Source organism: Choloepus didactylus, chromosome 5 (assembly GCF_015220235.1).
Source record: "Choloepus didactylus isolate mChoDid1 chromosome 5, mChoDid1.pri, whole genome shotgun sequence".
NCBI classification, from domain to species: domain Eukaryota; kingdom Metazoa; phylum Chordata; class Mammalia; order Pilosa; family Megalonychidae; genus Choloepus; species Choloepus didactylus.
The window spans coordinates 164,167,104-164,235,741 of record NC_051311.1 but is presented as its reverse complement, the minus strand read 5'-3'; the positions used below and the strand labels follow the sequence as shown (position 1 = coordinate 164,235,741).

Below are 68,638 nucleotides of genomic sequence, written 5' to 3'. Positions count from 1 at the left end.
AATCTCTGAGTCTGCACTTCCCTAATGATTCCACAAATGGGGCCATCTGGTCATAATTCTATTGGCTAGTACTTCTATGTTCTCCGCCAATTTTTCTACTGGATCATAGTCTTTTTCTTATCTGTTGCCAATTTTGTGTTTACAGGAATTAATCTCAAAATGCATCCCGGATACTTTTTCCTGGTTTGTCTTTTGACTTTAATTTTTTTATAGAGACATTTTAAGTTTGTACGAGGCCAAGTCTGTTATTCTTCTCCTTCAGGGTTTCCAAGTTTATTGCCATACTTGGATTACAAAAACATGCCTCGACTTTTTTTCCAGTACATCTTTGGTTTCTTTTTAAGACTGAAATATTTGACCCATCTGGAATTTATTTTGGTGCTAAGGAGGGAGGGAGGGCGCCCACTTCCATCCTTCCAAAGGGCCGGCCCAGTTGTCCCCAGGCCATTTTAGGGACAACCCTTTCCCCGTGTGATGAGAAGCAGCCCCTCCTTCCGCACAGCCCTGTTCCCGGGAAGCGTCTGGGCTCTGCGATCTGCTCCGTCCCGCCCTCACCGTTGTCGGCTCACCGGGAAATCGATGTGGGGGTCCCCGCCTGCGTGCCCCCCCCGCCGCCCGGGTTAGCCACGAGCCCCAGGAACCAAGCCGCCCCCAGAGCCTGCCCACCCTTCCCGGCAATCGGCGGGATGGGACGGGGCTTTCCGCGAAGGTCATTTAAATAGAAGGCGCGTCCCTGCTGTTATTTGCATAGAGGCGGGGCCTCCGGTACACCCCTGCCGGTAGGAGAGCCCCGGACCTCCGCGGGCCCAGCTAGGCGACCTCATTTGCATGGGGCGGGGCTTCGCCTCACATAAGTGGAGACCCGAGCCACTGCCTCGTCTTGCTTTTCGTCTGGGCTCCGGACTTCGTCCTTCCGGCTTCCGTCCTTCGTGCTTCCGGCTTCTGCCCGCTTCCCTCCGGCTTCCGCCCGCTTCCTTCCGACTTCCGCCCGCTTCCTTCTGGCCTCCATCCGCCGTCCTTCCGGCTTCCGTCCGCCTTCCTTCCGGCTTCTGCCCGCTTCCTTCCGGCTTCCGCCCGCTTCTCTGCCGGCCCCAAGGCGGGTCATGGCCCAGGTGCCCCCCAGGCGGCGGCGAGCTCCGGTCGGGTCCTCTGGCGGGGCTGCCCCCTCCGCGCCGGCCTCGGCGCGCTTCCCCGGCGTCGCCATCTACCTGGCAGAGCCACGTATGGGCCGCAGTCGTCGGGCTTTCCTCACCCGCCTGGCGCGCTCCAAAGGCTTCAGCGTCCTGGACGCCTACAGGTGCGCACGGCCCGGGTGCGACCCTGGCCGCGGGGTGGTCGCGAAGTCCCTGGACTTGAGCAGCCTCCCCAGCCACCCGTCATGGCCCTCAGAGGGGGTCGCGTCCCCGAGGCGGCGAGAGGGGCGTGTCTTCATAGTGTGGTGAGAAAGGACCAAGGATGAGAAATAGCCCGGGGACGGAATTTTGCAGCCGTCCTACCACTTTCACATGATTGTTTCATTTGATTCCCACATAACTCCGAGACCTTTTTTTATTTTAAATTTTTTTACAGTTTTGCAATACTTTTTTCTTAAGGTAGTATAAACGTTTTCTTAGGCGCTAATATCTTCCCTACTATGATTTTAGAGCTGCCTAATATTATCCTACTGTATTAGAGGGTTAGTTTACCTTGCTTTGTTTCCTTATCAAACATTAAACTCGTTCCGATTTTTCCGTACCTACATCAACAAAGCTATGAGAAATACCCTTTTAGCTATATTTTATAAGGTATTTAATTCCTTAGAATAAATGCTGTGAAGTAGAATTGCCCCGTGCTGCCCCACTGCCCTCTGAGATGATCAGTTTTCACTGATGCGGAAGTGAGAGTTTCAGTTTTCCTACACATTGGTCATCAATAATTTTGCTATCAATTTCTTTAAATTTTTTGCTTATCTCACCATATCTTGTTGGTTTTGCATTCCTCCAGTTATTAACGAGGTTTGATTTTTTTTCCTCAAGTTTTTTTCTATTCTGATCATACTCTTTTTGTGAATGCTGTGTCTCTTGCCCAGTTTTATACTAGGTTACCTACTTTCTATCACACGAAGGGATCTCTGTACACGTAAGGGTGTCAGACCCCTTGTCACTGGTCACAAATATTTTTTTCCAGTTTGAGCTTTTCAATATTTTCTTCTTTCTTTCTTTTTGGTGAGTCTTCTTTACAACTGAAAATATTGAGACCTGGAGATGTGAAATGACTTGCACACCCACAGCTGATTGAGGTGGAAGGGCATCTGAGGTTTTTGGGTTCCAAGTCAGTCCTACCACTTCATAATCACCTTCCTCTGAGCCTCGTTTTCTTCCTGAAAGGGTACTGTGAGCAATTAGGAGAGGCTGTTTTCCAGGATAACTGAGAATCAAATGAGGCTTTGTAGAGGGCCATGCTGATGTAATGGGGGATTTTAACTAGTATTATTATTTGCTAATAGTCTTGACCAAGGCCTCGCTTGCCCTGTGAACCAGACTGACCTCTCTGGAGGTCTCCTCTCGGCAGGGCTGACACAGTGATGTGAGTGAAGACCTCCTATAGGGAGGGCATCGAGGGTAGTAAGAAGTGGCTGCAGAGGCAATAGCTGTCATTGATGGGGCTGGGGTTCCTATAGGTTAGAAGCTGGGAGGGCAAAGGAATCAGGGGCCAGTCTCTACAGCATTTATGTGACCTTTTCATTTGTTCTTAAACATTCCCAAGAGCCAGTCCTGTGCCAGACCCATGCAGAGAGGAGGACAATAGCTATTATGGCCACATGGAATCTTGTGTGCGAGGCACTGTCTAGGTCCTTTGGCTTATGAGCTCATTTAATCTTTACCACAACCTTGCTAGGAAGGTCTGTTTTCCAACAGGGGAAACAAAGTGTAGAGAAGCAACTTGCCCAGGGCCACACAGTGTGTGTCAGCACTGTAGTTCAAACCCAAGGCAAGTGCCTGAAGCATGGCACTTAGATGAAGACCTGGTCCTGGCCCCTAAGAAGCTCCTGCTCTGGGATGGAGAGAGAGGGTGACAGTGCCCAGCATTGGGCTGAGTGCCATGGGTCTGGGGTTTCCATCTGCCTGGCAATGGAGCTGGGAAGGCTTTCTGGAGAAGGTGACGATTGGAGAATGAATAAGTGCTCACCAGGCAGAGGCATCACCAAGAGCCAAAGCATAGGGTGCAGGGCAGAATGGGAAAGACGGCAGGGCCACAGGAGGGCTTGGATACTCACCCTCCTCCCTGCTGTGGTCCAGCCCTGAGGTGACGCATGTGGTGATGGAGCAGACCTCTGCGGCCGAAGCAGCTGCTTGGCAGGAGCGCAAGGCAGCCTCAGCTCCCGCGGGGTGGACCCGCCCTGTCCTGCTGGACGTGAGCTGGTTCACCGAGAGCATGGCAGTCGGGCAGCCGGTGCCCATGGAGCGCCGGCACCACCTGGAGGTGAGCATGGTATGGATTAGGCGTGTGGCCACAGAGAACTGCCTGTGCAGGCTGTGGGTCACTTGGGATAAGAGCAAGCTCTTCGTGTCCTCAGACAAGGGAGCAGTGTGGGCTGCTGGAGGGGCTGGGCTGGCTCCCATTTTCTCCACTGGTGCACTCTGGAGCTCCACTGTTAGCATCATCAGGCCTTTCTTCTTTGCTAAGGGATGAGACTGTGACCCCCAGTGAGATGACCCTGGGGTCGGCAGGAGCAGCCCGAGCTTAGGATACTTTGAGACCCATGGCTGTACTTTGAGGCCTGGGGTTTCTGGATACAGCAGAGTGGAGGGAGGTGTGTGTGTGCGCAGGACCAGGCTGCCCACATTCAAATCCTGGCTCTGCCTGTAGGCTGTGAAGTGTGGGCACATTCCCTGACCTCTGCGAGACAGTGATGTTGAGAGCTCTGTGTGCACAGGGCAGGAAGGAGTTAGGGGGCTGCATCCCACATGGCATTTGCAGCAGCGAGAAATGTTCTCAGTGGGCATTAGTGGTTATCGTGGCTGCTGCTGCTCTAGCCCTCTCCGCAGGGCAGCACCTCCTTCTGCCCCAGCAGTTTGATTGCTCTCTCAAGGTCTGCTCACTGTGGGCTGTGGGCCCCAGCAAACCTTAGGGTAGCTGCCCAGAAAAGCCCAGGCTCCCATCCTGCCTGCCACCCTGGCCATCATGGACGTCCCCCATGGCCTCACAGTGACCCATACATGCCCACCCACAGGTGGCTGAGCCCAGGAAGAGGGCTCCAAGCCCAGCCCGGATGCTACCCTATGCCTGCCAGCGCCCCACGCCCCTCACTCACCACAATGCCAGCCTCTCAGTGAGTCTGTCCCACTTGGCCTCTCCACTTCTGCCCCCTCCCAGCCTTGGGGGTGGGGATGTGGGCATAGGTGGATGGTAGGCACAGGGTAGGAGCCCCTCCTGCCCCTTACCAAGGGCCGCTCCCCGCAGGAAGCTCTGGAGACACTGGCAGAGGCGGCAGGCTTTGAGGGCAGTGAGGGCCGCCTCCTCTCCTTCTGCCGGGCTGCCTCGGTGCTCAAGGCCCTGCCCAGCCCCGTCACAACCCTGAGCCAGCTGCAGGGCCTTCCCCACTTTGGAAACCACTCCTCCAGGGTCGTCCAGGTGAGCACTTGCCACACCGAGCAGGGCCCAGCTGTGAAAGGGTCTGCACTGAATGGGAGTGGGTAGGTGTGTGGGTGGGAGGCCCGGGGGCCTGGTGACAAAGAGGCTGGGTCATGGGGGTTCAGAACCCAGGTGCAGAGGTGGGCAGACGAGGGCGCTGGGGATGCCCTCCGGGTGGCCAGCAGGACTGATGTGAAGAGCTGGAGGGGCTGGCAGTGGTGCTAGCCTTGGCACTGTCATCCCCCAGCCCATCTGCCCAGGACTGAGGCGAGTGCATCTTGGACATGAGGGCCTCTTTTCAAAATGCAAAGTGTCTGGGGACCCACCCCGTTAAGTTGTCCTTTTGTACATATTTACTGGTGCCCCCAGTCTCCACTGCCAGGTGCCCCTGTCCTCTGGCAAGGGGGAGCCTGCAGCCTCACCCCAACTTTCCTGTCTCCCCATCAGGCTGCCTGGTCCTGGGCTTGCCCACTGGCCCAGAGCCCCGTGTGTTCTTCCCCCGCAGGAGATGCTGGAGCACGGAGCATGCAAGGAGGTGGAGAGAGTGCGGCGCTCGGAGAGATACCAGACCATGAAGGTGGGTGTGTGCAGGCAGGGCTGGGTCCTGGCAGCTGCCCTCCTGGCCCAGTGGGCCCCTCCAGGGCCCCCGTGTTGGCAGACAGCCCCACAGGCTCCTGGGACACAGTGCGGTCCGTGTGGGGTACAGGGAGCACCCTCTGCAGAGGGGTCCGAGAAGGTCTCAGCGAGTGGGGAAGTTGAGGGGAGCTTGTTTTGAGCACAGGAACTTTTCTAGATCACTCAGCACCATATGTTCTTATTGGATTATTTCTAATGGAATATTGCCAACTATGTTACATGTTCTGGCCTCTTAAATGCACACTGAACAAAATGTAGCCTTTTCTTGGGAGCCCCGGGGGTAGTCGCGCTTGCAGGGCTGTTTTCCTGGCGCTGGGTTCTGCCGCCTTGGTGCTCCTCGTGTGACCTCTCATGCTGTCAGGCTGTCTTTACGCACACCTCCCCCTCGCCTTTCACTTCAGTTGGTGCAGACCGGGAAGTACCGTCTGCGTGCTGCTGAATGCTGTGCTGTCTCGGCCGCGGCTGCTCTGCCACCCTCTGGCCCCCTGGTTTTGTAGCTGGAGGTTGCCAGAGGCGTGACCTCTAGATTGGTGAATGATGGTTTCCCTGGAAGGGCAGGGCCATCGGTGCAGAGGGAGGTGGCACAGGACATCCCTCGGGGTCCATGGGGAGGGCCTCCAAGAGGGAACACATGAGCCATTCATGATGGGGAGGAAGGTGGGACCTCTGGGCTGGGCCATGGCTGTGAGTTGGGGGCAAGGGTTCTGACCCACTGTGTGGAGTGGAGCGCCCACCCCAAGGAGTAGACATGGGCCTGAGATGGAAGGAGACAACCTTGGAGCTGGGGGAGGATGTGCCCGGGTCAGCAAGCAGGTCCCTGTCAGAGCCAGACAGGGAGACGTCAGAGGCATCCTGGGCACCCCAAGCCCAGGAGGCATCGAGCCTGGCAGGAAAGGCTGTTACTAGTTAGGAGTTTATTTTTATAAACAGCACCATTGGGCTAGTTTCATTAGAAAATTGTAAGTCAGGATTCTCTTGGTTGCAAGTAACAGGGACTCGACTCAAATTGTTGGCTCAGGGAATTCAAGAAAAGGCAGGGAGCTGCAGCCCCCAGAAAGAGTTGCACTGTGGTTGGTCTTCAGGGAGAGCATTTGAAGGCCTTGAGGTTCCCAGACCTGCGTTTGTTCCCCCCCCCCCCCCAACACACACAAACCAGCCTCATCCCCATGGTAGGAGACGTGGCCCTAGGAGGTGCCCCCGACAGCGCCAGGGCTCACATGTCATAGCCTCCACCTGCTGTCGGGGAGGAACAGGGGACCTGAGTTCATGGGTGGGGTGTCCTCCTGCACCGGTCACACATCACTGGGACCAGGCCCAGGGCCCGCCTGTGTGTGGGTGGCTCGGGTGAGAGGTGGGCCCCAGCAGGCTGTTCCCACAGGCTTGGGCGCCTGCCAGCCCCACTGTGAGGTGCAGGCAGAGCCCCAGCTTCAGCACCTGGCCAGTGGGGGCATTTGTTAGTGCCCCTGTTCTTTGCTGCTGTTTGTTATGGAGGAGGATGATGGTCTTGAGCCCCAGCTCCTACTGGTTGGGGGAAGTGTGATGCTCTCCTGTGAGCTGAGGGACCGTTCTCTTGGTTTACTGGGGTGACTCTGGTTATGTTGGAATCATGGTGAGAGCGATGGGGAACAGCCTTTTATAGAGGAGGGGACTGAGGAGGGAAAGTCCTCCTGGCCTTTGGGCAGGTGGGTGGCAGAGCCCTGCATCCAGCCCCAGGCTCCCTGCCCCTCCAGCTGCTGTGAGCAGGTGTCCTCACCACATCTCCCCATAACCTGGGGTTTGAAATGCAGGCTCCAGGCCGGGCTCTTGGGCTTGGGTCCCCCTGGGTGTTCTGCTGTGTGGCCCTGGGCAGACTTTTTAAATTCACTGAACTGAAGTTCTTCTCCTACAATGTGCCAGTGATACAGCAAAGCTGCTGTGTGGCTCACCAAGGTGCGCACATGAGATCCTGTTGGGGCCAGGCCCGAGTGTCCTTGAACAGTGGTCAGCATCGGCAACGCCTTCTTGCCCGGAAAAGAGCTGCATCCTGACCACCCTGTGTCAATTCCTCCGCACAGCTCTTCACTCAGATCTTTGGGGTTGGAGTGAAGACTGCTGACCAGTGGTACCGGGAGGGGCTGCGAACCCTGGATGACCTGCGAGAGCAGCCCCAGAAGCTGACCCAGCAGCAGAAAGCAGGTGAGGCCTCCAGAGAGGGCTGGGCCCTGGGTCGGGCTTTTCACTCCCAATTCCAGGCTCAGCTCAACCCTGGGCACTGTGGGAAGGGTCTGTCCGGGTGCCCTGGGTCCCAGGTGCTCCTTCCCAGTGGGAGTCTAGACAGCCCACCCTGTATGTGGCGTGTGGGCCTGGGGCCCTGGTCCTCTTGACAGTGGCTGTGGGCCCGGGCTGCTGGCGGGGGCGGGGAGGGGGCCGTGTGGGGCTGGTGAGGCAGTACTGTGTGGTGGGAAGAATGTAGACTTTAGAGTTTCCCGGACCTGGGTTTGAGTCCTGTCTTTGCCACCTACTAGGTAGGTGACCGTGGCCCTGAAAGGTGATCTCCTTGGGCCTCAAGAACTTTTTCTGTAAAATGGGGGAAATAGTGGCAGTGTTAGAATCCCCTAAGCTACTGGGGGTGAAAGCCTGGCGTGTGGAAGGCATCTGCAGACTCGTCCCTCCTCCTGTGCTGCCCACCCTGGGGCCCTGCTTCCAGAGCTGCCCTGGGCCCTTCCAAACCTAGGAGGCCACCATTTGAACATCTTCCCTGGGGCTGGGGGAGAGTCGGGGGAGGCAGATGGTTGCTATTTCAAAGCCGTTTCGGGAGGAGAGGGCAGCTGGGCTCCTAGCAGCAGGAAGCTAGGCCCACAAAGAGCTGGTCTCTAGGGGAATGCTGCACCATGGTGAAAGTGGACACGGCATTTATTCCAAGCTCACTGCCAGGGACTCACACTTAGGTCTCTCTGGCTGAGCATGTGAGGGGCAGTGATTCTTGCATGACAGGGAAGAGATGGGGCCATAGGTGAGAGTGAGGTGCTTTCCTTTTACCACATCTGGGGAACTGAAGCATCAGCTGCATCACTCAGGGAACCCGGGTGACACCATCCTGCAGTTGTGGACGATGTCACCACTGGGGAAACTAGGTAAAGGGAACAAACTGAGGGGACTGCAATGATCTCAAAATAAAAGCTGACTTTTTAGAAGCAGAGTAGATACGGTGCGGTGCTCAGATTAGGCCCTATCCGTGACCCGGAGCCCCAGGCACGAGCTCTGCTGAGAGAACCGAGGGCTCGGCAGGTGGAGGTAGGCTCTGGAGAGTGAGGAGGCCGGTGTCTGCAGGGCTGCAGCACCATGAGGACCTGGCTGTCCCAGTGCAGCAGGAGGAGGCCCAGGCCCTGCAGCGGCTGGTGGAGGCGGCTGTGGGGCAAGCCCTGCCCGGCGCCACTGTCACGCTCACCGGTGGCTTTCGGAGGTAAGGCCTGCCCCAGCTCAACCCCAGAGCCCCTTGCCCAGTGAAGGGGGCTCTAAGGCAGGACACCCCTTCTCTGGGAGGGATTTAGGAGGAACCGGTGTCTCAGGGCCAGAGTGAGGGGCCATCTGCCCGAGTCATTCTTGCCCCCTCAGGGGGAAGTTGCAGGGCCACGACGTGGACTTCCTGCTCACTCACCCCCAGGAAGGCCGGGAGGCAGGGCTGCTGCCCAGGGTGATGCACCACCTGCAGAACCAGGTGAGCGGAGCAGCGGGGTGCTGGAGGGTGCTGGCGGCCCCCAGGCCCCTTGGGCAGGCTCCACACACCCCGGCTCCTTCCTCTCCCTGCAGGGCCTGGTGCTGTACCACCTCCACCAGCATAGCCACTTGGGGGACTCCACCTACAAGGCCCAGCAGAGCCACACCATGGACTGCTTTGAGAGGAATTTCTGCATTTTCCGCTTGCCGCTCCCCCCTGAGGCTGCTGTTGGGGGGCTCCAGAGACCCTGCCAGACCTGGAAGGCTGTGAGGGTAGACCTGGTGGTCACCCCCATCAGCCAGTTCCCCTTTGCCCTCCTTGGCTGGACCGGCTCCAAGGTAGGGCAGGTGCTGCTGAGGTGTGGGCTGGGGCCAGCGGCCATGGGCCAGGTCATGGCCGGTCTCCTCGACAGCAGCTGCTTTTTCTTGTCAGCATTTTGAGCGGGAGCTGCGCCGCTTCAGCCGGAGGGAGAAGGGGCTGTGTCTGAGCAGCCATTCACTGTTTGACCTCCAGCAGGTACATTGCCGGGTCTCAGGACCCCCAATCCCCAACCCATGGGTCCAAACCTGTGTCCACCCCTGGTCCAGGCCCCTCAAGAGTTTACCCCACTGTGGGGCCTCCCCCCGTGACAGCCTGATAGGCCCCGGCACCCTCCATGGGGCCAGGGCTGGATGTGAGCCCACACCAGGACCCCCTGCCCTGCTCCCATCGCAGGAGAAGTTCCTCCCGGCAGCTTCAGAGGAAGACATCTTCAGACACCTGGGCCTCAAATACCTTCCCCCGGAGCAGAGGAATGCCTGACCCTGCCCACTGGCCTTCACCCACTGCCTGCCCTCTTCTCGGGAAATGGGGGCGCAGGTCAGGGAGCCACCCCCTCCGGACGCCTTGGCTGCTGAGGGTCTCCAGGCAGATGATGTGCTGCTGTCCCTGTGTCCCCACCCCAGAATGGAGGGCCGAGTCCAGGGCACACAGGCCATGCCTGCCTCTGCTGAGCAACGTGGAATGAAAACAAGCACAAGAAATTAAAGACAGGTCTACTTTCTGAACGTGCTGCTGGTGCTGGGTGTGGCTAGGGCATGGCATGGTGGGGTGTGGTGGGGCCCTTAGTTCAGCTTTTCACCTGTTGAACGTTTGGGTCATTTCCAAGGTTTGGTGTGGCTGGGGTGTGGCCGGTGGCACTCCCTGCCCACCTGTCAGCTGAACCCTGGTGAGTGTGCTCCAGGGCGTGGGCGAGGGGTGTTGGGGGCCCAGGCTGTGGGGAAGGGCATGTGGCCTCATGCCCAAGTCCACCCCTGGCATCCTGGCTGTGTGGCCATGGGCTGCTCCTGGCCAACTCTGCCTGGTGCATCCTAGATGTTACAGAAGGTGCACATGCTGCTGGCTTCACAGTTATCGGTTGATAACTGGTAAACACCAGCTGCCAACATGACTGTTCAGTGGCCAGCATCAGAGCTGTGACGTGGGCGTTGTGGTCCCTGGGCTCTAGCAGTGTGCTGTGGGAGGGAGAGGCCCAGGGGATGACAGTTTGGGGGAAGAGGACTTCCCCAAATAGTGGAGCCACAGCTTGCCTGTCCTTCTGTTCCTCCTTGCCTGCAGCTTCCTCGCCAGGCTGCCTATGTCTGCCTTCCCCCACCAGAGTTTCTCTTTTGTGCCATCTAAGGCAGGTCAGATTGTGTCACTCCTTACCCAGTGTCCTCCACGGGTTCTCTTCTCACCCAGTGACAGCCCGTGTCCTCCTGGCGGCCCTGTCACCTCATCTCCCATGCTCTCCCGTCTCAGTCACTCTGTGGCCACACCAGGCAATTCCCTGCCTCGCTGGCCTGGGCCCGCTGTGCCCCGGATGTCCACGTGGCCAGCTGCCTCACCTCCAAGTCTAATTGAACATCGTCTCCCCTAGGCAAAGGCACCGAGGCGGCCTGACCCTTGACCTCCTCGTGGATCTGTACCTCCCCAGGTGTGCTCCAGCCCCTTCCGCCCTGGCTGTGCCACCCACCCAGAATGTCCCCACCCTAGGTACCGCAGGGACTGAAAAGTCTGGTGAGTACTTCCCTGGCCCCTTACCACATTAAAAGGTGCTTTAAAATCAACATGCAGCCAAGTAGACCCTCTTTTTAGGGTAGTTGTATGAGTTTTGACACTGCCATGAGAACACAGAATGGTGCCATTGCCCCGAACACTCCCTCAGGCTGACCCTTTGTGGTCACCCGCCCCCCCCACCCCCAACCCAGTCATCTGTTTGTTTTCTGGCCCTATAGTTTGGCCTTTTCCAGAAAGCCACAAAAATAGAACCAGTTTACATGTAACCTTTGGGGCTGGCCTTGTTCGCTGCTGCATAAATGCATTTGAGCTTCCTCCATGTCGTCCCTCTTGATTGCTGAGTCGTGAGTCCTCACAAGCGACTCTTCTTGGCCCACTACATGTCCAAACATTGCACCAGAGACTTGTCCAGACTTTAGTGTGGACCTCCATGGGTGGACCCCTGAGCCTTCCTGAGCTCTGACCTAATAGGAGGTAATGCTGCTAAACCCCAGAATAAACTTCTCAGAATGACTGTACCACTGCCTGACCCCCCACCAAAAGCCCATCACCAGTTCCCTCTCAGCAATATTCCAGTTCCCATTTCCCTTCCCTCCTGTGCCCTGCAAAAAATCGAGCTACCTCTGTGCTAATCGGAGTCGAGACCAGCCACTGCTGGCTTCCCTTCTCCCTGCTGCCCGGACAGAATCATGTCTGTCCTGTCACTTCAGCTGCTGCCTGTTGCTATTCTTTGACATCTACCACAGTGTGTTTAGCCATTCACCCACTGAACATCTGGGTTGTTTCCAGGTTTTGACATGCATGTTCAGGTTTTTGGGTGGATGTAAGTTTTCATTTATCTAGGGTAAATACCTAGGTGTGGGGCTGCTGGGGCATATGGTAAGTGCATGTTTCCACTTCACAGGCAAGTGCCAAATTGTTTTCCAGGGTACCTGAATCATTTTGCATTCCTACCAGCTGGGTATGAGAGTTCTAGTTACTCTGCATCCTTGTTAGCACTTTTTATTTAGGCCCTTCTAAGAGATGTGTAGTGGCAGTTCACTGTGGTTTTACAATTTTTTTAAAATAAAGTTTTATTCACACACCGTACAATCCATCCAAAGTGTACGATCAGTGGCTCTTGGCATAGTCACAGAGTTGTGTTTTCATCACCACAGTCAATTTGAGAACAGTCTCATTGCTCCAAAAAGACAAATCCCATAACTTTTTACCCCCCTACTATTGACACTTAGCTGTGGTATAGTATCTTTATTACAGTTGATGCAAGCATATTACAGTGTTATTGTTAACTGTAGTCCATAGTTTGCATTCCTTGTATTTTTCCCCACAGTCCACTCTGTTATTAACATCTTATAATAGTGACATACATTTGTTCTAGTTCATGTAAGAACATTCTTACATTTGTAAAGTTAAAACCACTGTGGTTTTAATTGTATTTCCCTAATGGCTAATGATGTGTTGAGCATCTTTTCCTGTGCCCATTTGCCACCCTTATATCCTCTCTGCCAAAGTGCCTGTGCAAGTCTTCTGCATAATTTAGAAAAATTGAATTTTTTATTTTCTTACTGTTGAGTTTTGACAGCTCTTTATGTTTCCTGTAAACAAATTCCTTGTCAGTCATGCCGTGTGATTTGCAGATATTTCTTCCTGGTCTGTTGATTGTCTTGTCAGTCTCTCAGCAGTGTATTTTGCTCGTGTTACCTTCCTTTCCAATGCCTGTGCCTTTATTTTCTGTTTTTGGCCCTACTGCACTGGCAGTGTTTCCAGTGCGATGTTGCATTGCGGTTGTGAGACTGGACATCTTTCCTTTGTTCCTGATCTCAGGTGGAAGAGACTCACTCTCACCATTTTAGTATAAATTAACTAAGTTTTTTGTACATGTCCATTAGCGGATTAAGGAAGTTCTCTTCTGTTTTTAGCTTGCTGCGTGGTGGTTTTTTTTGTTTTCCTGTTTTTTTGTTTGTTTGTTTTTTAAATCATAAGTGTATGATGGATCTTACCAAATGCCTTTTCTGCATCAATTTTTATGATTATATGGATTTTCTTCTTTAGTCTGTTCATATGGTGGATTATGCTCTTTCATTTTGGAATATTGAACCAGCTTTGCCTTTCTGGTATAAATCCCACTTGGTCTGTTATTCCTTTTTATGTTTTGCTGGATTTGATTTGCTAGTATTTTATTGAGGATTTTTGTGTCCGTGTTCTTGAGGTATAGTGGTCCGAAGTTTTTTTTCTTGTGCTTTCTTTGTCTGGTTTTGGTACCAGATTGAAACTGAGCTGGGAAGTGTTCACTCCTCTTCTGTTTTCTGGAAGAGATTGTACAGAATTGTTATTTCTTCTTTCAGTGTTTAGTATAATTCACAAGTGAAACTCATATCTGGGTCTGGAGGGTTCTTTTTAGAAAGCTTTTTAACTATGAATTCAGTTTTGTTAGATATGGGACTGTTCTGATCTATTTCTCTGGGAGTTTTGGTCATTTGTGGCTTTCGAGGCATAGGTCTTACCCTTTTAATGTCTGACTTCTGTAATCATGTCCCTTCTTTATTCTTGATCTGGACAATGTGTCTTCTCTCTGTGCCTCTCTTTCCTTCCCCCCTTCCCCCTCCCTTCTACCCCCTCTGTCTGTCTTTCTCTGTCTGATTCTCTGTCTCTCTCTCTGTCTGACTCTTTTTCTTTCCCTTGTCAGTCTGCGTAGGGCTTAACAATTATATTGATCTTGTCAAAGACCAGGTTTTTGATGCTTTGGTTATTTTTCTATATTGTTAATTTCATTGATTTCTGCTCTTCATTATTTCCTTCCTTCTGTTTCCTTTGTATTTACTTGGTTCTTTTTTGAGTTCTTATGGTGGAAACTTAGCTTGTTGATTTGAGATCTTTTTTTCTAATATAAGCATATACTACCCTAAATTTCTCTCTGAGTGTTGCTTCAGCTGCATCTCACAAGTCTGATGTAGTGTTTTCATTTTCATTCAGTTAAAAATATTTTCTAATTCCCCTGAGATGTCCTCCTTGACCCATGGATTATTTAGAAGAATGTTGTTCAATTTCCAAGTGATTGGATACTTTGCTCTTATCTATTACTGATTTCTGTTTTAATTCCATTGTAATCATAGAACATACTTTTTATGATTTCAATTCTTTTAAATGTGTCAAGGTCTGTTTTAGATCCAGGATATTGTCTATCTTGGTGAATACTCCATGTGCAATTGGGAAGAATGAGTATTCTGCTATTGTTTGGTGGAGGGTTTTATAAATGTTGACAAAGTACAGTTGATTGACATTGTTTTTCAGTTATTCTATAACCTTGTTTATTTTCTGTGTACTTATTCTATCAGTTACTGAGAGAGGAGTCTTCAAGTCTTCAACTATAATTGTGGATTTGTCCATTTTTCCTTTCAGTTATATCAATTTGTCCTTCATATATTTTGAAGCTCTGTTGCTAAATGCATATATACATTTAGGATTTTACATCTTCTTTATTACCAGTAATTTTCTTGCTCTGAAATCTGCTTTGTCTGATATTAATATAGCCATCCAGCTTTATTTTGATTAGCATTTGTATGATATATCATTTTCCTGTTAACCTACATATATATTACCTTTTAATGCTACTTTGTAACAGTTTTATTGAGATATAATTCACTAACCATACAATTCACCCATTTTAAAGTGTAAAATTCATTGATTTTTGGTGTACTCACTGAGTTGTGCAACCATCACCACAGTCAATTTTAGAACATTTTCATTATGCCCAAAAGAAATTCTTTTAGCCATCATCCCCTGGGCCTTCTATGCCCTCTTACCTCAGCCCTAGGCAACCGCTAACCTATTTTCTGTCTCATTAGATTTGCCTTTTCTGGACATTCCATCTAAATAGTATCATATAATATTGTGGTCTTTTGTGTCTGGCTTCTTTCACTTAATATAATGTTTTCAAGGTTCATCCGTGTTGTAGCATATATAAGTACTTTGCTCCTTTTTATTGCTAAATAGTATTCCATTGTATGAATATATAGTACTTTGTTCCTTTTTATGGCTGAATAATATCCCATTCCATTTTAATTATTCATTCATCAAGCAATAAACATTTAAGCTGTTTCCACTTTGGCTATTATGAAAAATGCTGCTATGAACAAGTTTTTGGGTGGACATATGTTTTTACTTCTCTTGGGTATATATATATATATATTTGCCTAGGAGCGGGTGTGAAATGGTGTCTCAGTGTGGTTTTGAATTGCATTTCCCCAGTGACTAGTGATGTTAAGCACCTTTTCACGGGTTAATTGACCATTTAAGTATTTTCTGTGGAGAAATGTCTATTTTCAACTCCTTTGCCCAATTAAAAATTGGGTTGTTTTCTTCTTTGTATATTCTAGATATAAGTTCCTTATCAGATGTATGATTTGCCACTATTGTTTCCTATTCTTTTGTCTTTTCACTTTCTTAATATGAAAATTTTAAATTTTAACCAAGTCCCATTTATATATTTTTTCTTTGGTTGCTTGTACTTTAGGTGTCATATTTAAGAAATAATTGCCAAATTCAAGGTATTGAAGATTTCCCCTACATTTTTTTCTTCTAAGAGTTTTATAGGTTTGGCTTTATATTTAGAATTTTGGTCCATTTTGATTTAATTTTTGTATATGATGTGAAGTGGTCCGACTTCATTCTTTTGCATGTGGAATTTCGGTTTTCCCAACACCATTTGTTGAAGAGACTATTTCCCGCATTGCATTGTTTCATTTCTGGACTCTCAGTTCTATTCCATTGACCTGTTTGTCCATCCTTAAGCCAGTACCATGCTGTCTTGATTACTGTAGCTTTGTAGCCTTTCAAAATCAGGAAGGGTACTTCCTCCAACTCTTTTCTTTTTCAAGATTGTTTCAGCTATTCTGGATCCCTCGAATTTCCAGATGAATTTTAGGGTCATTTTGTCAATTTCTGCAAAGAGGTCAAGTGGGATTTTGATAGGGATTGTACTGACTCTGTAGATAAATTTGGAGAATATTACCATCTTAACAATATTAAGTCTTCCAATCCGTGAATATAGGGTAGTTTTCCATTTATTTAGATCTTTAGTTTCTTTCAATGATATTTTATACTATTCAGAGTATTAGTTTTGTACTTCTTTTGTTAAATTTATTCATATATATTTATATATATTTGATGGTACTGTAAGTGGACTTGTTTCCTTAATTTCCTTTTTGGATTGTTTATTGCTAGTGTATAGAAATACAGTTGATTTTTTAAAATATTGGTCTTATATCCTGCAACCTTACTGAACTTGTTTATTAATTCTAATAGTCTTTTGGTAGCTTCCTTAGGATATTATATGTACAAGATCATGTTATCTGTGAATAGAGATGGTTTGTGAAATGTATCATTTTCTTCTGGCTGATTTTAAGATTTGTTCCTTGTCTTTAGTTTTCAGTAGTTTGATTATGCTATGTCTGGGCTTGGATTTTTTGTTTTTGTTAATTTATCCTGTTTGCTTAAATGACCCTGGCACACAGGAGAGGCTCTGAGTATTTGTTGAATGGATAAAAGAAAAGTGAAGCAAGAGCCAAGGTCCAGAAGCTGGGTCTGGGCTCCCCAGTCCTCATCTCTCCCAGGCTCCCGAGATGTCCTTCGCTTGTCCCTGCCCTGTGTCCTGTCGGCCAAGGCCAGCGATCCCTCCCTCCAGAGCTGCTCCTCGCACCCTCTGCACCCAGCCAGGCCAAGCTGCCAGGCTTCCAGCCTCCATTGGGCCCCTGGGGCTCTGCCAGAGCACCCGAGACCAGTCCCACCGGGCTCCTGTGTTCCCTCTGCGTCAGGGCGGGACATGTCCCTCCATGGCCACCCACTCCCGCCAGTTTGCTGTTCCTTGGGGCTGTTGTTGTTGCTGGTTCCTCTGCCTGGAATGCCCTTCCCTGGAACTACTAACAGCAGACTCCTTTTGCTCTGCTGGCCTCCACCTGGAGGCTACGCCTGACCCCATGACTCCTGTCAAAAGTGGCTGCCCCTTCCCCTGTCTCTCTGACCATTGTCTTATTTTCTTCCTAGTACTCACTCCTATCTGGAATGGCTTATCCGCTGGTATCACCCTTCTCGCCACTAGAATGAAAGCCCCATCACTTTCCCACTCCCTGCTTGACCCCCAGGCCTCTCCTGGTGCCTGGCTCCCATGGGGGCCAGGTTCAAGAGTGAGGTCATGACCCGTGTGGTCAAGGGGGACAGAGGGGACCATGAAGACAGTGTCGTGGCTTCAGTTGTGCTGCGCTGGGTGGCCGGGCTGCCTGGACACTGAAGCATCCAGAGCGCCCAGAGCACTGCTAGGAGGGAGCGCCCCCTGCTGGCCTTGGGGAGGCCTGAACAGCTCAGGCTCGGTTCCAAGTTCCAGGGCTTGTGATGAGACCCCGACTTGGCCTGTCAGGACCCCTGTGACGGCCTTGAGGGTGCAGAGCCTCCACCTGGGCCCAGAGCTAGGAGCATTTCTCCCTGAGGCCGGTGGGCTGAGGGTGGGCTATGGAGGGCTTCTCATACACTCGCTTCCAAGGCTCCTGGGAGGGGCCAACCCCTCCTTAGGGTGGGAGGAGGGACTCCTCTACAATCACTAGGTGGCAGAGGGGTGGATGGGCCCCTAGTCCTGCTCCTGCAGTGGGAGAGGAGGGAGTTTCCAGGACTGGGTTGTTGGGGGCTGGCGGCCTGTGCCTGAGGGACTGGCAGGCTTTGCATTTTGGTCTCCTGGTTCTTGTGATTTCGTCACGAGTTCTTCACCGATTCCTTCAGCTATGGCTTCTGCCTGCAGTGGCCGTTGCCCCCCACCCTGCTTAACGCAGAATCCCTGGGCGGGCTCCACACCACCCTCCCCCACGCCCTGAATCACAGGTCCTCTGGTTTCCCACTGCTGTCCTCACGAGGCTGGTCCATTTTCAAGGTGGAGCTCAATCACTGAAGGGCAGGATGCAGGGTGGGCCTTTCAGCTGAAAGGGCTGAGATTGGCAGGGGAGGTGCCGGCAGGAGCTTGTCCATAGGCTTCAGGAGGAAAGCGGGTGCCAGGGGCTGCTTTCTAACCCAAACAGCCAGCCTCTGCTCCCCCTTGTCCCAGACACCCAGCTCTGCCCTGCTCCTTTCCCACACTACTGCTTGTGCCCTTTTCTGGTGCACTCTGACCTTTTTCCCTGGTGGTTTCCGTGCCTCTGGAGACGTATTCACCCTTTAGGACCTACTGCATGGTGAGGTGGCGGGATGGCAGTCAGGCAGCTACCTTTGCCAGGATGCCCCGGCCCCTGGGGATCCCCTGGCCAAGCACCCCAGGCTTTCCTCAACCTGGGCTGGTTTCCTTTTAAGAGGCCAGCTGGTCTCCACTGGTTATGAGTGACCAGGAGAAAGGGTTGGGGCTTTGTGCTTCTGCTGGAGGAGCAGGGAGGGGCTGACTGGCCACAGAGCCCCTCAGGGAGGGGAGCCCAGGCCTCCCCCCCTCACATCTCTGGGAGCCCCTGGCCAAGGCCGGCTAGCACAGGCTGGTCAGTATGTGTCCCAGGCTGCGGTGGGACAGGGCTATTTTCAGGCCAGCTCCTCAGCCGCCTTCCCCGGCACTGCCCTCCCTGGCCACCTGCTGCTGCCTGTCGGGCCTGGAATGCAGGATGGCAGTTAACTGGGGGTGGGGCCGGGGCAGACTGTTATAAAGCTGGGGCTCCAGGGTGGCCGCTGCCCACTGCAGAGCCCCGAGCCACCACCACCATGGCCACCCACCGCCTGGTGATTGTGCGGCACGGCGAGAGCACCTGGAACCAGGAGAACCGCTTCTGTGGCTGGTTCGATGCTGAGCTGAGCGAGAAGGGGACCCAGGAGGCCCAGAGGGGGGCACAGGCCATCAAGGATGCCAAGATGGAGTTTGACATCTGCTACACGTCGGTGCTGAAGCGGGCCATCCGCACGCTCTGGACCATCCTGGATGGCACGGACCAGATGTGGCTGCCCGTGGTGCGCAGCTGGCGCCTCAACGAGCGGCACTACGGGGGCCTCACGGGCCTCAACAAGGCAGAGACGGCCGCCAAGCATGGCGAGGAGCAGGTGAAGATCTGGAGGCGCTCCTTCGACGTGCCCCCGCCCCCCATGGATGAGAAGCACCCATATTACAACTCTATCAGCACGGTAGGCTGCAGGGGGTTCCTGGTGCAACAGGTGGTTGGTGGGGGCTGTTGGGGTACAAACAGTGTCACCCTTCCTCCCAGGAACGCCGGTACACAGGCCTGAAGCCGGGAGAGCTGCCAGCCTGTGAGAGCCTCAAGGACACCATTGCCCGGGCCCTGCCCTTCTGGAATGAGGAGATCGCCCCCCAGATCAAGGCGGGCAAGAGGGTGCTCATTGCCGCCCACGGCAACAGCCTGCGCGGCATTGTCAAGCACCTGGAGAGTGAGCCCTGCCAGCTGTTCCGGGGATTCAGGGGGTGGGATGGGGTGGTGGTGGTAGTTGGCCCTGGGCTGTGGCCAGTCAGGGACCCCAAAGCCTCCTGTCTCTTTTCACCACCGTTCCCACTGCCTGTCCAAAGTGGATGTGGGCACTGAGGTGGGACTGGCAAACTGGGTTGACTTGTGGGGTGGAGAGTCTGTCTGCTTCATTTACATGTATGGACTAGTGCACGACGGGAAGTGTTCCTCCCTTAGACTGCAGTCCATGCAGTTTGCACCCCACTGACCAAGGCCCAGGGCTGTTCCCAGCCCCTTCCAGGGCTTGATCTTGTTGGTTCTCACCAGTCAGGGTGGGAAGGCTGAGGGGTGCACTGGGCATCCAGCCAGGGAAAAGCAAGGTCAGGACTCGAACTCTGCTTTCCTGGCTCCAAATACCAGTGTGCTGTGGGACCCCGAACCATCCTGGACATGTACTGTCTCAGGGTGACCTTTGAGGCCAGTGTGCAGGGGCTGGGCAGCCAAAGGCTCCTAGCAGGGACACCACAGCTGGGGGGTGGGCACTCTGAATCTCATCTTGGTTACCCGGGCCTTCAGGGTTTCCACAAAGGCACTGGATGGTCTAACTAGTATCTGAACAGCTTTTGAGCTTGCTGGTGTTATGGATTGGGACCACACACCTAGAGATGAAAGGCGAAGGGCTGGGTGGGTGGTGCCTCACTTCCTGGGCTCCCTCTGCCTGACTGCCCCAGGTCCCAGGCCCACCTGCAGGCTCCTTGTAACTGACAGCCCTCCATCTCCCACTCCCCAAAGTACTCACCGAGGCCCCCTTGCACTAAGGATGCGGGACAAGGCAAACCAGCTGGCCCGTGTAAAGGCCAAGGGTCGGCTGCTATTCCAGGCCCAGGCCCGGCCGGCTGCAGGGGTCAGGTTCCCACGGCGCCTCCTTGGCATCCCTCCTCCACCCCCGTCACCTGCTCCTCTGCTCAGACTGGAGCATTCAGAAAAGCGAAGGGCTTGTGCGATTGGTGGGGTCAGAGCGCCTACCGGGGAGACCTAGCACTGCCTCAGGCCACAGCAAGGTGCTCAGCTGCTGCCTACCCCGCCTCCGCCTTGACCTTCAGGCTCATTTCTGGGTCCTGCTGTAGGGGTCGGGTGGGGCCGAGCGGCCGGCACTGTCGCCATGAAGGTCAGGGAGCGCCTGCCTCAAGTATGCCAGCACCCTTGGTGCACGGCCACCAGCACTGCCTTCTCCCACCCCCAGGCATGTCCGACCAGGCCATCATGGAGCTGAACCTGCCCACGGGGATCCCCATCGTGTATGAGCTGGATGACAAGCTCAAGCCCACCAAGCCCATGCGGTTCCTGGGCGATGAAGAGACCGTGCGCAAGGCCATGGAAGCCGTGGCCGCCCAGGGCAAGGCCAAGTGAGGGGAGGGCTCTGGGCAATAAAGGTGCCCTTGCACACACTGCTGCTGCAAGTCTGGCGCTGTGGCCTGATGCTTCTGGAACCCACCCTCCTGCACGCTCACTAGGCCTGCCAAGCCTCTGCTCCTCTGGGAGGCTGTTCCCAAGGCCACCTGGCTAGGCCAGCTAGGGACTACACCCCCCAAGTCTGTACTTCAATCCACACTAATAGGGACCTATGTGTGCCCTGAAGCTGAAGAGCCACCTGTAACTGCCTGGGCCCCAAGGGGTCTGAGCCACCCAGCCCTCCCTGTTGGCTCAGGACATGCTGCAGCTATGGCTATAGCTGCCAGCATATTCCATAGTCAGCTTCCTCCCAAGGATGGGCTGGAGACCCTGGCAGCGTGGGTGGCTCAGCACCCAGATGTGGGGCTCAGGGGCAATCCTCAGGGCCTGCAACCCCAAAGGGCCTCCATGATGGATCAGGCCTGCTGAGGCTGGCTGCCAGCCTGAGGGGCACATGGGCCATGGCATCTGCTCCTTGGTGGCGGCCTCCAAGGCACATCCTTGACCCCAGTCTTGGGTGGGTGGGGCTGGGTGTCAAGGTGTGTCCCCAGCAACTCCCCAAAGCACAAGGGGGATGGGAATGGGGAATGGGAAGGCCCCTCTGCACCCCCACTCCAACCTGCCCAGATGGCTGCCCTCTGCTTCTCTTTGGAGGATGTGATGGAACTGAGGTGATGTCATTCCCTGCCATATACTGGTCTGTAACTGTCCATCTGGCAGTCTTTTTGTGTTTACCTTCACTTCCCATCTTCTCCTAGCAGTAAAAGGCAAATCATCCTAAGCCTGGAACTTAAAACAGACCTGATTTCTCTTAAGGGGATAACTAAAAGATGGCAAGTCCCCTTTCCTCCCCCTTGCCCCCAGGTCTTTTCTAGGTTCCTCTGAGGAGTGGGTGGGGTCTCCCTGACTCCCTATGGGTAGATGCTGGGGGCTCTGTGCCCTGGGTGGGGGTGAGAGGGGAAGGGTGGCCTGGAGGCCCACACTGTTAGCTCAGTGAAGCTGAGAGGTGAGAGGAGGGCTGAGGCTGGCCCCGCAAGGATGTGGGGAGCACATTCTCCCTGCCCAGGCTGGCTCTCCACACCCTAAGCTGTAATTAGTCTAACAGGAGTAACAGCCGGGGGGGGGGGGTGTCATGGCTAGGGCCCCAGAAGCTGAGGGGTGGTTAGCCCTGCAGGAGGCCCCGTGCGGCAGGAGGGACAGACACGCAGGAATGCTGAGTGGAGCTACACGTGGATGTTTATGCCTCATCAGGTTGCTGAGGGTCAGGCACCCCCCCACCCCCAGGGCGCAGAGTAGACCCATGGACACCTGAGGGGACCACCTGCAGCTCTGAGTCCCAAAGCAGCTCTGGTCCTCAGAGACTTAAAGAGGTCAGGGTGGGGGAGGGGGGAGGGGGAAGGCAGCCAACACAGGGCACTTGGTTCCTTTTCCCTAAGACAAGAGCTCTGCCAGGAAGTGGCTGTGGTCAGGGTGAGAGGAGCCCATGGAGGTCACTGTCCCCACTGACCCTGCTCATCAGGCGAGGGGCCGGAGAGATGGGCTGGGCCGGGCCGCAGGGCGGGCTCCAGCAGGGCAGCCGCTGCCCTCAGCGTCATCACAGGCCACAAACTGCTTCACGCAGTGCTCTCAGCTCACTGTGCCATGAGTGGGTGGGGAGGGAGTGGGCACCTGCTCAGACCCCCCAGCTCAGACTGCCCGGCCCACAGCTCTGGGGGTGCATGGGGGAGGCTGGCTGTAGGGAGGGCTGTGGGGCCACCAGAAGCGTGTTTGGGAATTGCCAAGTTATTGCTGCAATTGGGTGACAGAGGCTGAGCCAGCTCGGCTAGAGGGTGCCTGAGACCTCATTTCCTTAGGGGGATCCTATTCCTGGGGGGTGGACCCATTCCTGTGCTGTCCCCTTCCAGCAACAGGGAACCCAGGTCTTGGTGGGGAGGGGCCCAGGCAGCCTCGGCCGGGCCTCGTCCCCCAGCAAGTCTTCACTCGATGAGCTCCACGTAGTTGGCAGGGAACATGCCGAAGTGGCCGTCCGGTCCATAGCCGCGCCACCAGCCTTCATCGATCACCTCGATGCCCGTGATGAGGTCCTCAGGGTCGAAGGAGATCTCTGTGTCGTCAGCTGCAAGCAGAGGGCCAGCCGATGCCACACAGGGCACCCTGCTCCCCACAGCCCATGGCCCCCGCTCCCACCTGGCCAGCTGCCCAGACCACAGCTCAGCTTCCTCGGGAACCCTTTGTGGAGCCAGCCAGCCAGAAAGCAGAGGACTGGACACCTCAGATCACCCTGCTCCAGGGGCCTCTGTCCACAGACAGCCCAGGGGCCTGCTCCAAGGCCAGGCCATGTTTCTGGTCAGACCTCAGGCTCTAGAGCAAGGGTAGCAACTGGGCCTCTTGTGATGGACAATGAAGAGTTGCCAGAGCAAGGCAGGGGGCTGGGCTGGGCTGGGGCAGGGGGCAGGGGGGAGTGGAATGGGGCTGGGCTGTACAGGGTGGGAGCTCTAGGCCTGGCAGCCATCCCCGCCCCAGCCGCCTTCTGGCCACTCCGGGCAGCATCCCCAACAGAGGCTGAGGGGCTCCGTCTCCTGACCTCTGGCTGTCCCAGTGTGGGCTGAGCAGCAGGCGGCATGGCACATACCTGCCTGGTAGTCATATAGGGCCCGTGCACAGAGCCCGTTTCCCCCGAGCCCTGGCCCCTGCTCATAGTGGCTGGCATGTCCTGAGCTGGCTTCCTCCTGCTGCACCTGTGTGGGGCCGTGGAAGACAGGTAGTTGGTCATCCCCAGTCCTGGGCCCAGGAAGTCCACTGCAGGCCAAACTTGGAGGGCGGCCACTCTCCGGAGCTCAGGGCTGTGGCTGTTCCCCCTGTCCCTGCACACCCTGGCAGCCACAGAGCCTCTCCAGGCACCAAAGCCAGAGGGGGCTCGCCAATCCCACAGGCCAAGGCACTTGGCCAGGCAACGTGTATCACAGCATCGTTTCAAAAACCAAACAAGATGATCCACGCATGCTTTAAACCCGCAGTGTGCTCGGGAAAATGCCTCAGAGGGTGTGTGAGCACTCCCCACCCCCCACAGGCAACCAACCGTCGGGGGCTCCTCGTAGAGATTCTCCTGCTCCGGGGGATCCTCGTAGATAGCCTCGTCTTCCTCCTCTGCCTTCACTGGAGACCGAGGGATGCTGGGTGCCGGCTCCTCATGGAAATCTGAGCACAGAGTGGGGCTCGCTCTGCCTCTGTCCCAGGACCCTCCGCAGCCCACCCCTTCCAGGCCCCTTGAGGACCGACCCAGCGCCTTGCCTGCCCTGGGCCCTGGGGAGGTGGGAGCCGGTGTTCTGGCAAGGGGCGTCTCTGGTTGCGTGAGCTGCTTCTGCAGGAAAGGGCTCCTCAGCTTGCCTGCAAGCCAACACAGGAGGCAGTCTGGAGAGGGCCCTCGGTATGCCCCACACCACTGGCAATTCAAGGTTGTTACCCAGAGAGCGAGGGGGACATACATGTTTGCGCCAGGACAGGCAGCAGCTTCAGGACCCCCCCTGGGTCCAGGACCCCCTGAAGATCCCCCCTGAATATACGCGCATGCTGGCATGAATGAAACAGGAGCAGGAGGTCTGACCCCAGCTGGCCTAGGCCATGGACTCCAGGGAGAGAGACAATGGGGGCAGCGTGGCCTCTGGGCTGTGGCCAGCAGCAGTCCTGGGTGTTTTGAGGGCCAGACAGGTACTTGGTGCAGGCCCCTGGGACCCGGCCAACCAGCCCGCCTGAGAGTTGTACTCAGGACTAAGGGGCCAGGCCGGGAGGTCCCCACCCTGGAGGTCGTACACAGCCCCTCCTGTCCCACGAGGTTCTGCAGGATGAGGGCAAGGGCCAGAAGGGTGTCTTCTCTCTCCTAGCTTCTCCTGGGGACACTGGGCCCCAGGCTTACTCTCAGACCCAGCCCTCACCTCTGTAACCCTCCGAGCACACCCAGCACCTGCTTCTAAGTGGGAGGGAAGGGTCACAGGACCACTGGGTTCCCCTGCGCCAGATGCCCTGCCTTGAGGCTGGCTGGCCTTACCTGGCTGGGAACTGGTGATCGAAGTGGTGGACATGGCCCTCTCCTTCTGCTTGAAGAGCTCCCGGGGGTGCACCGGCTGTGGACAGGTGGGCTCCTGGGAAGGGTGCGTCCACCCAGCACCAGTGAGAGCCGTCTCACCCCATGCCCTCCCCAGATGGCAGCCCCTCCAGCCTGTCGCCTTCCTGGCTCCTGTCGGAGCGGGGGCTGCGGATGTGTGGGGGTCAGGAAGCCAAAGGCCTAGGGTCTTCCAGAACCAGCCAGGGGTCAACCCAGAAGCTCCTGCCTTTCTCTTTTCTCTCCACCGCCCTCTCTTTGATGCCCCCAAGTGTATTCTGGGTCCAAATCTGCCCACATGGCTGCAGGACCCCTCTGCCCAGGGCTTGGGGACAAAACCCTGCTCGAGTCCAGGGACCACCCCCTCTGTCACTGCAACTGCCACCTGGGATGGTGCTCAGCAGCCAACAGGACACCAGGTCCTACCTGCTCCTCTCTGGTCCTTGAAAATGCATCTCGGTGCTGTTCAAAATTCCTGTTGGGAGGTGCAGGGGAAAGAGCTGGAGCCTGGCCGCTGGGAGTTCCTGGGCTATTTCCCAGGGAGGGGACACCCGGGGAAGACGGAGGAGTTGTGCTCTGGGCTCAGAGGACCTGGCCTCACCTCGGGGGGCCTGCCTCGCAGTCCCGCTCCCGATACTGCTGCTCCCGGCGGGCGGCCTCCCGCAGCTCCCGCTCCCGCCGCTCCTCCTCTGCCTGCTGCCGCTCCTGCTCCACCCGCCGCCGCTCCTCCAGCTTGCGGTTCTCCTCGTCCTTCTGCAGGAGCCAGCCAGCCCGCCCGGCTCAGGCCCACACCCTGCCCCTGTCCCCGCGCTCCCTGCTCCTGCCCCCTCCTTTTGCAGGGACATGGCTCACTCCAGACTCCCTAGCAAGCTTCCATCAGGGGATGGAGCAGACCCAGGGTAGTGAATGGGGGCTCCAGCCAGCTGCCCAGCTCTGCTCCTCAGCCACCTGCACCTCCGCCTGCACACCTACTCCACGGGCTCTTTGTGAGACAGGCTGAGGTGGGGCAAGTAGAACAACTTCATCCGTGCCTGGCACAGAGGAAATAAACGTACACTGAGGACTGACCCCTCTCGCTCCCCCAGCAACACTCACCTCGGCTTTGGCCCAGAAGCTGTCTTTGCCAACCCTCTTGATCTCGGATACGGCATTGGTCTTTTGGTAGACAGAGCCCTGTGGGGAAGAGTACTCTGTTAACAGAAATCCAGGCCCAGGGGTGGGGGGCGTGCTGCTCTGGCTGCAGGGCTGTCAGGGGAAGGCAGGGTGGTTAGGACTGGGCCTGGTGGAGGACTGCACCAAGGGGCCAGACAAGGGGCCTTAGACCCCACCCCAACCAGCAACAGCACTGGAGGGGGCTCTGGGTCAACTGGACCCTTGTAGATGGGGGCCACTGGCTATCCCTGGGAGCTGGCCCACGTCATGTCCACAGCAGACATCATTGGAGAAGGGACCTCAGTTCCCGCCACCAGCGCCCCTATAGGCTGGGCCCTGCCTTGGAGGCTCCTGTTGTTTGGGCTCTGACCTTACTGCTGCCCAGAGGCCCAGCTGCCCCGAGGATGCTGCCAAGGCACCCTCTGCAGGAAAATCTCCAAGGAGACCCAGCGGCCCTACCCTCCTGCTCTGCCTGTGTGGGGAGACCCCCACAGAGCACGCCAGGCACTGCTGGCACTCACCACAGGGGCCTGGGGCCCGGTGTCCTGGAAGCGGCTGCTCTCCCGGTGGAAGTTGTAGTTGGCCCCCGAGGCCTTGGCCACCTTCTGCATGATGGCCTCGGGCTCCACGTCCTCCTCAGCCCGGGCATTGACAGTCACGTGGGCGCCCTGCAGGCAGGGGCAGCACTGGGTAGTGCTGGCCCTGCACCCTCTGCACGCAGCACGGTGGCCTGGCTCCTGGGCACTGAGGCACTTGCTCTCTCCTCGGAAGCATGATGGTTCAACTTGGAGCAAACGCCTCGTGCATCCCATGGGCCCTCGGGCGGGACTGTGCTGCACAGCACTGGAGCATGGGGTGCATTTCTTGGGGAGCTAGCTAAATGAGCTGCCCCCACCTGCATTTTTTGGGCTTCCCTCATCACAGAGAACCAAGTTTAAATGGCATCTGGAAACAAGCCCGTTTTCCTGAGAGAACTCAGATCCAGGACCTCACTCATGTTCACTAGATATACCCAACAAGCATCAGGTCCCAGGTGGAGAAACTGAGGCACATGTGAGAAAGCACTGGCAGAACCAAAATCCAGAGTCTCCTTGCTAGTAACGAAGGAAACAGAAACATTCACCTGACATGGGAGCGACACAGGCTTTTGATACAAATGCTGCCTTACATTAAAAGAGGACTAAAATTCTATTATTCTAGAGCTGAGACAAATGTGGCAATCATGGGAAGGATGCAGGCAAGGGAGCAAGTGAGTCAGGTGGGAGTAAAACCCACCCCCCTGAGGTCCAGAGGGTCATTTACAGCAGAGCTGGGCAGGAACAGTGGGCCGCGGCCAGCTGCAGCGCGCCCCCCACGATCCCCCCACTCTCTGCCCCCACCAGGCTGGCGAGCAGGTGGCCCCACCCCACCCCCTTGGTGCTGCGCCCCCTCACCTTCAGGAAGTTGGCCATGGTGCTGACATGGTTGGCACACGCTCCCTTCCGTGCATCATTCACGCCTTCGCCTGTCTGTAACACAGGCACCCAGCGTGACCCTCAGCTCCAGCCCCCGCGGGACCCTGGCCCTGCCCAATGCCCCTGCTCTCCCCGGGAGCCTTGCAGAGTCCCTACAAGCCAGGCCAGTGCAGGCCAGTGGGATAGGTCCTTAATCCCAAGGGGCTCCAGGCCTCTGGGGCCAACAGCCTCGCTACCTGGTCCCCAAGCAGGTTCTGTCTGGTTATGGCCCACCCACAGGGCCCAGCGCTTCTCAGCTCGCTTCTGGGGTCTCCTGCCCCCCTCAGGCCTATTCTGAAGGGCGTGACTGCAACTATCTTCGATGATGACTTTCCCTCCATTGCACAGGACATAATTCTGGCCTGGAGTGTGAATTTTGTGAATTAATCGCCCACTCGGCAAAGGCTGTTCTGTGGCTCCTGCCAGTAAAACACTCTGTTCCCAAACTGTCTGCCCGGAAGTCCCAATTACAAAAGGCAAAGGGAGGAAAACAAAATGATTTTTCTGGATCCTGCCTGGAGAACTCGGCGTACTGCCCCGTCAGACGACGCTGACTTTTCTGGGACAAATCTAGAGATTTCCTCGATTCCACATACCCAGTTGATGAGCACAAACTTGGGCAGCCCGGAGTTGGGGTCCTTCACCCTGCAGAAGGCGTACATCACCTTCCCACTGCTCAGCTCTTCCACCATCTCCTCCAGGCCTCCCTCTGCAGCAGATCAGGGGAGGGGGTGTTAGAGGCACCCCCATCTCATCCGCCAGAGGGGGGACCTGCTGGGCAGCCTCCCCACCCGGGTTTCTCACCCACCACCTGCCACCGAGTCACCTGCAGAGGGTGTTAAAATCAGACTCCTGGCCCCACCCGCATTAAGGTGAGACTTCAGAGCTGGGGTGGGACCAGCAGTCTGCACTGGAGACAAGCACCTCAGGTTTTTTTATACATATCTTGCATCTTATGCACGTTTTCATACACGTTAGTTTAAAAACCACTCCCCTAAACCCACAGGTAATTCTGGAAATGAAAAACAAACATCATTTCTGCTACAAATCAACTGCCACACTTCCAAAGGGAGAGTCTCTCCTCTGTTTCACTGCCTAGAGCTGTCTGCTGAGGGTCGCCCTGCCCACCCCAACCACCCCCACCCCTCCCAGTGTCTGCTGAGGATCCAGAGGCCCACCCAGGGGGTCAGACCAGACAGAAACACCCACCACAGGGCTGTACAGTGGGCTAACCGCGTGGACTCTGGCAGCTGAAGGGTGATGGCCTGGGGTCGCAGCACTAACCCACTTGAGTCAGGGCCCTGGCGAGCGCCTGGAGCTGGCCAGAGCCTGGGGGCTCTCGCCAGCCCCCCTTGCAGGTGCTCCAGCTCCAGGGCTCAGGGCCACATCCTAAGGCCTGGCTGGGGCCTGTGGGGGCCACTGGGGTCAGCACTGCTGATTCCCATGATCCTGTCACCTGGCCCCCACCACGGCTGCTGCTCCACAGCATCTCTAAGAAGCAGGGTCCATTGCGGAGGAAAGCACTAAGAGGAGGGGCTTTCTGTGAACACAGCCACTGGGTGGAGGAGACCACTGTGCCCATCTCCCCACCCCCGAGGAAGACAAGACAAGGAGCCCACACCTGTGCTCCCCGTTGGGCTGGCCTAGGCTCGGGGGCTGTGCAGGAGCAGGGTGAAGGCCTAACCTGAGAGTGGTTACGGGGCCTCCAGTAAGTCAGCACCCATGGGCTCCAGGCAGCAGATCCCCCAAGTGCCTGATTTACAGCCCTCTGTGCCAGTCAGGCACCAAACCCTGCTTCACACCCTCCACGAGGCGCCCCTGGCCCACAGCACCAGGGCAGACTCCCCACCACAAGGCACCAGGACCTGGCCTCCTGCCAGCCCTGAGGCCAGCTGCCCTTCGTGACACCCAGAAGTACTGTGTTTGCCCCTGCACCCGCCACTGCAGGCCCCTAGGCCGCTTCCTCACCTGCCTCCTACCCTCACAGCGTCTCCACCCCTGGTCACACCTTGGCCAGAGCCCCACGCACCACCTCCTCCGGGAAGTCTCCCTGCCTGCTCAAGGCACATCCAGGCGTCCTCAGGGACAGTGACTTTAACATGCTCTAGAGACCTGGGGGGCCCTCAACACACACCTTTTGAACAAGGAAAGACAACGAGGCAGAAATGTGAGGCCCAGTCAGGGCTGACACCACACCACAAGCTGGGGCAGGAGAGGAGGCTGGAGGGCCTTGGAGTTCTTCCTGGAGGCCATTCTCTTTAAAGCACGAAACCCTCGTTTTTAAAGGCTGCTTGAGAACCCCGTTCTACCCAGAGGTACACAGGGAGTGGCCCTGGAGCCTGTGGGAGGGGCCTCATCACCACCTAACCAGGGCCTTCCCACCTGGGGAACAATGGAGAGCAGCAGCTGGCGGGGGAGGGAGCACATCTGGGAGAGCAGCAGGGGCAGAAGGTGGGGAGGGAGGCCACCCCCAGACTCCTGCAGAAAAGTGGCCCCTGAGGCACAGTAGCCACTGCAGGCCACCCATCCCGGTAGGCCACAGGAAGTGAAGCGGGGACACCGTCCACGGGGGAGCCCCGGTGGGTGCCGGCTATTGCCATCAGATGGCTGAGCCCAAGGGCTGCCTTGCTGGCCTGGGAGGGGGGTTCTCCTTGGAGGCAGCCTGGGAAGAGGTGTGGGCCCCGGCTGGCTCTCCACCTCACCCACAACTCTGCTTTTTGAACGCCACCTCGGCTATGGACAAATCCTGACCCCAGGAGTAGGCTAGCGAGAGGCACAAGTGCAAACCGGTGCAAATGCATCTTCTTTCACCACACCGCCTGTGCTAGCAGCCCCGGGGAAGGAGCACCCGCTGTTTGCTGGTGGGTGGGGGGCTTCCTTCGGAGGGCCAGGAGGCAAGGACAGGAGGGGAATGATGGTGACTTCATCTATTCTAGGGCAGAGCTTCCCCGACTTCACTGAGCACAGGCACCACCAGGGTCTCACTGTGATGCCAGCTCTGCCTTGGGGGTCTGGGTGGGTGACGAAGGCATTTCCCACAGGCTCCCAGGTGAAGCCATGGCGGCTACAGAACCTCAAGGAAAGAGCTGGGAAGATAAGAGTCCTGGTCAGAAGGAGAAGCCGGAGGATGCTGCCTTCTCTGCGGCTGCTCTGGGCGACCCCTGAGAACAGTAGCCTGCACTTCCTGTGAGGATGCCCAGCTGTGCCCTCCGCCTTCTCTCCCAGCCCCACCCTGCCTCTTGGGGAAGGTGACAAAGAGCCTGAGGCATCCTTCCACCCAGCAGTCAGGCAGTGCTCCCCCAGGGGCCGCAGCCTTGCCTGTGGGGGGACAGCTTCTCATGGCTGCTCCCCCATCAGAGGCTCCCGGATCTCAAACCCACCCCATGTGGCTCCACAACACGTAACCTGAGCTCTGCTGCCGCTGTTTCCTCTTTCTAGTCTGGGTGCTTTGCCTTGGTGAGTTCACAGAGAGACTATGGGCTGCCGGGTGGGAGGTGCAGCTTGGGGTCCTGCTGAAGGAGCTGCCTCCTGGACATGGGTCTCTCCTGCTCCCACCACACTGGGGAGAAGGAAAGGGGGCGAGGGATGCCTGACTCCAAACTCCTGCACAAATGGCCTGCAACTGGCACGGGGCATGACGAGCAACTCAGAGTTTGGCTCTCCACATCGGGAGAACCTGGCCAGCCAGTCGCAGGCCCTGCCTGGAGTTCTATCAGAGGCCGGCCTTATGAAGTCTCAGCAACAGCAGACTGGGTCCTGGAGCAGGGGCCTGCTCTGTGGCTGGTCCCCAGCATGGCCCTCTCCAGGCCCTCCTGGATCGCTTTCTGTCAGTCCACACGCTGCCCCTAAACACACAGCTCCGACTGCCCCATGCCTCCTCCTCCACGGGCTCCCCGCTGCCTCCAGGACAGCCCACGCCATCAAGCCCGACCTCCCAGGCCTCCGCACCAGGGCTGCCTGAGGCCACCTGCCCACCCCCTCACCAAGCCAGGCGTGTCCCCACTGCCCACAAGCAAAGTGAGCCCGTCCTGAACCCAGCCCTGGCCAGTCCTTGCCACAGAGACCTCCCTGTCACTGTGTTCTCTCCCGACCCCACCCCCAGTTGACAGCCACCCCTTTCCTGAGCCTGCCTCCTGACAAGTGCACCAACAGCTGTGCTTGTCACACTGATGCTCCCATACTCAGCAAGGGGGGCCCAGGGCCACCCTTACACCCCGCACACAGTGTGTACCCCACATGGACAGGACATGTCTCCCTGGATTAGCAATGTAAAGTGGGCCTGGCCATGGCTGCCCATGAGCCGGAGAGGGTGGCCTGTTACCCCTCTTATTCTTTCCAACTAGAACAGAGAAACCAGTATGGTCCTGCAACACCAGGGTGAAGAGAGCCAAGGAAGGATGCTCATGAAATGCAAGGCTGGCCCATGGTGAGCCCAGAGGCCTGGAGACCTTGGGCTGCTCAGGGGGACTGAAGGAGGCCAGCGCTCCTGCCTCAGCTCACCTGGGTCTGCTGCAGCCCGTGGCTGGTTTCAGGCCCAGATCAGATGAGACACGACAGCTAGATGGGGGCGGACAGCACAGACATGCTGGCGAGTCTGGTGGGGGGCACTGAGCCCACACTCCACCCTCACATGGTTGGTGCCTGTGCAGATGGGACCCCTGTGGGGGACGGCCACAATCTCGAGTCTTCTTCCTCCAGCTGCAATGGCTGAAATGCCCACTGACATGGGTAGCTGAAGGTCACAAGCATTTCCCCGCAAATGTGCAGAACCACGAGCCCTGCTGTCGAGTTGGCCCACTGGCTCCCTCACCCCCTCCCACCCCACCGTGGTCACACTCACCCCCGGTGCCGGCCAAGCGGATGTCATTGCTATTGCCTTCATAAGTGAACAGGGCCCTGAAACAAAGCACAGGCGGACTCTGTTACCAACAGCTGGGCCCCACCTGCCAAGGGGTTCATGGCACTCCAAGGGCTCAGCCTGCTCTGCCTGCTGCATGGACCTCCCAGCCGGCCACTGGACACCTCCAGGCTTAGGTGAGGGACAAACCCATCGAGCTCACAAGCACACAACCACTATGCAGAAAACACAAGCTGTAAAATTTCATGGGTGACACGGCATAAAAGATTTCTGAAAATGCTCATTGGGTATATGAATTTGAAACACAAAAGATACCTAGATATTCTGGAACCTAGAGCACCCAGAGGAAAAGTAAGAAGAAACACCCACATTGGGCACCTTGGAAAGCTGCCCAACATCCTTGCACGTATCTGCTGTCTTTCTGTAAAACCAGAAGGATTGGTGCAGCAGGTCTTTCTGGCTGGAAGCTCCCTGGGCAAACATGGACTTCGACTGGTGTACACAGCGTGGAAACCACGGGGCAGTGACTCAACATGGAATCACAGGTAGAACCACAGCCTGCCAAACCACTTCACGAGGCAGTTGAGTCTGCTATCTCGTAGAGCCCTAACTGCTCTGTAGGTGATTCTGGGGCCACTCTTTCTTCTCCTGTTCACAAACCCTGTATTTTAAAGACTAATTATTCATAAGAACCCTGGAAAATATTCAGGCTTATAAACTTGTGCCCAAGAGGTGAGGGAACTTGGCAAACGTTAGTAAAGCTGGGCCACTGAAGGTCAGGTGACCACAACAAAGATTACTCAAGAACACGGCCGGAAGACCCTCCTCCACCCCTCCAGTCTGCAGCACACTCTCCAAGGGGCAGTGCCGGTGAACCACAGGGCTGGAGACACTGACCCAGACAGACAGCATTCCAGAGGGAAAGCATGCCCAGTGTCTGTGGCTTCCTGGGGCTCCAAACACAGGTCTGCAGAAGCAGACACTGGGAATACCAGGGGACGGTGACTGAATCGGCTGCTCACCGCCTGGTGGGAGCTCCAGGGGGACAGTGCGACAGGGACTGAATCGGCTGCTCACTGGCTCCTCCAAGGGGCAGCGCTGCCTATGCCTGGGGAAGAGGGAAGAAATCAGACCCGGGCCATGGCAGAACAGACAGCTTGCCAGGAAAACTGCTCACCAGGGAGGAAACAGAACACAGAATGGGGTTTGGAAACACTCAAGAGGAAAGGGGACTAGAGAAAAGACCACAAGGAGAAACAGGAAAAGAGCCTGGAGAGGTGGTGGATGTCCAGCCTGGCCCGAGTCTGGCGCTGGTGGAGGGAATGTCTCTGGAAGCCAGAACCCACACCTCTGGAAGGCCACCAAGCCCTGGCTGCCAGAAGCCATGGACACTGGCCTGGGCAGTAGGGCATGGATGAGGACAGCCGCTCAGTTCAGCTCCCATCCAAAGGGATCAAGCAGTCGATGAGAGCCAAGCTCCATGCCTGCCACTCACCTCTCTAGCCTCATCCCCCACCTCCGGATTCCTATCTAAGCCACTTTCTCATATGTACCCAGGCAGAGGCTCATTCCCACATGCCACTGTCATGAAAAGCCAATGGTGTGCTGGTCTGGGCACAGCGAGAAGTGGGGCACCACAGGAACCTTATGATTCGATTGTGCCTTCCAAAAGTACTTCCCGAGGGACTGCAGCTTATTGGTGACAGCACTGAAGCAGCAAACTATCACATGAGGGCCCTGCCCGTGGAAGAGACAAAAATAAACATGCAAATTGATTCAACTGTACTGTTGGGAAGTGAGAGTGAGGGGCGGGAGGTGACATGGGGGTCAAGTAAGCAGCCAGCAGTGCCAAGATCTAGGGGAAAAATAAGCCAGGAGGGACCAAGAGAAGGCACCACAAATAGAAGGGGTGTTGTGGCTGATACATCTCCAGCAGACCCAGCCCCACAGGACTTCAGACCCAGCTCCAATGCCACCTGCTCAGTGTGGGGAAACCTTTCAGATCCACCCGACTGGAGACCACCTCTTCTGTGGAGATTCTCTAGTGCTTTTCCTGTACCCCTCAGCCCACCCCTCATCTGAGCAGGTGGGCCCTAGGAGACAGACATGGCCCCTCTTCCAGTGAAGAGAGAAGAGTGAGGAGGAACAAACGAGGGCTTCTGGCAGTGGTGCAATTGTAAAGGAAGTCAAACAGGGAGATGGGAAAGTGTGACTGCAGCCAGGGGGAACGAGGAGCCAAAGAGGCCCAATGGGGATGATTCAGGCAACCTGGAGGCAGGACACTGCAGGCAGAAGGAGAAGAACAGGGGCCCTGCAGAGGAGCCACTTGCAAGCAAGATCAACACGTAGAAAAGGAGGGCTGGGGGAGGGTAGGTACGGGAGGTGGGCAGAAGCCAGGGTGTGCAGGGCCTGTCAGTGGAGTGGGGAATCTGGGGTTTAGTCGATGTGCAACAGGAAGCCATAGGAGAGCTTTCAAGAGGGAAGTGATACGATCCAAGTATTTTTTCAGCTAGTGAGTGGGGACCTGCCACCTGATATTTGTTAAGTAAAAACATCATAATGGATATGAGAATGACTGGAGGGCGTGAGGCCCAGGCACCACCAGCAGAGTCGTGGGAGCCTGGTCATCTGGGAACAAGGAGTCTCAGGAAGCAGGTGGCTGGGCGAGAGGCTCAGCACCCCCACGAGGAAAAAGGAGAAGGGGTGGTAAGCACTAGGTCAGGACTGGAGCAGACAGCTCTGGTAAGGAGCCTAAGGAAAGGCTGGAAAGCCAGGGGGCCCAGGAGGGAGACTGACAGCCGGCTGGTTCCTAGGAAGACTGGATGGAGACCAAGGAGAAGGCCTGAGTTGCCCAGTAAGTCTGACCAGATGGACAAGAGCTTCAAACAGAGCAACACTCATCACTGGCCCAGAGGACTTCCTATGGACGTCTGAATGTTGCACACTGTGGAGATACTTATTGATGGGGTTTGGAGTGACAGGAGGGGGCTTGAGGGCCCTCTGAGAAACACAAACAGGGAGAAGGAGAGAGACCAGGGCAAGGGGTAGACATCTGGAAACTCTCCTGAGAGAAAAATTAGATTGACTAATGTGGGGTGTATTTCCTAAGAGGGACTATAAGGAAGAAAAGGCTCAGTTACAAGATGGCCACCATCCGGTTCCCTAGTAAAGTGTTATATGAGTACCATCCAGGGCCCCAGATCTGTCAGGGAGCTCAGCAGAAATCCTGCAGAACCCCAGAGGCTGGAGACCTTAAGTGCTTCCCAGAATGGCCTGGGGCTAGAGGAAAGGAAAGGCTGTGACTTCCCAGTCACAACAGACCACTGTATGTGAGCCCCTCGGGGCTGGGCACCAGGGAACCCAGAGGAAATGAGGAAGCAGCGGCCCTGAGATAAGCGGGGGGAGGGAGAGATAACGGCTGGGAAGGGGCCCTGACCCCGACTGTGTGGAAGTCTTCTCACTGCTGGCTTTAGTTTGACCCAAACTTCCCGGCTCCCACAGGGAAGCCCCAACACAAAATCACCAAGTTTCTATTCCCCTAAGCTGGTCACTTCAGTCTACCATACTCAGCGTATTTCTTAGAACTGAAAGTGCTGCGAAAGGGCCAGTGAACACAATCTAAGCAAATGGGAAAGGTGGCAGAGAAGAGCGTTCGAAGACCAGCTGGCTGGCCATGTGGGGGTGCTGCCCAAGATTATCCCCAAAACTGCATTTCCAGGCCCTAGTCCTGTAACGGCCACCAAGTGCAGGAGACGTACACTGACAGCCTAGCAGCCAACTTCCTGGGGGCCTGGAGGGAGGATGGGACCCCTCTCCAAACACGCAGCCGGCATCCTCTGCTCATTCATCTCTCCACGGCCCAGACGTGGAGAAACCAAGATTCTGAAAACCACAGAGAACCAGGGCCCAGACCCCTGACCTCGTGGGGCCTTCAGGGCCAGGGCTCACGTTCCCAGCCAGGCGGCCAGACCACTCTCAAAGGCCCAGCCCAGAAAGCAGCGTTCAAAAGAAACCGGGCGCGGCTTCCGCCTTCCCAGGGAGGCTGTGGCGGCTCCTTTGTCCCACCTGGCAGAAGCCGGCCATTGCGGCCAGGCCGGCATCCGACTCGGAGCTCCCGGGGGACGAGCAGGAGGGGGAGGTCACCACACCTACCCACCGCGCCGGGGCTTACTCTGCCCCCCAGTGCCCAGGCAAGGGGTGCCGAAGATGGGGCTGGCACCTCAGCTGGGACGTGGGGGCAGGCTGGGGGGCCAGGTGGGCCCAGGACAGACAGACGGACCCCTGGTGCGGTCCCCCGCCCCGCGCCCCGGGCCGCCGCAGCACCCACCAATCAGTCGGGGACTTCTCGGCGACCACCCGCACGTAGGCCTCCTGCAGCGCCGGCCCATTCCGGCTCAGGTTCACCGCCATGGCGGGCCCCGCGCTCCCCACAGAACCCCCGCGTCCGCTCCGCCAGCTCCCGCCCTGAGCTACTCGCAGTCCCCGCTCCACAGCCGCCGTTTCCGGGCCGGCGCGCCCCCACGAGCCGGAAGCCCCGCCCCGCAGGAAGCCCCGCCCCTGGTGGCCGGAAGCGGATGCGGGGCGGGGCCTCGCGGGATCCCTGCGCTTCGGCTGCGGTTCTGGGTTGCTGAGCGTCGCGCTCACTGCGCGCCTGGTCCTGCGGCCGTTTGTAGAAGGGAGTGTTCCCGCTGGATCAAATCCAGCTCTCGCAGAGAACCATGCATGCCTTGACGCAGTTAATGCTCTTACTTGGGAAATCGGATTCCTGACGGTCTCTCGCAGACGGGGATCCCCGGAGCCGGGTGTGATCTATGAATGCGTCTGTGAATTCATGAATTAATGACTCCATGAATGAACGAGCGCAGCGTAACAAGCCTAACCCACAACGTCCTTCCGTTTCGTCATGACCTCACCTGTACTTTTCCTTCCGTAGTGTGGTTGAGGACGGGATAGTGGAGGAAAGAAGAGAACCTCCGCAGCCAGCCAGCCTGTCTCAGATGGGTGGCGCTGCCCGGCTTCTTTAACCGGCCCTGGAAATACCCCAACATATAATGATACCCCATCTTATATACTACTCCCTTTATTTTAATAAATACCCCATCTTATATAATACTCTCTTACTCCAGGCTACCTCCAAGCAGCAGCAGCTCTTCCCATCCACCAATGTGCCTGCCCATGACTGAAGGACTTGGAGGGATATGCATTAGGGAAATGAGGATTCTTCCCTGTTTTGACCAGGGCCCAAAGGAGCTCATAGCTTCCTTTCCAGCCTTGGAGAATAACTCACCCACCTGCTTAAAACACAGATCCACAATCCATTACCTGCAGACATGCTTTCAGATTCAGAATCTCTCAGATCTTAGAAAAGTAATACCGGGCATATTCTGTATACTCTGTAAAGTCTATCACAGGATGGAGCAGCAACTAACTGGTAATCAAACACATTCATGCTCCCGCAGAGGGGTGTGTGTGTGTGTGTGTGTGTGTGTGTGTGTGTGTGTGTGTGTGTGAATAATCAACTAAGGGGCATATAAAGACTAAGTAGCATCATGGAAGTTAATATCAGGTTGTGTTGCCAAATGACTTTCCAAAATCTTAAGTTTTGGGGATTCTGTATTGCAGATAAGGGGTTGTAGACCTTATTTGGGTGCAAACACTGTTCATTTATTTTGCCTATTTCTATTTCTGTTCACTTTGTTGTTTGCCTTGCTGACAGGTTCTCTGACAGCGCTAGTGGCAGGTGAGAGCAGTTAACCTCATCCCAACCTGGAGAAGCCTGAAGTCACCAGAAGACACTCCTTCCCTTCAGCAGCTCCAGCCTGCCGCTCTCCTCCCCCCATCCTGAAACAACTCTTCCGAAGCGCAGGTCTCCTTCCTCTCTGCTTTGATTTCACTACTGTATTTACATCCAAAAAAACAAACACTCTCCAAAATGGAGGACTCCCAGCTCTCCCCATTCCCAGGCCTTTTTCGTTTTTTTTTTTTGTAACCTTTAGCAACATCTTTGCTGCCCTTGTATTTTCCTCCCATGACCCTTTCATGGCTCTCTTGGCCCCAGTCACGCTTCCCTCAGTTGCCGTGTTCTGGGGGAGTTCAGTCCTCAGTCTTGTGGGTCGTCTGTCTTCCTCTCTTCAGCCCCACATCTCTTTTTGGCTCTTCTTTCTCTGAGAATGTCCCTTGTTACCAGTTACCAGTTCATCTTACTTGGCTGCCAGTCCCCAGCCTGGGGTCCCTGAAACTTTTCAACATTTCAGTCAACCCAAGGGGACCCTACCCTCACCTGAAATCAGGCTGCATTCTCCTGGAATTAGATTAGCTCAGCCTGGGAACCAGCCCCATCAAATGCTGATGGGCACTTACTGTCTCTGCTGGAAGAAAAAAACAAGAAAACAATTTCTTAATAACCTGTTTGCTTGGTGAAGGTAGTCTTTTAAGACCCAGGCTCCACGGAGAGAAGACGATGGTGAGGGCTCCAATGGTGGGGGCTTGGGGGCCACCAGGATTCCTTTTCCCTGCTCTAGGGTGGGGGAGGCCTCTTTGGGGAGGTAACCCTTTGACTGAGACTGCATACTGAGAAGGAGCCAACCATGGAAAGATTCAGGCAGTAGAGTGTTCCAGGCAGAGGTATAGTTGTGCTAAAACTCTGAGGTGGGAAAAGGAGCCGAGAGGTCACTCTGGTGGGCACTCTTACGCACAATATAGATAACCCTTTTTGGGTTCTAATGAATTGGAATAGCTAGCAGTAAATACCTGAAACTATCAAACTACAACCCAGAACCCTTGAATCTTGAAGACGATTGTATAAAAATGTAGCTTATGAGGGGTGACAATGTGTTTGGGAAAGCCATATGGACCACACTCCCCTTTGTCCAGTGTATGGATGGATGAGTAGAAAAATGGGGGCAAAAAGAAAAAAAAAAGGCACCCAGTGTTCTCTTTTACTTTAATTGTTCTTTTTCACTTTAATTTTTATTCTTATTATTTTTTTTTGTGTGGTAATGAACATGTTCAAAAACTAATTTTGATGATGAATGCACAACTATATAATGATGCTGTGAACAACTGATTGCACACTTTGTATGACTGCGTGGTATGTGTATATATCTCAATAAAATCGAAAAACAGCAGCAACAACAAAAAACAAAAAACAAAAAACTCTGAGGTAGGAGCCAGCCTAATGGGCCTGAGAGATGGGACATAGGGAGAAGGGGAGGGGAGGGGACAGGGCCTGTAGGGCCTTGAAGGTCAGGAAGAGGACTTTGGATTGTACTCCAGGTATAACAAGGAGTCTCTCGTGGGTTTTAGTGAGGAGAGGATGTGATCTGCTTGACTATTTTAAAAGACCCCTCTAGCTGCCGCATGTAGCCTGCTTCCCACTTGTCTCCATCCACTTACATTTCTCATGTTTTTCCATTTCCTGTCAGCCATCCCTCAGCTTGAGAATGTGAAATATCTGCAGAGGTCATTGCTGAGACTTTCTCTTCTCTCTTAACTAAGTCCTTTGAACTTAGCATAGGCCTTCATGATTTTCTTCTATGAAAACAGTCCTGCTTTACTTCTTTTTTTTTTTTTTTCCATTTTCGGAAAACAATTATTTTACTAGTCTGCAAATGGAAAAAAGCAAATATGTGTCAACAATAAAATGAATACGTTTTGGTACGTTACTTATAATCTGGAAAATGACAACAGGAGTGTTAGTGAATGAACAACATCTACAAGCATTAACACAGATGATTTCCAAAAGAAGAATACTGAGCAAAAGAAGCAAGTCACAAAATAATACGTGGAGTATGATTCCACTTTAGAGAAGTTCAAAATCAGGCAAAAGTAAACAATGTAATGTGTAGGTATATAAAACACAGATTGTAAAATTACTTTTAGAAATGTAAGGGAATAAATAAACAGAATTCAGAATAGTAAGCCTCTCAAGGGGAAAGGGAAAGAAATTGGATAAAAGGCACATCAGGGTTTCTAAAGAACTGGTCATTTCTACTACTTCTTAATCGGAAGAATGTGTATTCATTTTTTTATTATTCTTTAAAACTGGATCTATATGTTATATATACTTGCTTTACTTCTTGATGCTTTCCTGCTGGTTTAAGATGATATCAGGCCACAAAATAGAGCCACAGCCATTCTGAGCAAGATCCAAAGCCCTGAGTGGACAGTGTCTGCCAGCCTCTGAGGGCTGACCCCGTGGCCAAGTCTGGAGGGAGCATTCCTCTGGAGCCCACTGTCTGGAAGGAACAAATGGCATTCAAAAAGAACTGTGCTGACTAGCACGGTGAGGCTGGTAAGAAAGGCTCGCTGCTTATCCAATGTCTGCCTCAATGGAAATGTCAATTAGCAGGGAGAACATTTTTGTAAGGAACACCAAGCTTCTGTGTCTTTCCTCCAGCTACCATGTGGCCACTGTACTGCAGAGCTAGAGAACTAAAATCAGTGCTTTCCTACCCTGAAAAGGAAACTTAGTAAGTGGAGGCTGGTAAACAAATACTTCACATCTGGAGATATTTTTAAAAAACAAAACAAATCTTTATAGTTAAGTGCCTGTTATGGTTTAAACAAAAAATAAGCAGCAAATGCAGAGGAGATGGAGCTGGGGTCCCTGTCGAGACACTGGCCTGAGACTCAGGCTCTGCAGGCGTGCAGGGCCGCAGGTGGCAGCTCATCATGGAGGGCTCAGCTCTGAGGGGTGGCATGGTGGCTTTGGGTGGCACAGTGGCTGTGGGTGGCATGGCGGCTCTGCAGAGTGGCACGGTGGCTGCAAGGTGACACTGCTGCAGGGTGGCATGGTGGCTGTGGGTGGCATGGCAGCTAAAGGGTGGCACAGAGGCTCTGCAGGGTAGCATGGTAGCTGTGGGTGGCATGATAGCTGTGGGATGGCATGGCGGCTTTGCAGGGTGACACATCAACTGCAGGGTGGCACGCGGCTGTGGGTGACATGGCAGCTCTGCAGGGTGGCATGGCAGTTGTGGGATGTCACAGCAGCTTGGAGGAGGGGCACTCATGGAAACAGCAAAGCTGCTTCCACAGCATGAGGAAAGCTCTTTTTTGACTCCCTAATCACTCACAAGGTTCAGAGAAGACATGCTTGCTCACACAGCTCTGCCGTGAGTGTCTCTGGCTTCTCAGGTTTCCTCCCCTGGCCTCCACACTGGAATCAGGCCAAGGTCCCTGCTGTAGATTGGTGGACCCAGAAAGGAGCCAGCAGAAACCCAAGCCAGCCTCACCAGAGACAAATGCAGAGGAAACCGGAGACACAGGCTGTGGGTGTTTGTGGCTCCTGTAAAACGTGGCTTTCCAACCTGACATTGTAAACAAAGAGGTTGACAGACCCTGCCGGGCGTTTCCATTCCAGGCTGAAGGCAGCCCGGCTCCACTCTCACTTGGCATTTGATACTGAGCAGAGAAATGGACACCTTCTCTTGAAAATAAGCCGTTGACTTCCATGCCCACAGTCCCAAGTGGCACTTCCATCCCCACCCTGTTTCTGGAGCTGGTCTTTGTGAGCCTTGGCCAGGACATTATTGCTCCTTGGAGCAGACTCCGAGGTCAGGCTGGGGTTGGGCCCAGTAGCTCTTCTTCCCCCTTTTTTTTTTCTCATGGGAAGAGGAGAAATGCAAAGAGGGACAGAGGCAGTTTTGGGCCTGTGTCCACCACTCAAAATTTCTCCAGCGGCAACGTGTGTTTCCCTGGGGTTCTAGGGTACAACAGAGACTTACATGAAAAATTCTCAGGTGCCAGCTTGTATGAATGGTAGCTTCCAGTCCATTATCCAGATGTGTTTAAATATAACATGCTCCATCCTGCCACTCCTCAAGCCCCGCAGCTTCATTACCCCCTTTCCCTCCCCCTGTGGCCCTCAGAAGGTCACGGGCCCCCAGTTTGGGAAAGACCTGACTTGTGTCAGGTCCCCAAACACCTGGTGCTTGTTCCTGACCCCCCAAGCCTTTGCTTGAGTGCTCCCTGACCTGGAGGGCCTCCCGTCACCCATCCGTCCACCAGCATCTGCCCTAGCCCCATTCCTTCCTGACGCCTTCTCCATGCCTGTGCATCCCTCTAATGGACCCACAGGATGGGTAGGTAGCCCTTGTTAGGTGGGTTCACAGGCAGGCCTGGACTGTGCTCAGTGAGGATTCCTGGGGGCTGGTTTTATGTCTCCCCAGTTGGCGCCCAGAAGGCAGTGTGGATTGTGCTTTCTTCTTAGAATCTCTCCACTCCCACCCCACCTGGCTGAGTAGGTAAATGCTCATGATGACAGCCCCGCAGTGAGCATCTTCCTCCCAGCAGCAGCACCTCAAGCCACTGGGGATGGGCTACCAGCCAGAGCGGGGCAGATCTGGGACCTGTGGGGATTCCTGGGCCAGAGGGGTAGCCAGGCTGACTACCTGGCTATTGTTCTCCAAGGTAGAGCCTAGGGCCTGGCCAAGTGTCCCCCACTCCAAAGGAAGCTCTGTTCCACAGAGCTGGACACTGACCATATGCATTTGGAGGGTGGGGAGTGGGGACCTGGGACAACTGGGGGAAGTCGGGAAGGAAGGGGACCTGTCTTTTAGGAAAACCCAGGAAGCTGCTGTCTGGTCTGATAGAGAGGTTTGCAGATTCTTTGGAGGATAGTTTTGCTTTATTTTGTTTTTCCTTTTAAATAAGATATCTCCGTCACCCAGTGAGGTGGCACAATAAAACCTGGTCAAGTGAGAACAAGTTCTTCCTCTTTGTTTCAACCAGCAGGTAGCAAGGGGTGTTCTGGAAGGCAGGCTGGCCTGGGAGGCCCTGCCACACCCTTGCCCGCACTGGCACCAGGCTGCTGCCTCCCTTGGGGAGCTGGCAGCTCCACACCTTCCATTTGTCAGAGGACCAGCGTTCACGGTGAGATCCGACCACCACGTCTGCCCCGCACCAGCAGAAGGTAGCCCAGTCCCATGGGAAGAGCCAGCCACAGAATTGACCCACAGGAGGAAGGGGCTGCAAAGGGGAAGAGACAGTTGGCTCTGTGCTGAGCATAGGGCCTCCTTCTTTGCCTCCAACTTTGGGTACCAGGGACAAACCTGAGGGCAGCTCAGCAGACCAGTCCTGCTGGTGCCTTCTAGCACTTCTGGAGACTTCCTCCTGGTCCTCATAGACAGAAGTGGGGGGCACAGAACTGCACCCACACATGCCAGACATTTGCATTCTGACATTTTCATCCTTTGCCATGCGATTTTGACTCTTTGTCATGTCCTTGGGACTCCTGGGTCTTTCTGGAACCTCACAGAGGACCAACATCTCAGCTCCATTAAGCAAAAGCATCTGATGAGAATTAATCATCTCTGTGACACAGTGCCCTGCAATTGCCTTCCAGATCTGCTGTCCTGTTGTCGACCATGACTCGCCTTTGGAAGGATGTCACCCTACAAGTGGATTGCACAGGGCGCTGCCCCAATCACAGCTCACTTTCACACAAGGCTTTCAAGCTAAGGAGCAGAGATGTGACAATGCAGTGGTTTCCAAGCTAACTTGAGCCATGGAGAATGTGAAGAGGGGGTGACTTTCCTGGTGGGAGAGGATCAAGCAGGTTCTCTGGGGGTACAGGCCTGTGGAGAAACAGTGGGGTGTCATTTGAGGGGACTCTTAGGTACAGAGCCCACCACAGGCTTTCGAGAGTCACTTGCCAAGAGTGAATGACAAGTCATAGTGGGGAGCCCCAAAGGCCTGACCTCACTTTCTCTGCTTCTGATCTCCGACAGAGACGGCAGGCTCAAGGGAACTTTGATTGGACTCAGAAAACGAAATCCATCAGGTTCTTCTTGGGACTCAGATGCTCTCAAGCTTGAAAGGCTTTGGAAACCCCGTTCCCAACACCAACACGGGCCTGGAATTTCCCCTCCCAGAGCCTCTGACCCTGTCTCTAAAATGTGACTCTGTCCCACCTTCCCCCGACTACGTGAGTCATGTCGGAAAAGTGCTGTGATGCCGGCTGCAGAATGCATTACCACGAATGCCACGACCGCATGTTACTGCTGCTTGGCAGATCCGTGGACTGTTTTTCCAATGACACGTTGGTAGTGGCATTCTCCCCAATATTAATACTAGTTTCTTAGAATTCTAATGTGTTGTTTTGTTGAAACAAAGACCAAAGGGGTAGCAGAGAGATAGAAGTAAAGAAGGCAATCCTCGCCATGGGGAGAGGAGGCGAGCAATCTGGGCTCACAGGACCCAAAAGGTAGCTTGACAGTAATGCGATCCCCCCCATAAAGGAAACGCAGACCAAGCTCCAACTGCTGTTTCCTTTGCTAAGGAGGTGATGTGGTGAAGAACCTCAGTATTCCTGTAGGAAATTTTCCGGCAAGTTGTAATAACTACAGTTGGGAGCATCTGGAGCAAATCAATGGCCCCAGGTCGCTTTCTCCTGTTCTCCCATCTCTGGGTCTGCAGGCTTCCTTCCAAACTCTGTTGGCCAATGGCCCCTGGCCGTTTGGTTGGCTCTTACTCACCCAAACATAACTTTTGTGTCTTTTGTGGACATGGACCAGCTTTGTAACCAAGTGAGAAAAGAACAGTTCAAAGCTGACTTTAGGGACTTGAAACCCCTCTATTTTCTTCCTTCTTTGGAGGAGGTGTCATCAGAACTGTCCTTTTCCTGCCCTCCTTCTAGGTAATCTCTTCTCAGAGCTCTGAGCTGTAAGTGTTGCATCAGAAAGCTGAGAAAGGGGGCCGCCACCTAACAGATTCTTCTAATTTAAGCTTCTGAAGATACTGTGAGAAGTTTCCCTATTGAAAAAAAAATTTGAAAAATAAATGTAGACTTAAATGTCAGTTATCATTTAAAGTTACTGAACACTTATTATAGTGACTGAAATACTTTTTAAATTTACATTTAAAAGAACCTCTCTCCCTCCACACAGAGTCCCTTGGGTTCTGTGTGCGAGTGGCTTACACCTGGACTTGGAGCCCACGGGAAGGAGGTGGGAATGGCAAAAAGACCTAAACACACATGTAAATAAAATTGCAATCTCTCCAGGGTTCATATTTTTGCTACTGCTTCTGAAAAGACAGTTGTAACTCATGGGACGTGAAGAGCTTTGTATTTCCAGACATTTTCCACTTGCTGCTTCTTGATGAGGTACTGTAGAGGGAGCTTGGTGGCACACAGAGGCCAGTTCCTGGCAGTGTTGTCCCGACATCTCGCGGGATTCCCAGTCTGCACTGGGACCTCTCTAGGAAGAGGTTCTGAGGTGGGCAGGGACAGGAGAAAAGCCCATGAGCAACTGGAGGAAAACCCACCAGCTCTCCCTGGGCACACCGAGACAGTATTCAGTTCTAAAAGGCAAAGGGCTTGTGGTGAGGGGACCAAGCTGAGGCCCCCGTGTGAGCCACAGCAAGCCAGGCAGGTGCTAGGAGGGGGGCTGATTCCGGCATAACCAGAAGGCTGCTAATGACGGCTACTGATTTTGGCATCAAAGAAGTGAAGCTGTGAAAACCACAATGGCCGAGTGGCACCAACTTGCGGAGGATGGAAAACAGTGGGCTGCCAAGGCTTGTTCACAGTATAGATAAGGCCGTGAATAGCTCAAAGCATCAAGTCGACAACGGGCAGCCCAGACTTTCATGTGGGGGACGTCCCAGCCTGGTTAGCTTCTCTCGGACAGTGTCTCCCTGGAAAACCTCCAACGCATTCACGCGGCATATTTCTGTGTCCACTGTCTCACTAACCTGTTGTACCTGGAAGGAAAAAGGCAGAGATGACAGCCTCACTCTCAATTGCCAGTTTCTTTCCACGCAGTCTATAGAACAGGACCTGATGCAGGAGGAAATGCAACTCTGAACCTTTAGGGATAAGAGAAAGGCTTTCCCAGGAGCAGGAGCCTGTCAGTCGTGGAAGCACAGATCCCGCGCTTGGCAATTATCCGTAACTATCTGCTGTGGAGGATGGAGGCTGAATCCATTTAGTAACGCAACAAAATGCTTTCCTTTCTTGCTCCCATTCTACAACGCAGATGCAACTAGGATAGAGAAGATACACACAGAAGTCAGTTCCGAATAAGTAAACCGGCAGAAGGCGGACCAGGTCCCGGGTCCATCTCACCATGCGGCTGGGTGGCCTCGTCCTGCCCTCCTCACCTGCAGGCAACACTGACTCTGATGACATCTGCCTCCATGGGCAGGGCCGAAGGGGTCAGTACGGAACGTGCACAGAGCAGTGCCTGGCAAGCGGGGAGGGCTGTGTGGGCATCTGAAGGAGATTTGGTGCCCGAGAGTAATTAACAGAAATTTGGTAGTAAGAGGAGGCACTGAAAACCATCACTTTTGGTATGTCTAAAATATCTCCTAAAAAATGTTAAGATAAATAAATATAATTTAGTCTTGTCAATTAAAAACCACTATCGACTGTTATTCAGGAAACCAAGGAGAGAAAACAATGGGATCTCCAGAGAGAGAGGTTGATCAAGGTCTCCAGAAAAATATAATTTGGAAAAACCACATTGCATTCTAATTTCATCAGACAGATGAGAAGCAATGAATAGAAGACTCGCTGGACTGTGCTTTAGAAGAGCCAGCCACACCTCCCCTCTGCACCACACGTGGGCCCCCGGGCGAGGTGTGGAGGTGACATTGCCCTTCATGCCTCCTTATGGGCCCTGCCTGCTGAGTACCGGGCTTCTGCCACTCTGGCTCTGGGAATCGGCGTGTACCACACAGAGGGCTGGCCGGGAGCGTCTGCTGGTGAGATGGCAATGCTCTGCTGACTTCTGAGCCCCGGCTGCAAAGTGACCCCGGCAGTGTTCCCGTCTCAGCTGGCCTGGGCCTCACCCCACTGCTTCCGAGCAGACACCCACTCGTCTTGGGCTAGAAACCTTAGAATTTAAGCCAAGGGCTTTCTCTGCTGTCAGATTCTTCCGAGTTGGTTCTTGGCTGACCACTGAATTTTACTGGCTTCTCAGAGCTTAGCAATGACCATATTTTAAGGCAACTTTTCTGGGCCTTTGGCCCTCTCTGTGGAGGCAGCTGAGAGCCACCCAGGAGGGTGAACTGCTCTTTGAAATAGTTGTTATCTCCTCTCTCCTCAGAGCCAAAGCACTCATTAGGGAGAGGAAGAGCCCTGGCTCAGGTCCAATCCACTGTACACACGGTCTCGGCCTGAGCGGGAAGTCTTCAGTCCATGGGGACGGGCGTGGGTGGAGGCTCAGGGTAGAGGTGAACAAAGGCCGCCCAGGACGATGCATACCTGTGTCGGCCTTGTAGGTGTGGCTATCTCTGGCACCAGGGGGTCATCAGGGTCGGGGTTGCACAGTGAGGAGCAGATGGATAGGAGAACTGGGGAGGAAAGGAAAGCTCTGGTCAGCGGCAGCCGCGTGCCCCTCCTGAGTCTCTATAACCTTGCCACTGTCCCCAGGCCGCCTGCCCACCTCCTCCAGGAGGACACAATGCCATCTGAATGACTCTGCTTGATGCCCACCGGGCACAAACAGATGTGCTGTGCCCACAGACGAGCTGAATGGACCTTCCAAGGGGACAGTTCACCACAGTTCAGTTGCAGACATGTTTCCCTCCCCTGTGCCACCTTGGCCGCCGGCCTTCTGTGGCACCGAAGCCCCCCATCCTGCATTCCACCCCCGCCCCCCTGCACCTCTGGAGGGCAGGTGTGTGTCCGTTTATCACGAATCCAGGAGCCTTTTTACAAACATGGAAATTGAGATTCTGAGTCTGCAGGTAACCAGTCCGAGGCCACAAATGCTCTCCTGCTGCCTCCATACTCTGTGAACGGACAGAATGTGGGATAAGAGACACGTGTGCTGCTCAGAGCCTGGGCACCAGCAGACCAGGGCTGAGCAAGGATAAGAACAGGGGAAAAGGGGTGGGGGAAGGGGAGGAGAAGGGGGATTGGGGAGGACAGAGGACCTGAGGATTAGAGGATGGAGAGGATGGGGGTGGGGGAATGAGGGTGGGGGTGGGGTGAGGTCTCCTCTCTGGTGCTCTGAAGATGAGAACTTGAGAATGAGGGACCCAGAGAGAAACATCAACTGGCATTCTCAGCTTTGCTCTAGATCCCCCATGACCACCAAAAAGCCTCCTGGGTCTCCTTGCTTCAGTAGAACCTGTTGAGTCATGGCCATGGCTGGTATGGAGAGCTGCAGAAGGCTGCCCTGTCTTTGTGCACTTGGAGGCTACGTGCTGTGCAGCTCCACTGTGTCCTCATCTCCAGGGAAACTTAGCGGACCCTTGCCATGCCCACTCCCCACCACTTTCTTCTCCCTTCATTCCTGGGTCTGGCTGGCCAGCAGGCTCTGATTGTTCCTTCTGGGGTCCTTTCTGTGCTGCCCTGGGTCATGGGGTGCATGCTCACTTGCACCCCAATCTCAAGGTCAACTCAAGGCCAACTCTGCAGGACCTCATCTCCACCAGCTGCAGGGCTGTTCCCACCCAGCTCCTGGATGCTGAGCCAGAACCCCCAAGTGTTCCCTGCCCAGCAAACCCATAGGCCTCAGGTGGCACCCAGGCCACCGCTCCTCTCTGCTGCTCTAGGGCGCTCACCCCTCACTCTTCCCGGACTCGGGGACACCCACCCACCCTCTACCTGACAGTACACTCTGGTCTCTCCCACTAGGCCCAGGAGCAGAAGAAACACCACCCACTTTACACTGAGACCCTGGAGCTCACCCACGGTGCTCAGAACCTGCCAGTCTTGGAGAGGAGGACTTTCCCCAATGAGAAGGGCAGGCCCTGGATCTCCCTCACCTTCAGGGCCATGGAATAAGGAATAAACAATGGAGTGGGAAGGTGAGGCAGCATTTGCCTTTCCTATTTTAAGTAAAAAGTATGAATAGGAACCAGCATTTTCTTCCCGGCCCCAAGGGACAGACCCGAGCATCCCAAGGCGAGGTGGGAGGGCCTCTCAGGCTTCCCCTACTCCAGCATCCACTGGGGCTTGCCCGGGGCACATCACTACCTTTTGATGCCATCAGGGCCGGAGACCACTGAGCCTGAAGGATGTCGAGGCAGGTGCTGCCGCTGCTGTTGATATTGAGGTGGTAGATCTGGGTTTTGAAGGAGAACTGCAGAGACAAGAGACCTCACGTCAGGCCAGTCACAGGGGTCCCTCGGATGGTGTCCACCTGCAAAATGAATCCAGCAAGACAGAAGCAGGTGCTCCTGGCCCCTGTCCTGAAGGGAGCTGGACCCCTCCCCTGGAATCCTCCTGGGGTCCAGGAGATGGTGGCCCGGGTCTGGTCCAGCCATGGCCCAGGGACACGGAGGCCCTGAGCGAAGTCTGTCCACAGTTCCTAGCCAGTGTCCTGTTCTGGGCTCAGGGGGTTGATCCCACCTCCCCCAAGGTAGTGAGCTGTGAGATGTAATGGGAAAGGTGGTGGTAAAGATGCTTAAGCCTTCTTGAGCGATGAAACGCTGTGCAAAAGTAATGGCTATTGGATACCTCCCAAAGTAATTTGGGCAGAGAATAAAAATATATATGCAGGCTCCCCCCCGAGGAACTGGGGGAAAATGCAGAAATGTTGGGCTTCCTCATCTGGGTTGTGGCTGATGTTCTCACAAACATTGAGGACTGACAGTTTGGTATGCCAAGCCCTCTATCTTGGGCTTGCCCTTATGAAGCTTGTTACTGCAAAGGAGAGGCTAAGCCTACTTATAACTGTGCCTAAGAGTCTCCCCCCGAGTGCCTCTTTGTTGCTCAGATGTGGCCCTCTCTTTTTAGCTAAGCCACCTTGGCAGGTGATTTCACTGCCCTCCCCATTACATGGGATCTGACTCTCAGGGGTGTAAATCTCCCTGGTAACGCAGGAATAAAGTTTCAGAAGGAAAAAAAAAAGTAAAAAAGACCACCCCAAACATCCCATATCCCCATCCCCTCTTATTATTCATTTACTTTTTGTCCCCATTTTTCTACTCAGTTGTCCATACACTGGATAAAGGGAGTGTGAGCCACAAGGTTTTCACAATCACACAGTCACACCATATAAGCTGTATAGTTACACAGTCATCTTCAAGGATCAAGGTTACTGGATTGGAGTTCAGCAGTTTCACATATTTCCTTCTAGCTATTCCAGTACACTAAAAAGGGCTATCTATATAACACATAAGAATAACCTCCAGAATGACCTCTTGACTCTATTTGAAATCTCTCAGCCACTGAAACTTTATTTGTTTAATTTCTCTTCCCCCTTTTGGTCCAGAAGGCTTTCTCAATCCTATGATATTGGGTCCAGGCTCATCCCCGGGATTCATGTCCCACATTACAAGGGAGATTTATACCTCCAGGAGTCATGACCACGTAGAGGGGATGGCAGTGAGTTCACCTGCCAAGTGGGCTTGGAGAGAGAGGGCCACATCTGAGCAACAAAGAGGCTCTTTGGGGGGAATGCTTAGGCATAATTATAAGTAGGCTTAGTCTCTCCTTTGCAGTAACAAGCTTCATAAGGGCAAGCTGCAAGATCGAGGACTCGGCCTACTAAATTAGTAGTCCTGCCTCACTCTTAAATATCTCCGATAAAGGAGATTATGCAATCTTGCAAGAGTCCCCTTATAGAATCAGAAAACCCTTGCCAAAACATAAATCTGTGTTATCTTTTTCTATTGGGGAAGGAAGTTTTACTGACATCTCTCCTTGTCAGAATAAAATTCCAGCTTATTCACAGAGCTTAGTTCTTAGTTTGTTTTTTTAATGACAGTTGCTGTTTTCTCTTTGTTCTTCAGAGCTAAAGTTCTTAAAAATTACCCAGCAGACATACAGGACTACACGATTATCTGTTTATTTTAAGAAAGGTCCTCAGCTGCTTGCATGTTAATGAGGGAGATAAACTGGAGAATTACTACTTTATGAGACACTGCCAATTCTTTCTGAAGTTATTACTACTGTTTCTAAATAGGAGCAGGGGGTGAGGGCAGGTGGATGCTGAGGCTTCCTTAATTGACTTGCACGGATCAGCAGTGGTACTCCAATCCGGCGGAGGCATTTTAGCATCTGACACGGCCATCCCCAGCACACCCAAGCCCCTGCGAGAAGCTGGAAAGGCCTCTGGAATCCCAAACACTTTTAGCCATGATTTCAGATCCCGAGGATGCAGGCTGGTGAGGCCAGGAAGGGTGAGACGGCAGGGAGAGCCTGACCCAGACTGAGGGGTTGGGGCCACCCCCGCCAGCGGCAGGACCCAGCAACGCCACAGTCCCCGTGTGGATGTGCTGACGAGGATGCAAGAACATTTCCACAAGAGCATTTCCACGGCATTCCTGCTAAAAATGCAGAGCCTCAGTCCAAGCAGGAGAAAGCGTCACACAGGGCCAACCTGAGAGACGTGTGACAAAGTACCTGATGGGTCAGAAGGATAAGGGCAGACTGAGACTCCATCCCCACCTGGAGGGGACAAAGGAGGAAGAGCAGTGGGGCCTGGGTGAGGTCTTGGACCTGACGAGGACACTGGTGGGAATGCGTAAATTCTGCCTGGGGTCCCCAGCTAGCAGCACCATGGCCACCATGACTTTCCTAGTTTGGTGACTGTATTAAAGTTACCTAAGATGGTGGCTGTGATGGTTTGAAGCTGTGAAGACCCCGGAAAAGATCATGTTCTTAAAGCTAATTCATTCCCGTCATTGTGGACCCATTGTGAGCAGGATCTGAAGTTGAGATGTGACCCACCTCATTCAGGGTGGGTCTTAATCCTCTTACCGTCCTTTATAAGAGGATAAAAGACAGAGAAAAGTCAGAGGAGCTGGGGGAGGACACACAGAAAGCAGAGAGAAACTACAGAAACAGAGGAAGCCACTGCAGCTGGGAGCTGGAAGCAACGAAACCTGAAAGACAAGGACCAGCAGATGCTATCATGTGCTCCCCCACGTGACAGAGGAGCTGAGGATCGCCGGGAGCCAGTCTTCAGGGAGAAGGTATCATCCTGCTGATGCCTTGATTTGGGCATTTTCACAGCCTCAGAACTGTAAAATTGTAAGCTAATAAATGCCCATTGTAAAAGCCAACCCATTTCTGGTACATCGCATTTTGTCAGCTTTAGCAAATCGAAACGGTGATGTCAGCGAAAACCAATGAGGGATATGTGGGAATTCTTTGTGGTACATTTTTGCCAGTTTTCTCCAAACCTGCAATTAATTCTAAATAAAAAGTTTTTTTTCCAAATGTGACCCATCTGGGTTTGAGCTCCACCACTCACTCGCCTTCCTCCTCAAGCTGTGAGAATTCTGTGCCCCAAAATCTACTTCCTCATTCACAGCACAGGAGCAGCACTTTTGTTTAAAAAAAACCAGGAGATAAAAATATACATTGGTGCCTGTGAAAAAAAAATCTGGAGGAATTTATGCCAGACTGACAGTGTCCTTGCTGGGGGTGGGCTATAGGAAACTGACTCTGTTTATGTGTTTATATAGTTTTGTAAGACTCTCAATTAAAACTAATGAACTTTTACCAGTTTTGCAATCCAAAAAAAAAAAAAAGTGATGTTGGTATATTTTGGCAATTGTCCTGGAAGTCTGAAATTAATACAAAATAAATAGGTTTTTAAAAAAATGGTGGGAATAGTTGCCAGGCTGCTGTGAACAGGTGGCGTGGCCCTGTGGGGGTACTAGGTCCCACCAGGTCCTGCCTGTCACCCCTGTCCCTATGGTGGCCATGGAGACCCCACTCCTCGGGCCTGCTCCCCACCCAACGCTTCCCTGCAGGGCCTCTGCACACAGGCCTACTCCCCAGGGCGGTCCTGGGACCCCCTCTTCTGGGGCTTACGTCAGCACCCCCTCTTCAGTCAGGTCTCCTGGGGCCCCCAGCTCATGTTGCAAACTTCCCTCTCCTTCCCTGCCACTTCCCCGCCTGCTAGCACTGGAACCATCCTCCTCCTGTGTTGTGCGTGTCATCTGTCTCCTCCCCAGGACAGAGCACTCTGGGACAGGTCTCCTCTTGGTCTCAGCTGCTGGCATATGATGGTGGACGAGACAGAACAGCTGCCTGGAGGTGCTGACGGTCCAGGGGGCAAGACAGACGGACAGCATGCCAGACCTCCCCCACAGGCCTCCCGCCTCCTGATGACTGTGCTCCAAAAGCCCCACAGTGTGGCAGGAAGGGCAAAGCAAGGCCAGCTGATTTTTTGATTTAATAACGGAAACCGAGGGGCATGGAAAGGAAAAGGATTTGCCAGCATCCCGGGCCAGGGTTTTGGGCTCGATAATTCTTTGCCGTGCACTGTGGGATGTCAGGCAGCATCCGTGGCTTCTCTTCACCAGCACCCCCAGCCCAGCTTCCGTTTTGACAACCCCAAATATTTCCCTGGGGCAAGGCCGGAATCACCCCTGACTGAGGATCCCTGGCTGTAAATAAGTAAGGGACTGTGGGAAGGGAAAGAGCAGCCTGAAGACATGGACAGTCTCCACCACGATGATGAGAAACAGCGCCAGACCCTTATCAAAAGCGGGACTTGAGCTCCCTCTGGAGGGCATTCTTAGCACTGTATAGATATTCCTTTTGAGTTTTTAGTATGTTGAAATAGTCAGAAGTTAATACCTGAAACTGTCAAACTGCAACCCAGTAGCCTTGATTCTTGAAGACGATTGTATAACAATGTAGCTGACACGGTGTAACCGTGTGAATGTGAAAACTTTGTGGCTCACACTCCCTTTATACAGTGTATGGACAGATGAGTAAAAAAATGGGGACAAAAATTAAATGAAAAATAGGGTGGGGTGGGGGGTTATGGAATGCTTTAGATTTTCTTTTTTTACTTTTATTTTTATTCTTATTTTTTCTGGAGTAAGGAAAATGTTCAAAAATTGTGGTGATGAATGCACAATGATATGATGGTACTGTAAACAGTGAATGTACACTGTGAATGATGGTATGGTGTTCTGGTTTGCTAATGCTGCTGTTATGCAAAATACCAGAAACGGATTGGCTTTTATAAAAGGGATTTATTTGCTTACAAAGCTTACTGCCTGAAGGCCATGGAAATGTCCAAATTAAGGCATCAACATGCATATACCCTCACCAGAGAAGGCCGATGGCGTCTGGAAAACTTGTTAGCTGGGAAGGCACGTGGCTGGTGTCTGCTGATCCCGGGTTGTGTTACAGCTCCTCTCTCAGCTCCTGTGCATTCTTCAAAATCTTGCTCTTGGGATGTTTTGTCCTCTCTTTGCTTCTCCGGAGCAAACTCGGGGCTAGCATTTCCGAAGTGTCAACAAAAGTCTGCTTTCAGTGTCCATCTCCAAAACGTCTCTCTCAGGTGCTCTGAGGTCCTTCTGTCTGTGAGCTCTTTTATGGGACTCCAGTTATTAAATCAAGACCCACCCTGAATGGGCAGGGTCCGTATCTCCATGGAAATAATTCAATCAAACCGTTCACCCACAGTTGGTTGAGTCACATCTCCATGGAAGCACTCAATCGAAGGAGTCCAACCCAATCAACGTTAATATGTCTGCCCCCACAAGACTGCATTAAAGAACATGGCGTTTTGGGGGAAATATGGTATGTGAATATGTCTCAATAAAACTGAATTTTTATAAAAAGCACACATTGTGCTATTTGAATATAATAAAAACAGCTCCCTCATGGCTCCTAAAAAAAAGCAGGGTGTCATAAGATGCGTAGAGCTGAGCCCGTGGAGGTGGCCGAGGGGAAGCCACATTCATAGCAGTCTCGGTTGGGGACTTGGAAAGCCCTCGTCAGGAGCTGTCCTTTGTCCCAGTGTCAGGGGAGTCGGGGGAACCTCACCTTTGGGGGCTTGAAAGGGTAATCTGTAGGAAAGTGGATGGTCAGGAGGAAAACCCCTCCTTGGCAAGGATGGCCATTCTGGAAGGGCATGATAGAGAGAGCAGGTTAGTCAGGGTACAGGAGGAAAACGCAAAGTACAAGGAGCAAAAACCAGGGTGGCAGCGGAGCAGCTCCCACCTCCCAGGCCCACAGTGGTGGCCTGCCAGTGGGACACTACGAGACAAAAGGGAGACGGGTGTGAGAGACCCACCAAATACACACCTATTCCATGAAAAAGCACAGGGAAGCTTCAACGCAGCCTTCTCTGGACCTCAGCCACTCTCCAGACAGCTTTCTGTAAAGCTCTCCTACTCCCCAGTGCTTCCCTCAGGCCCTCCCAAAGCCCCCTCTGGGGGGTCTCTCTCAGGAGCCCTCCTGTTTCAACAGCTCCGTCTGCCCACCCTGGGATCCTCTGAGTCCAGCTCTTCACAGGATGTGCAGGCACGTGTGTGACATCACCTCTCGCTGCTTCTAATAAAAAGCAACTCACAGGCATATGAGAGGAAAATAACAGATTGGTTTGCTTTAAAAAAACTGCTGGACTGATAAGGTTATGGTCTTTACTGCAAGGTCTCTTTAACCTGAAGCCAGGAAAAGTCATTATTTACAATCGCCAGTGGTATCCAGAAAATCTCTGTTAGCTGGGAAGGCACCTGGCTTCACTGCAAGAGAACAACTATGTATGAAAGGCAGCGGCAATGGAGAAAATAAGGTACCAAAAAAGTACAACTTGCAAAAAACAAATAGCAATATGGTGAAAGTAAGTCTTGCCTAATCAGCAATTATTTTGAACGTAATGGATTAAACTCTACAATCAAAAGTCAGAGATCAGCAGAATGGAAAAAAAAAACATGATCCAACTATGTGCTACTTACAGGAGACTTACCTTAGTCCTCGCAACACAAATAGATTGAAAGTGAAAGGCTGGAAGAAAATATTCCATGCAAATCACAGTTAAAAGAGAGACAGACAAAATAAGACTTCGAGTCAAAAATTGTTACAAGAGACAAAGAAGGACATTTATATAAATAATGAAAAAAGGGCTAACTCATCCAGAAGATATAATTATAAACATTTATGCACCTAAGCAGACCCCCAAAATACATAGAGCAAATACTGATAGAATTGAAGGGAGAAATAGACAGTTTAACAATAATAGTTGGAGACTTTAATACATCACTTTCAAAAATAGATAGAACATCTAGAGAGATCAATAAGGAAATAGAGGACTTGAACAATAATATCAACAAACTAGACCTAACAGATACATACGAAACACTCCACCCAACAACAGCAGAATACACATTCTTCTTTAGTGCATACGGATCATTCTCCATGACAGACCGTATGTTAGGTCACAAAACAATTCTCAATAAATTAAAAAATGTTGACATCATACAATGTATCTTTGACCACAATGGAATGAAGCTATAAATCAATTACCAAAGGAAAATGGGAAAATTGACAAATATGTGGTATATGAGGCAGAGTTCTGCAAAGAAACAGAAACAACAGGATATACTTACATACATGTATGTGTGTATATATACACACACACACACACACACACACATATACACACACATGTACATACATGTGTATACATACACATCTGTGTGTGTGTGTATATACATATTTACACATATATAAATATTAAAGACTTATTATAGGAATTGGCTCACACAACTGTGGGGATTGGCAAGTCCAAATTAAACAGGGCAGGCCGCACTTTGTGAACTCGATGAAAGAGAGTTGAATTCCCCAAGAGAAGCCACAAGTTGGGGACTCCAATGAAGGTGACAACAGAATTCCCAGGAGATGCTGTCTGTCTGAAGTAGAGATAGACATTCCTCTTTCTGCCTGCTAAAATCCTCAGTTCTCCCTTTCAGGCCTTCAATTGATTTGATAAGGTGATTCCTCTTATTTCTGAAGGCAGCCTCCTTTGTTGACTGTAGATGTAATCAGCTGTAGATGCAATCAACTGATTAAGGACTTAAATCCAGCTACAAAATACTCTCACAACAATTAGGCCAGTGCTTGCTTGACCAAACAACTGGACCGGTAACCTGGAAACATGAAATTAACTATCATGTGGAAATTAAACAACACATTCAAACTACCATCGGTCAAAGAAGAAATCATAGAAAATTCTTAGAGATGGGTGAAAATGAAAGCACAACATATCAAAATTTTGGGATGCAGTAAAGGCAGTGCTCAGAGGGAGAACTGTACCTATAAATGCCTACATTAAGAAAGAAGGATCACAAATTAGTAACCTAACTTCATATCTTGAGGAACTAGGAAATGAAGAGCAAACTGAAACCAAAGCAAGCAGAGGAAGGAAATAATAAAGATTAGAGCTGAGATAAATGAAATTGATAATAGAAAAACAACTGAGAGAATAAACAAAAGTTGTTTCCTTGAAAAAAAATCAATATAATTGACAAAACTTTAGCTAGCCTGACAACAGGAAAAAGAGAGAAGATGCAAGTAACTAAAATCAGAAATGAAAGGGGCATTACTACTGATCTTGCAGAAATTAAAAGGATTATAAAAGAATACTATGGACAATTGTACACTGACAAATCGTATCATCTACATGAAATGGAAAAATTCCTAGGAACACAAAAATTATCTAAATTGACACAAGAAGAAATAGAAGACACCAACAGACCTGTAACAAGTAAAGAGATTGAACTAGTAATTGAACACATCCCAACAAAGAAAAGTCCAGGGCCAGAGTACTTCACTTTATGAATTCTACCAAACATTCAGAGAAGAATTAACACCAATCCTTCTCAAACCCTTCTAGAAATTGAAGAGGTGAGAGCTCTTCCTAACTGATTCTATGAGGTTAGAATTACCGATACCAGTGTCAGATAAAAACAATCTGAGAAAGGAGAAATATAGGCCAATTTCCTTTTCAAATGTAGGTACAAGAATCTTCAAAAAACAAACAAAAAACTAGGAAACTGAATCTAATAGCACATTAAAAGGATTATAGACCATGACCAAGTAAGAATTATCCCAGCAATGCAAGGGTGACTCAACATATGAAAATCAATCAATGTAATACAATACAGTAATTAAACTACAGGGAAAAAACACAAGACCATCTCAATAAATGCATTTCACAAAGTTCCACACCCTCTTGTGATTAAAATGCTCACAAAACTAGGGAGGGAAATGAATTGCCTCAACATAAGGGGCAATTATGAAAAGCACACAATTAACATAAACTGAATGGCGAAAGACTGAAAACTATCCCCATAAGATCAGGAACAAGGTAAAGATGCCTGCTTTTGCCACTGCTATTCAGCATTGTAATAGAATTTTTAGCCATAGCAGTTAGACAAGAAATTGAAGGTATCTAAATTAGAATGGAAGAAGTAAAACTATCTCTATTTGCAGATGATATGATCCTATATGTAGAAAATCCCAAGGAATCCACAAGAAAGCTAGTACAGTTATAAAAGGAATTCAGCAATGTTTCAGGGTACAAGATCAACAAACAAAACTCAATTGTTTGTATATACTAGCAAGGAAAATCTGAAAATGAAATTAAGAAAATAATTCTGTGTACATTAGCATCTAAAAGAATAAAATTTGGAGGAATGCATTTAACCAAGGAGGTGAAAGCTTTTACACTGAAAACTACAAAATACTGCTGAAAAACATTAAAGAAGGCATAAATAAATGGCTAGACATCCCATGTTCATGGATTGGACAATACTGAGAAGATACTATCCAAGGCGAGCTACAGGTTCAGTGCTAGCCCTGTCAAATTTCCAGCAGACTCTTTTTTTTTAATTGCAAAATGGAAAAGCTGTTCATCAAATTCATATGGAAATGCAAGGGGCCCCAAACAATAAAAAAATATTTAGAAAAAGAAGAACAAAGTTGGATGATTCATATTCCCCAATTACAAAACTTACTACAAAGCTATGGTAATCAATCCAGTGTCATAGTGGCATAAAGATAGACATTTAGACCAATGGAGTAGAATTGAGAGTTCAGAAATTGACTCACTCACTAAACTATGTCCAGTGATTTTCAACAAAGGTGCCAAGTACATTAAATAGGGAAAGAATAGTGTTTTTAATAAATGGTGTTGGGAAAACTGGATATCCACATGCAAGAGAAGTGAAGATGATTGAACTCCTACCTTACACCATATTCAAAAATTAACTTAAAATGGTTAAAGAATCCAAACATTAGAGCTAAAACCATAAAACTCTTTGAAGAAAACATAAAACATAAGGAAAAGCCTTTATAACCTCGAATTTAGCAGTGATTTCTTAGATATGACATGAAACGCATAACAAAAGGAAAAGTAGATAAAATGCACTTCCATCCCCCAAAAAAGAAACAAAACATTTTGTACATCAAAGGGCATTATCAAGAAACGGAAAAAGGCAACCTGCAGAAAATATTTACTAATCATATATCTGGTAAGGGTCTAATATCCAGATGATAAAAGAACTGCTACAACTTGAAAACAAAAAAGATAAACCACCCAGTTTTTTAAGTGGTCAAAGAATTGAACAGACATTTCTCCAAAGAAAATACATGAATGGCCAATAAGTATATGAAAATATGCTCAAAATCAATATTCAGAGAAATTCAAATCAAAACCACCTAAGATCACTTCATACCCATTGGGAGATATTATTTTAAAAACCGAATATAACAAGTTTTTTTGAGGATTCTGTGCTGGTTTGTATATATTATGTCCCCTGGAAAAAGCCATGTTCTTTGATCCAATCTTGTAGGGGCAGACTTATTAGTATTGATTAGGTTGGAACCTTTGGATTGGGTTGTATCCATAGAGATGTGGCTCACCCACCTGTAGGGTGATAACTCTGATTAGATAATTTCCATGGAGGTGTGGCGCCACCCAGTGTGGGCCTTGATTAGTTTATTAGAGCACTTTATAAGAGCTCAGACAGAAGGAGCTTGCTGCTGCAAGTGAGACAGACATTTTGAAGATGGCCGTTGAAAGCTGACACTGACATTTTGGAGCAGCCACTTTGAAACACAATCTGGGAGCAACCCATGTGCCTTCCCAGCTAACAGAGGTTTTCCAGACATCATTGGCCATCCTTTAGTGAAGGGACCGGATTGTTGATGCCTTACCTTGGGCACTTAATGGCCTTAAGCTGTAACTTTGAAACCAAATCAACCCCCTTTATAAAAGTCAATCCATTTCTCGTGTTTTGCAAAATGGCAGCATTAGAAACCAGAACAGATGCAGAGAAATTGGAACCCCTGTATATTGCTGATGGGAATGTACAATGGTACAGCTGCTGTGAAACAGTTTTTTACTTGCAGTTTATAGTAAAATGCAAGAGGACAGAGATAAGCTGAGAAAAGAACTCTTGGTTTCAAAGAAACCAGAAACTGATGGCCTGAAAATCTCTGGGCTTCCAGGGGATGAAACCTGAGAAGCTACAGCCCAATGTGAAGATGTAACCAAACATGAAAACTGGCAGCCATTTCAGTACAAGCCAAGATTGGAAAAGGTATTAAGCAGAAAGGATTTGTGGAAAGTCCTGTTATCTGATGGCTTTGACCCCTGTGTGCTTCATGCAAAGCCAACAGAATTTTTGCAAGATCTTTATAGACAGAGGCATTGCCAGTTGGGACTGGAGGAGACAGACAAGGAAAAAATTGAAGGAAAAATTTCTTCAAAGACAGAGCCATGGAGGTTGAGGTCTGGAGTCAAGAGGTCTCAGGCTGGGAGAGTGGAGTGGTCCGCATGCACAGAAAGGATGAGTTTGCCCCAGAGGTTGAGGATGGGCCTTCCACCTTGATGTTCTGGAAAGGTGTTGCCACCTCAGGCCTAAAAGAGGGTGGAGCACATTCCCAGGGAATTGGGGAGAGCGTGGCTGCCACCCCACTGTTCTGAAGGGGTTGAGCATGTGCCCCTGAGATGGAAGGGAATCTGGGAGCTGCCCCGATGTTTGAGGAGGATGGGGCCAAGAAGATGGTCTCTCCAATGTGTGGATATCTTGGGGAATTCACCCCAGTGTTTGGAGAGGAAAGGGCTGCCACAAAGTCCCTTAGAAAGGGTTAGACACCCCTCTCTCAAGCCCCAAGGATGCAATGTAGTTCTGTAAATGACTCTCAGACTTTGAAATCTGAGTTTGTCCTGCAGTTTTATGAACTGTTTTGGTCCTGTTAACCCTGTCTTCCTTTCAGTTTCTCCTTATGGCAATGGGAATATTTATCCTGTGAATGTCCCTCCTTTGTATATTGGAAGCACATAACTTGTTCTAAGTTTACAGGTCCACAATCAGAGGGGAATTTTGCTCTTGGACAGACCACACCTGTAACTGATTTAATGGGATCTTGTACTTAACTATTGTTACTGAAATGATTTAAGTTTTTGTGATATCGTGATGGGATGAATGTATTTTGTATATGGAAAGATAATTTCATTTTGGGGTCCAGGGGGTGGAATGTGCCAGCTTGAATGTATTACATCCCCCCAAATGCCATTATCTTTGATGTAATCTTGTATGGGCAGAGGTATCAGTGTTGATTAGATTGTAATTCTTTGAGTGTTTCCATGGAGATGCACCCCACCCAGCTGTGGGTGATGACTCTGGATAATTTCCATGGAGGTGTTACCCCACCCATTCAGGGTGGGTCTGAATTAAATCACTAGAGCGATACAAATAAGCTGACAAACAGAAGGAACTCAGAGCAGCTGAGAGTGACATTTTGAAGAGGAGCTACAGCCAAGTGGTACACTTTGAAGAACACACTGGAACTGAGAGAGGAGCTTCAGCTTACTGAGACGTTTTAGAGATGAACTTTGAAAGAGACTTTTGCTCTGGAGAAGCTAAGAGAGGACAAACAACCCAAGAGCAACTAAGAGTGACATTTTTGAGGAGCTGAAGCCTAGAGAGGAACATCCTGGGAGAAAGCCATTTTGAAACTAGAACTTGGAGCAGATGCCAACCATGTGCCTTCCCAGCTAACAGAGGTTTTTCTGGACACCATTGGCCATCCTCCAGTGAAGGTACCTGATTGTTGATGCATTAACTTGGACACTTTATGGCCTTAAGACTGTAACTGTGTAACCAAATAAACCCCCTTTTATAAAAGCCAATCAATTTCTGGTGTTTTGCATTCTGGCAGCATTAGCAAACCAGAACACCCTCTTATTATTGATCCATAGGGTATTGGTGTGATAAATTTGTTACTGTTGATGAAAGAGCATTAAAATACTACTAACTATAGTCCTTAATTTACAATAGGTACATTTTCCTCCATATACTCCTCTATTATTAACCCCTTATAATAGTGTCGTACATTGGTTCTCGTTCATGAAAGAACTTTTTTATATTTGTACAGTTAGTCACAGACATAGTCCACCACAAGATTCACTGTGTTATACAGTCCCAGTCTTAACCTCCAACTTTTCTTCTGGTGACAAACATGACTCTAAAGTTCCCCTTTCCACCACACTCACACTGAGAATGATGCTTTTTCAATCAGACTAACCAGAGACTCTAAGGAACACAGGTTGACTTTATGGAACCAACACTTACAAAACCCTCTTGGGAAAAAACAGCCTGTAACCTGGCTCCAGTGTTCCCAACCTTACAGGTGAGTAAGGAAGGTCACTTGCTGGCAGACAAAGGAACCATATGATACTTTGAGAACCCTGAAAAAGGGATTCACCCACATCTCTAAGTACTTCAGGTGAAATCTGGTGTCATGTTCTTGGCTTGGCTTCTTAGCAATGGGAGGCTTTTAAAAGTCCAATCTGAGGTTCCTTATGAAAACTTCCAACAAAGCATACTTAAAAAGGTTTGCTAATGGTAACCCACCATTCTTACTTTACCTATGTAAATAATCAGGCCAAATTGAATGATTAAAAGAATCTTTCTTTTATGTGATCTCTAATCAAAAGGAGGGCGACTGTAGAGAGAAATTTTATGTTTCAGTAGAAAACTACGGCACACTCCCATGAGTTATCAAATTCTGCTCCTATTCATTATCTGAGCGATTTTGCAACCCCTTGTAAACTACAGAAAACTGCATGGGTATTTTACCTACCTGCAAATTGGATTGGATCCCTGTGAGCAGCCACCTTCCGGATTTGGCCTAGTAGACAAGCTGCAGCCTGCCCTTGAGTTCCCCCCGCCCATCGAGTGGTGCCAAGATGGCGCCCACATCCTGCTTCCGGCTTCTGATGTATGTAACCACCCGCTGTATTCACCAATCATGCTTGTGTGCGTGGCGTTAGCCCATTGGATACACGCAAGGTTTATAAGAAAGTTCCCGGGCAAAGCTCGGGGAGACAGCCCACAAGGAGCCGTACCTGACGGCCGCATCGAGGTTGTTCTCCCCCGAGGTGTCTCGCCCCGGGTGGAACCTGTAAAGATGATGATTGCCTAGTCCCATTAAAAGTTTATCTGCTTTACCACCGCGAGTCCTGAGTGATCACAAGTGCTCCGGGTAAGACGTTGTCCGCACCCTCTCTCCCCTTATCTCTCTGGTCCCCATCGCCGGCCGACCGAGGACTCGAGGCGGGGCGGAGAAGCGCCGGACAAGTGGTGGCCCGTACGGGGAACTTCGAACCCGCAACCTCATTTGCGTTCCCCTCGCCCCGACGGAGACGTGCTCCCGGGATCCGTGGTTTGACCTCCGCGACTGATCACCGCGAGAAGGTAAGCACCCCCTTTCCATACGAGGACTAGGGCCCGTGGGCGTTCAGGTAGCCCCGGGGACTCGGAAGAGCTCTCCGAGTGATTACAAGACAGTGCCGGCTGCAAGCATGGGGCAGTCCGGGAGTTCACCCCTACTAACCCCCTTAAAGACCCTTTTGAAACAGTGGGGTATCTCAGTTAAGAGAAGCTCTCTCCAGCGATTTTTTGATGATGTGGCCACTTTTGCCCCCTGGTTTCCTTGTTCTGGCAGCCTTAATCTGCCCTCTTGGATGAAACTTGGTCGTGATATAGACCGAGCGCGCCAAACGGGTGTCTGTTTGGACCCGATTCTAGTCCTTATATGGGAGACTGTTCGTGCAGTACTTGAGTTAGAATCAGCCACAGGCCTAACTACGCCTACCGCCTTGTTGCAGGCGCGACATGCACTCCAAGAGGCTCAGTCTGTTTCATCTGCGGAGGGCTCCCATAAGGGCAAGCCGCCGGAGTCGAGTGCTAGTTCTGATAATTCTGACTCAGAATCTGAAAGTGAGGCAGATGAAGGGCCGGAAGCGCCTCCGCTGATTGACCTAGAGGGGCCTCCTGTCTCACCCACGCGGCCCTCCGCCCCACCAGCAACGGCTGCTGCGCCTCAGAGGATGCACCTGCATCCGGTGGATGGTTTCAGCGGTTCCGTAAAGGGCCCTTATAGAGGGCTCCCTCTGGCGGACATGCCGAGTACATACCCTAACCTTCCCGCGCAATGCCCAGAATCCCCACCCGACTACGCGGACCCTCCGCACCCTTCACCCAATAGGAGGCATTTTTGGAGGTGGAGCCCTTTTACCACATTCAGACCTTTTGGCGTTCTTGGCGGCTACCGACCGCTGCTCAATGAACCCGAACCAGCCTCCGAGATGTTCCCAGTCATTATCAATCAGCAAGCTCGTAATCATGAACCCTATGATTACAAGCTCTTGAAGGAGCTGAGGCAAGCCGTCCATCAGTACGGCCCTAACGCCCCTTACACCCTGAATATGGTTGAAAACCTCTCCGCCCTAAATCATACACCTGCAGATATCCTTCAGTTGGCTCGCTCTTGCTTGCCTCCTGGCAGGTTTATCGATTGGAAGGCGTGGTTTGAGGAGTTAGCTGAGGAACAAGCCGCAAGAAACGCTGTGGCAAGGCACGGCGGGTGGAATGCGGATATGCTTTTAGGGAAAGGTGCTCACGCCCAGAATCAGACAGGATACCCCCAGGAGGTTTATGCCCAAATTTTTCGCTGTTTCATAGGGGCTTGGAAAAAATTGACAGGGGAAGGAGAGGCGCAGGCTTCGCTTAGCGGCATACACCAGGGTCCCACAGAACCTTTTGTAGATTTTGTAGCGAAAATGCAGACTGCGGCTGAGAGGATTTTCTCAGATCCAATGGTTGCAGAAACTGTGGTTAAGCAGATGATTTTTGAGCAATGCAATAAGGAGTGCAAGGTTATCCTGGCACAGAATAAGGGAAAGAGCTTGACAGAGTGGGTTCGGCTTTGCAGGGACGCTGGCAGCCCGTTAACTAATGCGGGGCTGGCTGCTATGTTAGCCAGCTCCTTACAAGTAAACACAAAGGACCCCAGAGCTTTAGAGGTAAAGCCAAAAAGATGCTATGGCTGTGGCCAGTCTGGGCATTTTAAGAGAGACTGCCCCAATAAAGATCAACCGCCTGCCGTTCAGCACCTCCGCGGGCCATGTGCAGTCACTAGGCTGTGTGGCCGCTGCCACAAGGGGCCTCACCGCGCCGAGGACTGTAAGTCAGTCTTCAATGCGCAAGGAGTACGCCTTTCTGGTCGTCCTGAGCAAGATTCAAAAAACGGGCAGGGGGGGTCCACCCTTGCGGTGGGCCCCCAAACACACCAACGGACGATGCGGCCCCCATCCAGACCCGCGCATCTCCCGGATCAGCAGGATTGGACCTCCGTGCCACCTCCGGGCTCGTGCTAACCCCAGCTATGGGAGTCCAATTGGTGGGGACCTCTTTCAGGGGGCCCCTTCCAGTAGGAACCGTGGGGCTTATATTAGGGAGAGCATCCATAGCGTTAAGAGGATTAACAATTGTGCCAGGTGTTGTAGACTCAGATTTCACGGGTAATGTCCAGGTTATGGTGCAGTCTCTGCAGGGCACTCTGGTCATTGCAGAGGGCGATAGGTTGGCACAGCTTCTGCTCTTGCCCAGCCTGCATTCAGTCTTTCCAAGCAAGCCAGGACAGAGGGGGAATAAAAGATTTGGGTCCTCCGGAGAAGTTTTTGAGGGTCTTCAGATGTCCCTAGAGTCTCGACCCATGCTGACTCTTAAAGTACAAGGCCGAGCCTTCCTAGGTCTGTTAGATACTGGAGCCGATAGGTCGATTATAAGACAGCAAGATTGGCCCCCCGCTTGGCCAACGAACCAAGCGGAAGACACCATCAGAGGGATCGGCCAAATCTCAGCGCCCATGGTGAGCGCCATTACTCTCCATTGGGAGGATGAGGAAGGGCATCAAGGCAGTTTTCAGCCTTATGTGCTGGCCCTGCCTGTTTCGTTATGGGGAAGAGATATTCTAGCTCATATGGACGTGACTTTAACCACTGGTTACTCTCCAACTTCTAAACAGTTGCTGAATAGAATGGGATATGTCCCGGGCAGGGGGCTGGGAGCCTCCTTGCAAGGGCGCATGAAGCCCATTCAGGCTGACTCTAACCCCGGTAGACAAGGCCTGGGTTTTTCCTAGGGGCCACTGAGGGTGCATACTCGCCTACACCTATAAAGTTAAAGTTAAGGCTCCAGTCTGGGTACCTCAGTGGCCCTTACCTCAGGAAAAACTTTCAGCATTGCATGCTTTGGTGTCAGATCAGTTGGAGAGGGGGCACATCGTCCCTTCCACGTCACCCTGGAACACCCCTATCTTCGTCATCAAAAAGAAATCAGGTGCGTGGAGGCTTTTACATGATTTGAGGGCCATAAATAGTTGCATGGAGCCTCTAGGACCTGTCCAGATGGGGTTGCCCCTTCTCTCAACTCTGCCGGAGCGGTGGCCTGTTGTTGTCATAGACATTAGAGATTGCTTCTTTTCTATCCCACTTCACCCTGAGGATGCCTCAAAATTTGCTTTAAGACAGACAACGGCCCGGCTTACGTTAGCAAAGCTTTTCAAAAGTTTTGTGATGTTATGGAAGTTAACCTAAAACACGGCATCCCATACAACCCTCAGGGGCAGGGTGTCATCGAGAGAGCGCATAGGACCATTAAAGAACTATTGCAAAAGCAAAAGGAGGGAATAGGTCATGGTCTGTCCCCCAGGGCCCAATTGTCTGCCGCCCTATTTACATACAATTATTTAAATGAAAACGCATCAACCATGACGCCTGCCCTACAACATACCACCCCAGGTCCTCCGCATAGAGGCCTGGTCCGTTGGAGGGATGTTCTGTCGGGGCAATGGAAAGGTCCTGACCCAGTGCTCAGCTGGGCCAGAGGCTCTGTTTGTGTCTTTCCCCAGGAACCAGGACGCCAACCAGTGTGGGTACCGGAGAGATTGGTGAGAACCGTGCAGTCGCCTGAGAACACCAAAGAACTGCAGCCTGACGGGTCGTTAAACCCCCAACGTGACCTGTTGGATCCAGTCCTCAACTCGCGTGATGAGCGGTCAAATGATGTCGACGGTGTCGACCACTCCCCAGCAGACCGGGAAGGGGGCCAGGAATATTGACCTTTTTTCCCTCCTGGTTCTCTTGGCCTAATCTGACCAACTGGGTTCTTCTTGCTGTGGGGTTATTAGTAGGTTTGATCATTGTTAAGAGTTTGCTGGAGCGTTTGTTTCAAAGACAACAGCAATTACGTGTTACCGCCATGATGGCCATGTCCTCTGCCTGTAACCCTCCTGATAACTATAGTCCCTCTGCCCAGCACCCATCCCAACCACTCGAAGCTGGGCATTCGGGGGTAAGGTTCGCAGCTAAGTATATGAAAAAATCTCGTATATAAACATTCGGTACCAGTGGCCCTAATTTTTGTCTCAGGTGGACCTCTTACGCAGAGTCCTAGTTGTGGCCAGACGGGACCCTTGGCGTTTGCACAGAGGCTCCTAGTGACGCCCTCGGCACTGGCTACCTTCTCCTAATCCTCCTGTCCCCTGGTTGCGAGACTGAGTACTGCAAGGAGGGCCACGTGGTTTCCGGCTCACGGGTTCTCCGGTCTCTATATGAAGTGAGCATTCTGGTCGGTGCCAGAGGTCCCACCTTGGGATGGCTGAGGCCTAGTCCAGACTCCCCAAAGCACCAAAGAGGTTGTGAACCATTTGGGTTCACGGGAGCACATTCATCACTGGAGACACTGGGGCATAAAAAACAAAAAAGGGGGAGATGTGAGCAGCCACCTTCTGGATTTGGCCTAGTAGACAAGCTGCAGCCTGCCCTTGAGTTCCCCCCGCCCATCGAGTGGTGCCAAGATGGCGCCCACATCCTGCTTCCGGCTTCTGATGTATGTAACCACCCGCTGTATTCACCAATCATGCTTGTGTGCGTGGCGTTAGCCCATTGGATACACGCAAGGTTTATAAGAAAGTTCCCGGGCAAAGCTCGGGGAGACAGCCCACAAGGAGCCGTACCTGACGGCCGCATCGAGGTTGTTCTCCCCCGAGGTGTCTCGCCCCGGGTGGAACCTGTAAAGATGATGATTGCCTAGTCCCATTAAAAGTTTATCTGCTTTACCACCGCGAGTCCTGAGTGATCACAAGTGCTCCGGGTAAGACGTTGTCCGCACCCTCTCTCC

The 68,638-nt window shown here is 52.3% G+C and overlaps 4 protein-coding genes across 9 annotated transcripts; 2 read left to right on the top strand and 2 right to left on the bottom strand.

Moving 5' to 3' along the window:
- The first annotated feature begins 856 nt into the window (after positions 1-856).
- Positions 857-9,889, top strand: POLM (DNA polymerase mu). 3 transcript variants are annotated; one of them, XM_037837235.1, is made up of 11 exons: positions 859-1,297; positions 3,279-3,462; positions 4,214-4,312; positions 4,444-4,614; positions 5,120-5,191; positions 7,305-7,425; positions 8,518-8,692; positions 8,845-8,947; positions 9,040-9,285; positions 9,380-9,463; positions 9,662-9,889. In XM_037837235.1, exons 1-11 carry the CDS (start codon positions 1,104-1,106, stop codon positions 9,746-9,748), a joined length of 1,536 nt encoding a protein of 511 aa, XP_037693163.1. In that variant the 5' UTR covers positions 859-1,103; the 3' UTR covers positions 9,749-9,889. The 3 variants fall into 3 exon arrangements, with proteins under 3 accessions (XP_037693162.1, XP_037693163.1, XP_037693161.1); XM_037837233.1 differs by having other exon boundaries at positions 865-1,297; positions 8,560-8,692; XM_037837234.1 differs by lacking the exon at positions 4,214-4,312 and having other exon boundaries at positions 857-1,297.
- Positions 9,890-15,686: 5,797 nt separating this feature from the next.
- On the top strand, positions 15,687-21,129 carry PGAM2 (phosphoglycerate mutase 2). The gene is made up of 3 exons (XM_037837231.1): positions 15,687-19,120; positions 19,201-19,381; positions 20,639-21,129. Exons 1-3 carry the CDS (start codon positions 18,707-18,709, stop codon positions 20,803-20,805), a joined length of 762 nt encoding a protein of 253 aa, XP_037693159.1. The 5' UTR covers positions 15,687-18,706; the 3' UTR covers positions 20,806-21,129.
- A 936-nt stretch (positions 21,130-22,065) lies between these two features.
- On the bottom strand, positions 22,066-36,952 carry DBNL (drebrin like). 4 transcript variants are annotated; one of them, XM_037837229.1, is made up of 13 exons: positions 36,777-36,952; positions 32,432-32,487; positions 28,188-28,300; positions 27,532-27,606; positions 26,620-26,766; positions 26,042-26,119; positions 25,548-25,699; positions 25,373-25,421; positions 24,893-24,968; positions 24,127-24,234; positions 23,927-24,045; positions 23,480-23,585; positions 22,066-22,963 (listed from the first exon to the last, which is right to left on the bottom strand). In XM_037837229.1, exons 1-13 carry the CDS (start codon positions 36,857-36,859, stop codon positions 22,824-22,826), a joined length of 1,302 nt encoding a protein of 433 aa, XP_037693157.1. In that variant the 5' UTR covers positions 36,860-36,952; the 3' UTR covers positions 22,066-22,823. The 4 variants fall into 4 exon arrangements, with proteins under 4 accessions (XP_037693157.1, XP_037693155.1, XP_037693158.1 ...); XM_037837227.1 differs by having other exon boundaries at positions 24,893-24,986; positions 36,777-36,951; XM_037837230.1 differs by having other exon boundaries at positions 24,139-24,234; positions 36,777-36,950.
- Positions 36,953-46,107: 9,155 nt separating this feature from the next.
- Positions 46,108-55,235, bottom strand: UBE2D4 (ubiquitin conjugating enzyme E2 D4 (putative)). The gene is given in 6 exon segments (XM_037837815.1): positions 46,108-46,153; positions 47,404-47,407; positions 47,658-47,678; positions 47,681-47,746; positions 49,380-49,485; positions 55,146-55,235. Coding segments are annotated over 6 exon segments (333 nt in total).
- Positions 55,236-68,638: the final 13,403 nt, after the last annotated feature.

What these genes read in the sequence shown, in the direction of transcription:
- POLM (XM_037837235.1), top strand. Translation starts at nt 1,104, where the DNA reads ATGGCCCAGGTGCCCCCCAGGCGGCGGCGAGCTCCGGTCGGGTCCTCT. An exon ending in AGCGTCCTGGACGCCTACAG is followed by an intron (nt 1,298 to 3,278) that starts GTGCGCACGGCC and finishes GCTGTGGTCCAG; the next exon opens with CCCTGAGGTGACGCATGTGG. An exon ending in ACTCCTCCAGGGTCGTCCAG is followed by an intron (nt 4,615 to 5,119) that starts GTGAGCACTTGC and finishes CTTCCCCCGCAG; the next exon opens with GAGATGCTGGAGCACGGAGC.
- PGAM2 (XM_037837231.1), top strand. Translation starts at nt 18,707, where the DNA reads ATGGCCACCCACCGCCTGGTGATTGTGCGGCACGGCGAGAGCACCTGG. An exon ending in ATTACAACTCTATCAGCACG is followed by an intron (nt 19,121 to 19,200) that starts GTAGGCTGCAGG and finishes CCTTCCTCCCAG; the next exon opens with GAACGCCGGTACACAGGCCT. An exon ending in CATTGTCAAGCACCTGGAGA is followed by an intron (nt 19,382 to 20,638) that starts GTGAGCCCTGCC and finishes TCCCACCCCCAG; the next exon opens with GCATGTCCGACCAGGCCATC.
- DBNL (XM_037837227.1), bottom strand. Translation starts at nt 36,859, where the DNA reads ATGGCGGTGAACCTGAGCCGGAATGGGCCGGCGCTGCAGGAGGCCTAC. An exon ending in AGTTTGTGCTCATCAACTGG is followed by an intron (nt 27,607 to 28,187) that starts GTATGTGGAATC and finishes CCTGTGTTACAG; the next exon opens with ACAGGCGAAGGCGTGAATGA. An exon ending in GCTTCTGGGCCAAAGCCGAG is followed by an intron (nt 25,700 to 26,041) that starts GTGAGTGTTGCT and finishes TGGCTCCTGCAG; the next exon opens with AAGGACGAGGAGAACCGCAA.